Source organism: Thalia democratica, chromosome 1 (assembly GCF_965202585.1).
Source record: "Thalia democratica chromosome 1, ktThaDemo2.hap1.1, whole genome shotgun sequence".
NCBI lineage: Eukaryota > Metazoa > Chordata > Thaliacea > Salpida > Salpidae > Thalia > Thalia democratica.
Window position 1 is genome coordinate 70273352 of NC_139165.1, and position 72089 is coordinate 70345440.

General features: G+C 26.0%; 3 protein-coding genes across 5 annotated transcripts; 1 reads left to right on the plus strand and 2 right to left on the minus strand.

The window, feature by feature from the left end:
• Positions 1 to 3444: 3444 nt before the first annotated feature.
• LOC145838578 (zinc finger MYM-type protein 1-like) lies at positions 3445 to 4857 on the minus strand. Its single transcript, XM_082946198.1, has one exon. The coding sequence runs from the start codon at positions 4855 to 4857 to the stop codon at positions 3445 to 3447; it is 1413 nt and encodes a 470-aa protein (XP_082802324.1).
• A 10282-nt stretch (positions 4858 to 15139) lies between these two features.
• Positions 15140 to 36935, plus strand: LOC145828602 (dual specificity tyrosine-phosphorylation-regulated kinase 1B-like). 3 transcript variants are annotated; one of them, XM_082936374.1, is made up of 14 exons: positions 15140 to 15197; positions 16666 to 16716; positions 23886 to 24001; positions 27059 to 27175; positions 27326 to 27505; positions 27995 to 28142; positions 29969 to 30108; positions 30723 to 30869; positions 32091 to 32237; positions 32798 to 32944; positions 34254 to 34371; positions 35005 to 35163; positions 35478 to 35648; positions 35761 to 36935. In XM_082936374.1, the coding sequence occupies exons 3-14, from the start codon at positions 23930 to 23932 to the stop codon at positions 36291 to 36293; spliced, it is 2079 nt and encodes a 692-aa protein (XP_082792500.1). In that variant the 5' UTR covers positions 15140 to 15197; positions 16666 to 16716; positions 23886 to 23929; the 3' UTR covers positions 36294 to 36935. The 3 variants fall into 3 exon arrangements, with proteins under 3 accessions (XP_082792500.1, XP_082792487.1, XP_082792495.1); XM_082936361.1 differs by lacking the exons at positions 15140 to 15197; positions 16666 to 16716 and adding an exon at positions 21494 to 21937; XM_082936369.1 differs by lacking the exons at positions 15140 to 15197; positions 16666 to 16716 and adding an exon at positions 21494 to 21922.
• A 12029-nt stretch (positions 36936 to 48964) lies between these two features.
• Positions 48965 to 64923, minus strand: LOC145844121 (thioredoxin domain-containing protein 11-like). Its single transcript, XM_082951482.1, has 12 exons — positions 64837 to 64923; positions 63842 to 64037; positions 62396 to 62478; positions 59217 to 59349; positions 58748 to 58832; positions 55877 to 56055; positions 54559 to 54678; positions 53915 to 54380; positions 52694 to 52830; positions 52327 to 52517; positions 49616 to 49768; positions 48965 to 49465 (listed from the first exon to the last, which is right to left on the minus strand). The coding sequence occupies exons 1-12, from the start codon at positions 64905 to 64907 to the stop codon at positions 49456 to 49458; spliced, it is 1824 nt and encodes a 607-aa protein (XP_082807608.1). The 5' UTR covers positions 64908 to 64923; the 3' UTR covers positions 48965 to 49455.
• Between the last annotated feature and the right edge of the window lie 7166 nt (positions 64924 to 72089).

Here is a 72089-nt window from a genome sequence, read left to right on the forward strand (position 1 = left end):
GGGTAAACTAAACTTAAAGTAATAGGAAATTTTGTTTAATGCAGTTTTTAAAGTATTTTTTCTTGTAACTATTGCGTCTTGTGTAGTTTTTAAAAACTTTTAATCATTTAAGGCAAAGGTCAGCACTGCAGCTTTAAATGAACCGATTATGCAGACACAGTATTTCGTAACGTCGCAATATAAAAAAAAATCTATGAAGAAATATTTCTAATCTAACAAAAGCTTTTCGAATTTACTAGTCATACAGTTAGAACTATAATTTACTCAGAGTCATTCTAGCAGTGCTTTTAAGAACTTTGTTTACTTTTCGGAACAGTTTTCAATGTTTTACTTAATTTCCAAAAATCTGACATTTAAAAAAAAGTTAGATAAATGTACAATGTACATGATTTGTGTTTGTAATCAACTATAAAAATATTAAAAAAACTAACTAATTTTTTGTCATATTCTTTTAACTTATTTTATGTTTCGTTAACATTAAGCTTTTAGACTACCTGATTTTAAAAAAGATTATCATTTTCTTTAGCAATTATTTACCTAACATTAAAATAAATATTTTTTGCCTATATATATTTAAATTTACTTTTTATTTTATTTTAATGAAATCTTACTAGCTTCTATTAATTGTTAAAATATTAAAATAATTATTTTTTGTACATAAAGTCTAACTAATTTTTCTTTATAATACAACTTTTTTTAAAATTTCTGTCTACTTTTTTAATTATTACTTATATTTTTTGCTGATAAAACTATTGCACGATAAAAAAATGACTAAATAGTTTGTGCTTTTTTTTCTGTTGTGTACCAAAACTTTTTTTTCTTGTTTTGTACATTTTTTTTACAAGTCTTCGTATAAACTTTTATAAGCACATAAATTATTTTATTTTAAATATTTTTTTAGAAGTCATCATAGGTAACGAAGTAGAACATGAGACGCGCAAACACAAAGTTGTATTTGTAACATAAATAAAAGTTTTAGAAAATATAACAGAATAAAGTCTAAACTTAAAAAACACAAAACTGTTTAGTATTATACTAAGACCTGATAATAGGCAAATAGACTAATTTTAATGTTTTTGTACTTATTTTGTTGAAATATATTTTTGGTAAAGTAAGTAACAATTATTATTTTAAGACGCTAGTTTCAGTTGAACTTTGAACAAACTTTAAAATAAATTTTAAATATGTAATTACTGTGCAAAGAATTATTCTTGCTAATAACTAAATATTATACTTGTTATATTTAATTAACGCAAAAGCTTTTTATTTATTTATTTTTTTTACGAATGGGAATTTTTTTTAATCCTCAATAAATACAATTTATTTTTGTAAAATATATAATTATAAACCGTAACCTTATAAACTAGATTACTATATATAGTAAACAGGTATCACACATCATAAGACAAAATACATTATTGTGTAAAAGAAATAAATTTGAGATTTTTTGTTATTTATATTAGTTTTTATCGTCCTTTTAATTTGAATTTTCAGTACCTAGTGACAGTATCAAAATAATATTTGAATTTAACTTTTGTTTTAGATATTTTTTCAGTTTTTTGAGTATATATATTTTTAAGTTTATGCTAATTACTATTTATAGTTTTACTTTATACTATTTTATAGTAAAAAAAATATGCAGCCTGCAATAATTTTTTTAATACCGGCCTGAAAACAATTTTAATACTAAATCTGGTCCGTTGACTAAAAAGTTTCCAGCTTCTTTTGACCGTAGATGCTTTGTTAATATAAACAATTTTTTATTTTTTATGTAATCTACTATTAACTTTTTACTAATTAACTTTTCTAAACTTTAAAAATATATACAAACCACGGACATATAAACCACTTATAGTTAACTTTTGAAAAAACTAAAATACTTTAAATAATCTTGTGTGCGCAGAAGACTTTTTAAATAAACTAATTGCACATCTCTTATTAAAGATAAAAACTGTTAACATACTACGCTATTTTACTTTTACTTTAATAAAATTAAAAATTTAGGCAACGTTAAAAATCCTAAGTTTTGTTGAAAAATTAAAAATAAAACATTTAATTTCTTCATTCATTCTTATAAACCTAGTAAATATAATACAAAAAAAAGAGATACACAACTAAACTGTTTTCTTTAGAAATAAATAAAATTTAAAGTTAACCCTTACACATTGTAAAATATATATATATACCAGTGGCGTAGCGTGGTGTTTTGGTCAGGGGGTGCGCAATTTTTTTTCTCAAAAAATCCCCTAAGTTGCAACTTTTGTAACTAGCTATAAAAAGATCTTTTTATAAGTAATATAATTGAAAAAAATTCATTAAGTAAAATAAGTTCAAAGCAACTGTTTTAAAAAATAATTATTTATTACAAAATTAAATAATTAAAAAAAGTATAAACTTTATTAGAACTACTTATTCTTATACAAATGTAAACTTACTAAAAAAAAATGTTTTTACTACTTACAGTAAATTTTATATCTTTAAAAATGAATATATTCAGAAAAACGAAAGTATATGTTTTATTTAAATAAAAAATATCAATCTCATAAATTTACAATACAACAGTGATAACAACACCTCATTGCATTTTATGTGTTACACAAAATTATGTTTTAGTAAAAGAAACTGAAATGTTATAAATAGAACATATTACTTGCTAGTTGCTTATTTAATGTATGTTGGGTATTAATGCTAGAAAATTAAATCTGAATTATAAAAAAGTTAAAGCAAGTTGAACTTAGCTTTTTTTTTTAATTTTAATAAAATACAAATCAAAACTTGTCATAAAAGAAACATTTAATGAAAATTGTAGAACACATTAAATAACGAAAAAAAGTTTTATGGCAAGTTTTAAACGTAAGACTTAATGACAGTAAAACTGAATATCTATCTACAAAATATATGAATATCTTAATTCCTACAAAAGCAAATTTTTTTATATAAATAGCTAAACAATTTCGAAAATATTAACAAAATAAAATGTAATTTAAGTCAGATAAAACACAGAATTTGTAAAAAAAAACTACAGGTAATAATATATAATAATAAAAATCATATATCTGAAACATGTCATGTTTATCAAAAGCTAAAGTACTTACAAAGAAAAATCTATGTTTGTCCTAAACAAAAACTTAAATGCATATTTTTAACCTTTGTAATGAAAATGCATCCTTCTATCTTTTTTGTTTATAAATAAATTCATAACTTCCTCATTAAAACCACTAAATTTTTTAATTAAGTCTCTACCAACAGAAATAACACTTAGGGAGTTTAGTCTAAACTGACCCATGGTATTTCGTAAATATGTTTTTATTCTCTTTAGAGATGAAAATGTCCTTTCAGCTTCAGTTGAACACAAAGGTATGGTTATTAAAATTTCTAGAAGTTTTATAGTTTCACAAAAACTATCAGAAAGATTGTTATTCTTTATGTACAGCAGAGTTTTTACTAATCCCCTTTTTGCATTTCTTGTCGATTATAAATAACCATTAATTCGGTTTGTAGCTTTTTACAATTGACAACAGGATAAAAGTTGTTCACTGCTTCGATAAGGTCAGAAGGAAAACATTTTAAATAAAACGAATACATATTTTCTAAAAAAAACTGGGATATTCTCAAGTGTCCTGAAAAGTTAAATCTTTTAGCAACATTTACCCTTACACTGTCACAAACTTCTTTGGCGGAAGAAGAGAGACATATTTTTGCATGATCTGTAACACTAGAATTACGAACTCTATTAACAGCATATTGAAAATTTTTCACATGTTGTTCGACTTTTTGCACAGTTAGATTAGTGCTTTGCATTATGTTGTACAAAATATCTACTTCTGGCATAAGCTTAGAAAAAATCTTCAACCAAAAGTTGAATTTTTCATCATTTAAGATTCTTATGCAGTTTTCTGCCGCAGCTATAGTTGAATAGCCGTAACTGTCAGTGTGATTAACAAAGTATTCAAATCCTGTTAGTAACTCGGTTTTCCTTTCTGCAACTTTGCATACGGTTTTTGGGTTGTAGTTCCATCTAGTTTTGCATCCAGATGGAACATTTACTTCAATTACTCGTCTTCTTTCTGGTGACTTAGAAAAAAAAGTAGGAATTTGATCCAATTTAGCGAAAAAAAGTTTTGCCTCTCGGTTGCAGCTAGCAGCCATCGAAAGCACCAAATTTAGCTGATGAGCAGCACAATGTACGTAATAAGCGTTTTTATAAACTTCCTTTACTTTAACATGAACCCCTCCTATTCTTCCCTTCATGACTGAAGCACCGTCATAAGTCTGAGCAATTATTTTTTTTTTGTCACTCTGCAGGATTTTCTCCAGCTCATTTAAAATAACTTCTGAAATACCTTCTGCATTTACTCTTTTTGGCTGAAAAAAACCCCAAAACCTCTCAACGACACTGTCATTGTTGATATATCTTATCACTATAGACAATTGGTTTTGCACGCTCACATCTGTTGTTTCGTCCGCAATTACTGCTACAAAGTTTGTCTGCCGTACTTGAGATACAACTTCCTTCCTGTAAATTTCCAAGGCACACAACAAAATTTCATTTTGTATAGTTGGAAACAACCCTGAAAATGCTTTACTTGTTTCAAAGTGCATTTTAAGATCTTTGTCAAGTTTGCTAGCAAACTTAAGCAAAGATCTAAAGCCACCAGGGTTTAAAGAATCTTCCATTTCATTATGCCCTCTCAAAGCTATTTCTTGGAAGCCACAGAAAAGCACACTATCAATTATAGTTAACAATACTTTTCTGTTTTTCAGTACTTCTTGATAGTGTTTATCAATGCTATTCTGGTAACTTTTGCTCAAATGAGCTTGTTTACAATTTTTGCCGAGTAAATTAAATGATACCATGTTGTCGATGTGCTTTGGCGAATTTGCATTGGTTCTAGTTCTTTCAGCAATTTTTTCTAAATTTTTAAAACCTGATTTGGTCCAAGCATCCTCACCACCAAACAATATGCAAGGAAAACAGTACAGAGCTAAAGTATGTTCACATCCACACAGCCACTAATGCGTTGTGTAATACTCCTTGTTGAATTTTCTCTTGAACTTTCTACCTATTAAACAACACTAAATAAATATTATAGTAACACAAAGCTTTAGGGTTGCCTTCTTTAAAACAAAAAAAAAACTTAGCTGAGTGCCCTTTAAAAAATCTTTAACAATTTATAAGGGGTTATTTTTCTAAAAGCTCATTAAATTTTAAAACATCCAAAACACTCATGTTAGTCTAAATAATTGTTAATATAATACTTTTAGTACTATGAAAATTACCATTTCCTGATAACTTGCATAGATTGCTTTAAAATGAAAAACAACTGATTTTTTGTAAACTTTTAAAATTTCTGTGAAAACTAACAATAATATTTCTTCTAATAAAGTTATTTTAAAAGTACATCTTTTAAATAAGTGTGTCATTATCTGTTTTTGTTGATAATAGAAAATAAACAAAACTCTTTATGACTCAACCAACAATATAGTTATATTTATGAAATTTATAAAATACAACTAACTCACAGTTTTTCAAATAAAAAAGTACATAAATTAAACTACAAATAAGTAGTCAACTAAGTATAAAAATTAATAACTTTTAATTTCAATTTCTAACAACTAAAAATCTTTAACAATTCTTAAGGGGTTATTTTTCTAAAAACTCATTAAGTTTTAATACATACAAAACACTCATGTAGGTCTAAATAATTGTTTATATTATACTTTTTGTATTATGAAAATAACAATTTCCTGATAACTTGCATAGGTTGCTTTAAATGAAAAAAACTGTTTATTTGTAGACTTTAAAATTTCTGTGAAAACTTACAATCATATTTCTTTTAATAAAGTTATTTTAAAAGTACAGCTTTCAAGTAAGTGTGTCATTAACTGTTTTTGTTGATAATAGAAAATAAACAAAACTCTTTATGACTCAACCAACAATATAGTTATATTTATGAAATTTATAAAGTACAACTAACTCACAATTTTTCAATTAAAAAGGTAAATAAATTAAGGCCATAGAGGGGAGGGTGGTTAAACTGTTAAAGTTTGAAGAAGATTGCTTGAAAAATGTAGGAGATAGATTTTAAACAAAATAGTCTTTCCCTTCCCATAGGGAACCTATTATGCGGCCCTAAAAAATAATTCGAATTTTTTATTAAAATTAAAAGCACTTTATTGCTTAGAAAAAAATTTATAAAATAAGATCAACTTCTAAAAAACTTGGCTTACCCCCTATGGCCTTAAACTAAAAATAAATAGTCAACTAAGTATAACAATTAATGCCTCTAAACATTTTCTCTGTGCATTTTCTAGATAGTTTTCAATATTTATTTTATATCGACAGATATAATTGTATTACACTCAAAATAACTCATACTTTTAGTTTGTTGCAGGTTTTAATATACTATCTCTATCTTTTATATAAAAATTTTAAATATTCAGTATTAAAATTAAAAGTCTTAAATTTTTAATTTTTTTTTTAGAAAAAATCTAAAGAGCTAGTTTTTTTTTTTTTTTTAACTTCTACATTTTTGGATATATTACAATATAAAACTGTAAAAATATATCTTAACAAATGAAGAAAATCTGAAATATTTCATACCACTTGAACTGCAGTTTTGAGTAATAGCAATATCTGGTGTTGGTCTGTTTTTTTTCAATTCAAGTTTTTGAACTTCAGATAATTTTCCTATCTGACATATTTTTAGACTTGCAACATTCCATACAATACTACTTTGCATATTTTTTTTAGATAATAATCTAAAATTAATGAAAACAGATTTTTACTTTTTATTTAGTATTATAAAACAATTTTTTAAAAAACAACCAACTTTGAAGATATCAAGATTGCCTTGCCACTCTTTGAGTCAAAATAACTGTCCTGAGTTAGTTTAAAAATATCATGTGTCATCATAGGCATTTTAAATTATATTAAAGATATTTTTTATTGTTTTTAAACTAAAAAGAAACTAGGCACTTAAAAAAAGCTTTTAAAACCACTATATCTACCCTGAGCTAACAAAAAAACAAATATATCCTTAGTCAGCCTGAGCTTAAAAATACTTAATTTTATAAGGAACAAAAAAAGTTATCCTGTTTTTAACTGAGTCATACTAAAGTTTTCCAAAACTTCATAGAATCTTGAGTTATCCTTAGTGTGTGGAAAGATTTTACTAAATGTTTCTGATACAAAACAAAATGTTTAAAAGATAAATTTTTGAAGGTCAACCTTTTCCGTGCTTTTAAAAATTCACAAGAAATATAGCTTTTCATTTATCTTGAAATCAGTTTTTCTATGATCTTTAGGGAATAGCACTTTTTAAATACTACAAACAGTGGGTAGAAAGAATTTTTTTTTAAATACCATTTAAACTTGATTTAAAATAAAATAAATTTAAAATTAATCAATTAAGTCTTTAAGACTAAATATTGATTGTAAAAAATCTGTTTTACAATTTGCTATAATATTATTCATGATGTGACTGAAAAAATTTTAAAATACCTAGCTACAAAAATTGATTAATTTTTAAACTTTTTTGATTTGTTTGTTATCTTAATAAAAAAAAACTAATTTTAATAAAAATTTTAAGTTTAGGGTTATTTAAAGAATACTTTTTGTACAGTGAGATTAAAACTGCAATCACAGTATGAACTGTTTATTTATTATTTGTTAAATTTTTTTTTTGTTAACTATCTTTTAAATTATGTTGTTAATATTTTTTGTTCTTATTATCAATTTATTTTTATTTTATGAGCAGTTATTAATTGCTATTTTTACTGCTATTTGTTTATTCTTGAATCATTATCACTGTAAAACAGGTTTAGCTTTATGGTTTACTAACAAAATGTTAGCATTTGTCCTTGTAGAAAATTCTCTCATAAGGTTATACTACTCCGGTGCACTAACTGGTTGCGTACTGATTGAGTGTAAATTCTTATGAAGTTAATGAAGTTATAAAATTTTTCCTTATGGAGTTTTGCATCAACATTGGTGCACATTTGAAATCACGCACCGAATCAGTATACTGGGTAATTCCCCTAACTTGTCACTAATTGGTATTTGAAATTTCGTTTTATCTTTCAAATACTAGAAAAACTTAGTTGAAAAAAGGCAAATTAATCAGAAAAAATAAACAATAAAGAATAAAGATATTACATTTTTTTTACTACTTTTTTTTTTTTGGGTGGCACGCATGCGCCAGCGTCCCTCCCCACGCTACGCCCCTGATATATACTAACCAAAGAAAAAACTTTACATATTAGTGATTTTAAGCTATTTTATTAAAATAAAATAATGAAAAATTCTATAGATTGTAAAAAAGGCACAAAGGTGAAGAACTAAACCAAACTATTAAAGACTAACAATAGATTACTGTTTAATTTTTTCATTCACAAAAAAAACTGCCTTTTTACTCTACTTATTTACGTTTACATCTTACAATACGTTATTTGAAATAAAACACTTGTACATTAGAAATTAGTAATGCATTTTCATGTCATTTATTTTTTTTTTTTATCAGCATTTGTACACAATTAAAAAATATATGTGTTTATGTAGAGTCATATAGTTTTCTTAATTGTTATTTATAAATTTATAGAGTGTGTAATACCTAATTAATCTACTGAAGTTTCTGTTTTTCATGATAGCTGAGTTAACCGATAAGTTTTGTTCTACGAAATGTTTTTGTATCAAAATTAATTAGCTTTAAGTTTGATAGAAAATGTAAATTTATAAATAATAAATATAATTAAGCAGTCATTCACACTTTTGAGAACAATAAAAGTAATTATAATATTCTTATAAAAATTTATCCAATACTTAAATTTGACAGCCAAATAAATTTTATAGAAAAACAGTTTGTTATGTTAAAATTTAAATAGTTTAAAAAAGTAATTATTTTTTCTAAGATGAAAAGTATACAATTAAAAAATTATAATAGTTTCAATAAATTAGATTTTTATTATGGATTTTGATGTTTTGTACAAACTTAAAAATTATCAAAAAATTTTAATTAATAAATATTAAGTAACTCAGAAATTTATCAAAGTAGTTTTTTAAATAAAAAGTTTCACTAGAGCGTAAGTTTTCAGACAGGAAATTGTTGTTTTCTAAAACTATTTTAATAATCATTTTACTTTTATGATAAGATTAATTTTAAACTCAATAAAAAATATTTTAAACTAATATATTAATCTATTACTTTAAGATTTTTGTTATACTTGTAGATGTTTATTAGATGATAATAAGTTTTTATGGTTTTAATAGTTTTTGTTTTTTTTAATGAGCTTAAATTTATGTACTTTAGGTTTAGAAGAGGTTATATCGACTAGTTTTTATAGCATACAGTTTAGTTACGACTTAAACAACTGAAATCCACCACAGACACATTTAATGTTAAAACTGCTGGTATCAGTTAAAACAAAGTTTTTGTTGATGAAAGTTTATTTATATTTCACGTGTAATGTACATACAATTTTTTTACTGGATTTTTGCCGTCTTTTGGTTGGGGGTTAGAAGTTTAAAATAGTTTACATAGCTTTGAAAATATTCAACTAGATTTTAATTAATATAATTAGTTAAAACATCAAAGTGCCTCTTAACAACTGTAAAAATAAATTAAGGAGGTTTATACTAGGTACTGTTTTAAATTAGTTTTTTATTTCACAATTAAATTATTAATTTAAAAGTTAAATAAGTTATAAACATCAATACTCTTTAAAAGACCTCGTGTTACTTGAAGCAGTTTTAATTGGTCTAAAATTACAGCTTATAATATTAAAAGCTTTCTGATCGCTAATGGTTAAAATAAAATTTGAAAATGACGGTTTTCAAATACTTTTTTAAAATTTACTTTCTAATGTTAACTTAGTTTTTTTTTGTTTTTTATTTTAATTTTTTGAGCAACTTAGTATTTTTAAAAATATATAACAAATTAAACAAATAAAAAGTATAAAAAAATTAATATTTTATATTATTTTAATTTTGACTTCGATTGATTTGACATTAATGAAATTAGTTTGCATTAGCAACACAATGTTGCTTAACTTAAACCGTGAACAGCTGGATTAATAACACAAAAAGTGCAATCTTTTATTACTTGTTAAAAAGGTCGATTTATCCCGCCAAAATCATGTACTTAAATAACACAGTAAAGAAATTGCACTTTTCGTGATAGTTGAACATTTGAAAAAATAGAAATACTTTTTTAAATTTAAGTATCAACTAAATTAGTTATTATTTAAATTTGACTAAAAATTAAAAAAAGAGGTTAATAAATGGTTTAAACTTTACAGCTGTTATTAGTAAAGTTGCAAGTTTTAACACGACTCTAAAGTCTTCACGTCTGTTATATTAAAGAACTTTTTAATTTACATAACGTATTAAAAAAAAAAAAATAAAAACAAAAATTCATATCTAACTATTAAGATATAAAAAAAATCTTGCAGTTATTTTAAACTAATTGAAACATATACTGATGATTTACAATGTTTTTTATAGTTATTTACTTATTAATGCTTTATGGAAAAAAATTAAATATTAACAGATATTTTCAATAAAAGTTAAATCTGTTTTCACTTTTTAATTACTTTTTAAAACTAAATACTCGTCCTTTGCTTATTCGATTGGTGCACTGATCATGATTGCGCCAAATAACATTACCAATGACTACATGTTAAAATTATTGCAGAAGCCTCCATTTTAGGTGCACAAATGTTAGATTGTTTACAAGACACACCAGGCCTATACAAATTTGACAACAGTTGTTAAAGATATAAGGTAAATAAAATTTTGTTTTAAAATTTAATACTAATACCTTTTTTTTCTTTCAAAAAGTTATTGATAGTAATTTTTATTGTTTGAAAATAGTTTGTGATGCTTTCATAGTGTTTTTAAATTGGTTCAAAGTATTTGTTTTTAATTTATAATTTTTATTTGTTTTCTAGTTTTTTTTACTTATATACTTAAGTTTTGAATATTCTAGTTTTATTTTTTTAATATATACACTTAAAAAGTCTGTTTGAAACTTGTTACTTTTTATACAATCTAAATGTTTTCTTTCTGTAAATATTTTATCAAGCTTTTGTTTTTACTTTGTTAGATTTAAATTAAAGGATGTTTACCTGAACATTTAATGATAAACCAAATATTGTATTTAAATAAAATTTGATAAAGATTTTAGTTATTTTTGTAATAAAATATTTTCATAAAGAAATCCAAATCAAAGTTTTTTAGTTATGTTTATTATTTTTATTTACTGTGTAAAATGTAAGTCAAAGTTATTTTAACTTGGTGTTTTTTGATTTGAAAAACCTTTTAAATTTACTTTGTTTTAGGTTTTTACTATACTCTGTTTTGTTTTTCAATCAGAATTTTTTTATTTAACTTTGTTCATTTTTAAGTTTTCATATTTCAATAAAAGGTATTTAAATAAGTGTAATCTTGATTTTAATAACACTTAAAATTCTTAAATATAGAACAAAAATAAAAGTTTTATACAGCTAAACCAATGTTAAAAATTTGAAGTTTTTTATTCAGCTGTTTGGGTTTTATGAAATTCATTGAACTTATCTATTGAAAATTATGTTCTATATTTTTAGATTATTGGTTTGGTTAACGTAAGAGCACATAATTTAATTTAAAAAATTTAATCTGTTTTATCTTAGTAGATGAGTTTTTCTGTATTATTTTTTTATTTGCATGAAAAAACTTTAATAAAGATTCCTGTGGATAGTTTTTAAAATTCATTATACATATTAATTCTTTTGTTTAAAAATTTACATATGTATTATATGAATACTTAATTATTTTAATTTGTTAAACAAATTATTGATTACTTATTTAAACCTTTTAAACTTTGATAAATGACTTAAATTGTTTAATTTTGTCTTGAAGTTACCTTAAAGTATATAGAATATATATTTCAGTTTATTCTCCCATTAATACTTATGAATTTTATTTTTATAATTCAATATACTATATAGTATACAAAATAATTTTCTGGAATTTTTTTGTGCTTTATTGGGTCTTTAAAGTAGTTGCATTAATAACAATTTAAAAATGTTTAGTTAGTATTTCATAATCCTTATCAAAAATTTTCATAAACACTAACCATGTATATTATTTAACTGTTTCAAAAAATTGCTATATTTTTATTGCTGCAATCATGTTGAAAAAAGTTGCATAAAGTAAAGATTGTTTATATTTTCTAACTAAAAAACAACTTAAGTTTTGATCACTGTATGCCTGTTAGTAGTGAATATCTATCTGATCTAGTTTGATCTTAATTTGAAAAAAATATTTGAATCAAGATATTAACTTTTCAACAATTGATTTAATCAAAATATTGTACAATAATATATTCAACAGTTGCATGTAACTTGTCCTATGTTAGTCTTCTCAATATACATATACCTCAATTTGTTTTTATAATGTGATATTGAGTTTTAATAAGATTGTCAAACCACCCAGTTTTAATTTGAAAAATATTCTTGACCTGGCCACTAGTTAACGTTATTAAAAAAACGACAAAAAAACTTTATCTTATAATCTATTTTACAAATAATTGAATACAAGCATCTCAATGTAATTTAGTAAGTGTCAAAAATAAATTTAAAATATCAAAATAAAAAACATAACATAAATTTTATGTAGGCATAAATAAAAACATTTTAGATTCTCCTAATCAAAACTATACTAGTATACAATATAAAGCTGAAACATAGTCAAATAGTTTAAAATTAAATTATAAGTTTACCTTTGTGATTTTACATTTAATTGTTTAAAAAAAGTATTTTTTTTTTTCATTTGTAATCATTCATTTCAACTTTATGTTTTTTAATTTAACAGTACAAACTTAAGTAGTAAAATTTAAGAAAAATCACATATTTTACAAGTTGATCTTATTTTAAAGACCTTAACTTTAACTATCAGCATATTTTTGCCTTTTTAAAATATTTTAATTACATTTTGAGATATAAGGGTACAAATTTGGAGAGTTAAACTGTTTACAAAAGGGTCAAAAAAAGTCTAGATGTTAAAATCTTATCTCTTTTTGTTGTTCTTAAGCAATTATGCTTAAAAACATGGCGGTCCAACATTTTTTACAAAAGTTATTATTGGCTCTTATTTGAAAGCTTATAGTATATACTACAAACTATAATATAGTTTTTATGGAACAAAAATTTTGATTTACTTTTGAGATATTAATTTTGTAAAAATTCCAATATAGACGTAAGAAACTAAAAATTTTCAAGACCAATTTTCTTGGAATTTTTGAAATATCACTAAAAATCTATTTCTACCTTCATTGTTTAGCTATTGACTGCAAATTTTCAGGAAATGTTCTTTACATTATGAAAAAAGTCCTTTTGTGACTAATGAAAAAAGAATTAAAAGTGAAAATTTTATGACCGAAGAAAGAATAAAAACCAATATTTTTTTTTATTTAAGAAACAATTAGAAAAAAATTAATTTTTGAACAAATCATGTTTTAAATTTCTGTTTATTTAGAAAAGAATTTAACAATAGGATTGTTCATTATTAATTTAAGATTAAACTGAGAGAGTTTGAGAAAGATTGCTTAAAAACTGTAGGAGAAGATATATTATTAATTAAAAACTTTTTTTTTTGCCATTTTAGCTTAATAGTTTTTATTAACTGTTTTTAATATTGTTTCTGTATGAATGTACTTTTTACTTAATTGATTACTTACAATAAAAATTCTCTACTTAATGATAGGGAGAATAATCAACTCAAATTTTGAAATTTTATTAAGAAAACAGAGTTTGTTCGATTAAAATAAATCAAACAAGATCATCAGTTGAACATAAAATCTGTAAAAATATTTATGTAAACATGCAAGAATGTAAATTAGGCTAAACTTAAAATAAAACTGGCATTTATGTGAACAAAACAAACAAAATAAAACTTAGTTTAAAATTACCAATTTAGAAAAAGCATAATATTAACAGGTAAGTTCATGTTAAGGTTAAAAAAAATACAAGCTACTTTTTAGTATTATAAAGTTAAAAACTTGAAACAAATAAACATACTAACAATTAGCAGCCTTTTAAAATTTTTGAACAAATACACTCTTTTAACTTCACACTAGAATGAATTACTGCTTTTACTTTTTGAAAAAAATTTAAGTATTATACTGTGATTAATTATAAGTTTTGCTTAAAAAATCTAATAGTATTATAAATTTGAAGCTTTGAAATTGGTTACTTTTATCGGTTTTAGTATTTACTTGTACAATTTAAAATAGGAATGTATTTATCAAATTTTCTGAAGTTTTAAAATAAAACTTAATAAAATGAACACATGAACATGTTATTTTAATACTTTTTACTAATGAAGTTTTCCGTCATTGTTGCTATTACCGTTTTCTCATAGGTACAGGTCATGCAGATTCTCTGAGGATTCCTTATTTCTCCAATGCAATGTAAAATATTCGAGTTAATGTTGTAATAAGTATTATTGCTTTTAAATTTCCAAATATATTTTGACAGTTTGGTGTCGTTTTCCTTGTGTACTTTCAAATCTCTAATATGGCCATATCACCTTGTTTTAAAAGGTCCCCCAGTCCTTCCAACATATTGCTTTATTTCTTTCTTTTTGTTTACCATATCTTTATAAGTTACATTCTTAGTGAGGCATAGGTTGTTATTTCTGCAATTGCAGAGTGACTCTTTTGAATTGTTTCTGTGTTAGTACTTTCAATTTTTTTATATTATTTAAAATTATTTATTGTGCCATCAAATTGAAAATTTTATATTACTCCTGCAACTATACAACAGCTTGCAATTATTTTTATTTATTAAACTGTTTAGACTGCTATTTTCTTTAAAACACTTGTTTATTAAGAGCATAGGTTATATAGTTTGCGCCTCCCATAAGGATCCTATTGCTGCCTCCAACTTTGACCGGCCATATCTCAAAATATATTATGAATTTTTATTATCTGTAAAAAGCATCTTGTAGCTTGGTAAAAATTAAATAAAATAAGACCAAATTTTGAAAAAAGTGTTGATTAAATTTTTGTTTAAAAACATAGTAATGTACTCTCTTTAAAAAATAAATAATAAACTATAAATAATAAACTATAAATGGTTTTGCAGGTATTTGTTAATTGTCTGTCATCTTAATTAAATTTTACTATTGAGAAAAAAGTTGCTAGGAGAAGTTCATTACAGTAAGTTAATTGCTATTGGTATTTTATTCAGTATGTTGTTTTCAAGTTTAACTTAACTTATTTAAGTTAATTTATTTTTATCTATTTACAAAAGAAAACAGATAAAGTATATTTTAAGCAGGGTTGCTAGGAAAGTCAGGAAAAATGAAAAAGTATGACAAAAGTCAGGAAATTTGACACAAACATGCTTAAATAAGAAAGTTTATTATCACTATAAACTGCATTTTGCTAATATTATTTTCCAAAAAATTTTGCTTTCACAATTTTTTTTCCAAGGTTTAATTGAATTTTTTGAATTAATTAAAGCCTTCTATGATCTCATGTGTGTATTTACTATGTGGTAGAGATACAAGTATTTTGCTTATAGAGATGTTTATTGCACATACATCTATCAAACACAGATGGTTCAAATAATGCAATGAATGTTATATGGTTGTATCCAGCAAAAGAACTGTTGTTTTAACCTGTATAAAATTAAGATTAAAAACTTCACATAATTTTAAGTCTTTTTTAAGTGTTTTAGCATTGGTCTTAATTAAGAATTTGATAAAAAAGCCAAGACAAGTCAAAAAGAAAAGTCAGGATATTTTTTTCAACTTAATCTGTGGCAACCCTGTTTGAGTTAAATTGTTTCCAAAATAAATAACTGTTTTTATTGTATGCTAAGATTTTTATCTCAAGTACACAAATACTTCATAAGTATCATACAGTTCTTAAACTGTACAAATAGTTAATATATTAATTTAATTATTGATAAATTTAAATATTGATAAGCTAAACTTGAAAAGATAGTACATAAGTAACTTTTTCATTGTTATAAATACTTTTTTTACACTTTAAAAAGTTTTAATTGTTATTTTATAATGATTAAATTTTTATGTAGTTTAAAAAAAGTTTTATATTAATGTTTTTGTATTTTTGTGCATTTGTTTGTTTCTATAATAGTTTTTGGTGTTTAAAATTAGGTATAAAACAGTGAATATTCGGTTTTAATTTTTTTTGTTGAGTTTTGTAAACTCAGTTTTTTAAGTAAAAAAATACAACTTTCTTAAACAGTTATAAACAATTTTTTTTTTCAAAAATGGGATTAATTGCACACTGGCTACATTAGAATTAAAGTTATAGTTAAACAAAGTTCATGTTTTGTAAAAAATATCTGTTAACCTGAAAACATACAAAATCTTTTACACTATAAGAAACATATGTCAGGTGAGATTAAAATCTTAAGTCAAGTCTAACTTGTAGTTTTTATAATTTTTTGTCTCAAAATATGTCATTATAATTTAAAATTTATTTTAAAAGTTTGTAAAATATAACTTATTAATTGTGTTAAAATATGTAAAGCATATGTATATAACAATTTAAAACATAATTAATTGTTAACATTTGAAAAAGGTTTCAACCATATTTTAAACTTTTAACTTAAACTTCTATAGAAGCTTTTTCAAAAAATATAATATTAATACAGATTCTAAGAAGTTTGATTTGATATAGAATTGAAGTAAAATTTAAAACAAAGGTAAGCTATCATTTTGATATTAAAAAAAACCTACAGTTTTTACATAACTACAAACTGTAAGTTAGTTTTCAGTATTGTAACAGTTTTCAGATATTTTTACACGTAGTTTTCATATGCTAATAATGTACAAAAAATAATAAATCTTTGTTTACATTATCAAAATAAGTGGTTAGTTTTGTTTTTATTGATACAACAGGGTTGCCAAAAAATATGGAATCCTGGAAAAACCTGGAGTTTGACAACTTAAGCTAAAAAAACCTGGAAAAACCTAGAATGTTAAACGACTTTTACATGTTAAGTAGTTCAATTTCGATTTGACACAAAAAGTCTATCGCATTGATAAAATTTTTTGTCATCATCATCAAAAAAAAAAAAAAAAGCTTTACTATGTTTTTCAATGTTGTTGTACTATTTAACACAGTTTTGTACCTTAAATTTAATTTTAGACTAAAAATAGACCCTAAAACTTGTAAATTTAGTACCTGGAGAAAAGTTGCCCAAAACATTTGGCAATCCTGGATACAAGCTGTCTGAGATTTATGTATGTTCTATTATTAAAAAAATTTTTTTTTTGTCTATTGTTGCTCTTTTTACTAATTTATTTAAATATTTAAATAAATAAAAAACGTTTTTTAAATTTGTTAATACTTTTTTGCTGTTTTAACAATGTAGCTAAATGTTTTTGATTTATTTTTAAATGTCTTAAGTATCTTTTTTGAATACTGTTTACTGTTAATTTACCTAAAGTAAATATGTGTTGTAGTTTTAGTAGTTAACCAGATGTATTTGTATTAATAGATTTTTATAATTTTCTTTTTATTAATACCTGCACATATAAATTAAAATCTACTTAAAAAATATTTTTCAATTTGTAAGTAGTATTTTTTAATTCTTAGATTGTGTGTTATTATTTTCAAAATACGTGTTATAAACAATTAAACTAGTTCTCTTATACATATAAAGAAATACCAAAATATAAGTATTGGGAACCAATGTCAAATGTATTTTAAGCCAACTTTTAATAAATAGTAAAGTTGTATCAATGTATTGTATTTCTATCATTTTGAATTGAACAAAACTATACTATGTTTTTATTATAAATCGCTTTTTATACACTACTCAAAGCTTCTGAATTATTAAATATTGGTGATAATTTAACTTTTTATAATTAAAGTGTGTGTAAGAGCAGACAGTTGTTTTTGATTTTGTTTGTTTTTACTGTTTAAGTTTGAGTCATTTGTGCATAGCAGCTGCACAATACGCTTTTATGTTATGTAATAAATTTGCTGGTAAATTAAAATTAAGTTTCTGAAAATTATTTTATAAGTGATAAACTTATGTTATAATTTTAAATATCTAAAATTTTTAATAATAACTTTGAATATTGAATCAATTTTTTCTTTTACAACTTTGTTTTGTTATGCTGATGTTGACGTATTTTACAGTTTCTATTGTAAATATCGTGAAACGTTTTTTAGTTCATGGTATATGTGTATTTAATGCATTTAAATATCTATTAGGAATAATTAATTATGCATGCAGCATTTCTTACAATAATTGCAATAAAATGTATTTTTGTTAGATTACTTGAGTTTATGAAATTGAATAATTAATCAATTAGTATTTCTATCTTTATCAAGTAAAAACTTTTTTATATGTTAATTTTTTATATGTAAATTTTTTATTATTTGTTAAAATGCTGCAAACTCGATATGTTTATTACTTAAATAGTTTTCTTCATTGCCATAGCTTTTGTTTCAAAGCTCAAAATAGATTGAACTTACATATTTCAATATGTAACTTAAGTTGAAATAATGTCACATCGGATCTCATTGTGATGCAACAATGATTGCGTCACGTCACTGAGCACGCCATCGAAAGGCGGCGAACTGTACTAACTCGATTACCTCATCGTTGAGCCACTCAGAAGAAAAACAATCCACTGCATAGGAGTGTGCTCGCCATCCAGCAAAGCTACCAGTCTATTGGATGAATTATTAATTGATTCATTCCAAGCCAAGTCTCTACACTCTCATCTCCACACAAATTCCATTCCGCGAATGCGTGTGCGCTTACGTCACCTTTTTATAAATTGCTCATTTTGTTTTGTTTTCCCGTGTGTCAATAATGTGTTACACCTTTCAGGAAAGTTTGCCACACCTTTTTTTGTTTGTAATATTAGCATTATTTTTTAAGTGATTATTGACATTTGAATCCATCACTTAAACTAAGTTTTAAATCAAAGTATACACCACTTTATTAGCTTTTTTTGAAGTCTAAAAATACATGCCCGTTTGATGTAAGGTTAAAGATTTACATGTAAAATAAAATGATGTTTAAATGATTTTTATGATTTAGATTTTTTAGTTGATAAAGTAATTTATAAGTGTTGTATATCTTAACGTTAGTTTCCTTCATTTTTTTGTTATTTATTTAATTTCGATTTTAACTGAATTGCTATGTAAATTTTAAGTTACCTTTAATCTAAAGTTGAGTCATTATGATAATAGATAAGCAGTCTCTTGACAATTGCATATCTGCTATAAACAATCTCTGGTTTATTTATAGCCGTAATTCTATTGATCACTTTTCTAAATTAAGTAACACTTCGTGCTTGCTGCACATTAAACTCTGACTCATTCTGTTTACACTTAAATGACCTTTATAAATAATTTCGCGATTAGTAATATTTTAACTCTCAATTTTTTTTTTAAACCATTTGTTATTTTTTTTATATTCTAAACCTTAAATTGTTTAAAGCTAATTTATCTGTTTTTTTTCTTAAGTTAATATAGAAAATATTTTTTATATTTAATATAAACGGTGAATTTTTGTGAGCAACAAAAAGCGCAAATATTTAGAACAACGGGGAATAACGCTCACAAGCTGCTTGTGTACATCAAGCACTTCAAATCATAATCCCCACACACAAGCCTAATCCGCGCGTCCGTACTCAAAAACTTTCACCTACGCAGCAGCAGCATAATCATACAAGCGGCAACGAGCGACGGTTTTGCCATAAAGTTATTGTTTGTCATCGACACAACGGTGCTTCTAAATTGTCTCCTGTGCAAAAATGAGCCAGCGCCTGTTAAAAAAACGAGAACAAAAAGTGTCGAACCCGCGCGCGCTTTTATTAAAATTTGAAATTTACTGCACGAAGCAGAAACTTAGCTCTCTGCTGCCTTGTAGCGGTTTGAAATTTTTGTATCATTATCAGCAAACTGTCGCCGTAAACCTGCAAATGCATTGGTAATTACGTAATTGAGAAATATTTCGTTTTGTCTGCTCCTTCCTTTTTCTCTTCATTTTATTTTTGTTTTAAGTCTGCAGCTTTCTGCTTTTTTACTGTCTGCTCTCCTTTAATGCTTATATTATGTTATTATTTTGACTTCTTAGAGATAAATATTTGACATTTTTGTTTGATTAACTAGCAAGATTTCCGTTTTGATCGTATTTTATTTCGAAGTTATTTTTAGAACTGATAAAAAGCAAAAACCTTAAATTTTATTTTCTCAAAAGTTATTTTTAAATAAGGAGGTGACTAAATAATTACACAGGTATTACTTATTTTAGTTTCAGCGATAGTCATAATATTAAAGGTATTTTTTATGTATTAAAGTTTAGAAATAAATATAAGACGAAGTTAAAAATATTGTTAGTAGACTGTTAAAAAAATAAAACTTAAATACAGTCTAGGATATATGATAGTATCATTATTACTTTTGCTTTTATTTAACAGAGTCATTTATATGTTTTATGTTTGTTGTTTATTCCGACAAATAAAATTAGTTAACTTTTAATAACTTTAACTTGATTATAAATCCATAGTAAAAATCAGTAAGCTGTAAAAGCAGATTATGGCTATTCTCAGCTAGTTTCTTAACATTGGAAATAAGAAAGTTCAACTCTATAAATGTGTCATGATAAATAAAGCGCATAGTTTGCTTTTTAAACTTGAACCTACCGCAAACCGTGAACTCAAATGCTAGCTTAGATTGAAAGATTCAAATTGTCATAGGCTATGCAAAACTAAAGTGTTAGATAATTCAGTTCTGCAGAGCAATTTACTGCGATTAGTAATGATTAAATAAACATTAAAATCATTTAAACAAACAAAAGTGGCAGTGTGCTAAACATGCACTTTGGTTTTGACATTATGTAAACTTATGTCCTAGCCACTAAGCTTTAGTCTGCTTAGTGTTATATTCATTCGTTTTAAAAATATTTTGTTGTTTTAATGACTTTCCAGCTTATTTAGTAATCTTTTTATTACTGTACTTCAAAAAAAAAAAGTAAATAAACATGTTTACTGAACTGAAAATAAATATTTATGATTAGAATTTAGGATTGCATTGATCAAAACTTATATTTTGAGAGACACGTATAGAGTTAATAGCCAAAGAGGAAATGTAGAATATTTTAAATGCATTAGTTATAAGTGCGCAATCAATATAGGAAACGTTATGACAGAAGTTTTGATGTTTTAAGTGGTTCAATATGTTTAAGTGGCTTTGTCTTTGTTAGTACTTCATTTCCTATTACAAATGCATAATTTTTACTGATTTGGTCAAAGTTAATTGTTCTAAAAATTATAATTAAAGTGTAATATAGGCTTTTGAAAATGAAATCCACTGTTAATAAATTTTTAACAGCATAATAATTTGATTGCATAATACGACACTCTATGGTAAATTACCAATTTCTGTGACTTATATGATTTTTGTTCATGTGTAAACTTCAACTTGTTTATTTTCTATTGTTGTTTTCAGTATTTTTTGCCATAACTTAAATTGCACCACCATGATCTCATCCACTCAGCACAACTACCAGCTCCGCAGCCTCAATCTCAACCAATCGGTGATGAGCAGCAGCAACTTGAAATCCAATCAGCACACAGCAACGCCACCGCAGCAGTGCGTCAACCGACCGCTGCCCTCAACTTACGTCAGTGGTCAGCAGCATCACCATGGAGACGCGTGGAACCCGGCGGTTTCACTCCCAAGTCACCAAGGATCGAACGGCGTTTGCAACGACCAGTTGTCGTGGAATGCTCTTTCCTTGTGCAGGATCGAGTGGTTCAACAGGCAAAACAACTTGCCGCCCAGCAACCTCGTTCAACGCCAACATAATTTGGTTAAAACTAACCCTTTTATTGCTTCTCCCATACCGTGGAACGCCAGCAAGGCCAATTTAAATCATGCAGGTGTCATTGATAAAGGTTTTGATTGCTCCAATAGTATATATTTTAAGTTTTTACACGAGCACCTTTTTGTTGATATTGTCTTGAAAAAAGCTTTTGTTTTATAATTTAATTCTAGCAAAATGGTTTTTATTGTCTTTGATTTTACTTGCAACAAATTATGTATATTTATATGTTAAAATTTACAAGGTTTGATGCAGCGAATTACCAAAGTAAAAATGAATTTGATAATTTTACAAATTAAAGTTGTACTTTTAAGAAACGGATTGAAAATCTGTTTATTTATTAAAAAACTTTTAAATTAATTTATTTCTGACAATATCTATTGTTATAGTTTTGCATGAATTATTTTTGTTTTCAAGCTGTTCTATTTATTATTTGCTCACATATATTGCGTCAATTATTTCTGTTACTTTGTATTTAATATTTTGTTTATAATGTTTTTAATCACATTGAATATATATTTATTACTGCCCTGTTAAATTAACTTTTATTTTATAATTATCATTTCTTATCATCTTATGTACAAGTTATATGTAGTAAAAAAAATTTTTTTATCTTATAATAGTCTAAACTAAAGAATATATATATTTAACTCTAAGTTTTCAACTATGGTTAGCTTCCGCTGTTAGTAACTTAAAAGTAACTAAAAGAAAAAATAGTTTATGGAATTGCTTTATTGCAAACCTTGACCTAGTTTTTTTTGCAAGTTTTGCTTAGCTTTGCTTAAAACACCTACTTCCTTTGTAATGTGTTTTTTTGCTAATATAATGCACGTTTAAGTGTTGTTTTACAAAACTTTTTGTTCTTATTGTTAAAAATAAGTGTATTGTCATGTCAATACAAACAAAAACTTTTATGTGGATTGTGGTTGAAGAAATCTTCTTAAAAATACGCATTCATCAAAAAAGAAATAAAAGTTTATACTTCAAAATTTAAATGGAGTTCTTAATGTCAGTTGTAAAACAGTTAAAATCCTCAACAGAATCTCTTACAGGTTTACCACACACTCTTGCTGTTTGAACTAACTTAGGCTAGTTTGAACTTATTGAATAACTTATAAAAACAAGGCAGACTCAAGTTAGTTCTATTTTCTAAGTAGCTCAGGTTAGTTTCTTTAAGTAATGAAATAAGATTAAGTTCATTCGTTTTCAGTATACTTTAACATTAAGTTTAAATCTATATTCCACATCTTTGTTTTTATTGTTTTTTGGTGTTAATTTTAAATTTTAGGTAAACTTTTTTGCTTATATAGTATTTTAATTAATTGCTAAGATTAAATTTTATGATAAAACATAAAAAAATTGATAAATAAAAAATTTAACTTATTGTTACATAGGTGTTGTAGCTTATTATCTTCTGTCATTTAATTATATATGTACTAAAATTTCTTTAATCGATGGTTTTAGTTTTTAAAATTACCCAAATGAAACTAAGTCCTGCTTTATAATAATAAGAAATAAACATGCTTACTCCCAATTCTGCATGTAATCTTGTCAAAATCTTTAATGTCTTGATCTTGTAAGGTTTTTAATGTATGTTTTATATTGTTTTGTAAGCATAGAATGTGAAAGAATGTATTTTAGTCGCGATCTTAGTAGTTTAAAAAAAAAAATAAATATATATATATAAAAGTAAAAGATAAAAAAGTAGTGCAGGAGGAAAAAATTCTGAAAGGTAATTATAAACTCTGGCTGATTCCGGACAGTTTCTAGTTACTCAGGCTATTTTTTGCCTGTGATAGTGGCATTACTGGTTTTGGTTCTACTTTGTTATCACTTTAAAGCTCGTTTCTCACATCTTTATTAATTCTTTAAAAAAAAACAAAAAAAAAGTTTCAATTCAAGTAGTAAAAATATTTTTCAAGTGTTTAAAATGTCAATTTTAATTTCCATATTAAGTTAAAAAAAGACTTTTTATAAATAAAAATCACTTTTAAATCACTGAAACCTTAATTTCTTTACAGAAAGCAACACACAGTACTGCAGACTACGACATCAACAATTGACTATGTCTCAACAGCAAGATCACAACAACTATCCTAACAATCCTCCCTACGTTTCAAACAGTGGCTCTAACCAGGTAAGCATTGAACTTACCTACAAGTAGGAAAGAAAAAAAAAAGACAATTTTAAACTATTAAAGTTGTTTTTAAAACAGCACTTAGCTATTAAAAACTTAATAGGACTTTATTATAAGTGAATTGAAAAAAAAAAGTACAAATTAAACTTTATGATTAAACCATTAATTGTTTTTGTGTGTATGTATTTTTTTATCATTGTGTTTATACTACTTAACTCCATTGATCTGAAAAATATTCCATATTTAACTAATAATTGTTAAAGATAAGTTTAAATACATTTCAAATCATAATTAGATATAATATGCAACTATTGAAAATGCAGCTTTTAGTTATTTGAATAAGTATCTTTTAGGACTGTACAGCACAGTTTTTTTTCAGTTAAGAACGTAATAATTTAAGAACTTTTTCCAATAGCAATAAAATGTTAAAAAAATTAACTCTTTGGGAATTTAAACAAGGATTTGATTTTTAAATGACTTTCAACTTAATAAGATATAACCTGAAAAGTTTTTAAAAGTACTGGGCGTATATCAATAATATAAAAGTTGTTTTCTGTTATTTGATTGTTTTTATAAGGGTATTGATATGTTCTTATTTCTGTCTGATTTTTTTTGTAAAAAACAATTAGATGTAGGCTGTAGTTAATTTAGATGTCCTATTTCTATTTGATCTTTTTTTATATATTTATTTGAAATACAGGAAACTTTTACTGCTTTAATAAATTTTAGAATATATTTTTAGGTTTAACTAGTCAAAGACTGCAAGATAAGTTTTATATTAGATTGCTTAGTTTTGGCATACAAAAACAAGACTACATGCTTGAAAAATCTGTATTATTTTACTTTTATGCAATTTATTTAAAAATTTAAGCAGTGATGTTGAATTTTATATTGAGAAGTAGTTTCTATAAGAAGCCTTTCTTAAGCTTAATTTAAAAAGTTGTTATTTTCTTTTTAAATGTTTATTAATGCTTGATATTTTAGTTAATTGTGATATTATTGGATTTATAAATAGTTTTTATAACTATTAAAATAGTTACAATAGTATTCAAACCATGTTAAAACATAGTATAATACATTTGTTATATTTGAATAAGTTTTAATTAATTTAGTAAAATACAAAAATAGACTCCAATTAATCTACTCTTTAAAAAAAAAATCATCTTGACTATGTTCAAGGTTTTTTATTAAACCATTATAACATTTTCAACATTAGCTTAGATAAGAATCAAAACTTCACACAACTCTGTACTTTGATACGTTTTAGATAAGTTGGGGAGTACATTTGCTAAGTAAACTTTTTTTAAACAAATAAAATACAAATTTATTTGTATAAATTTGCATCTAATTTCTTCTTATGAAAGCTTGGTAGAAATTAAAATTAAAACATTTGTGGTATAGAACTCTTATTTAATAACTGCATTTAAGATAGCCTTGTGTATCTTGGGTTCAAATAGGTTAAGTAAAATACTTTTTGTAACCATTCATGAACAACCATATAGATCAAGAAAAAACGCTTTAGCATATTGTTTACACTATATTAAATGAAGCACGTACATCTATTGTTTTATATTTTTTTAGTTAAAGTATAATTACTTTATCGGTTTCCTATTTTAACCATTTTCGTTATGGTTTTATTAATAACTGTTAAGTATTATTGCTAAACCAATAATTTTATATTAAAGTATTTATCTAAAACTCAACTTTTGCAAATCATACATTATTCAAATGATTCTTGAAACGAGAAATTTTTAGGCAAAAAAGTCAAGTTGGTATTTTAAGCTTTAAAGTTTGTTTTACCTTCATTTATAGAAACTAGTTAGTAGTTTAGTGTTGTGTGTATACTATATAATACCAGCTCCCTTTTTCAAGTATACAAATATTGATGTGCCTGATATCTTAATTTTAGTAATCAGTTTTACAAAAAAAGACTTAAAAACCTACTATGTATAGAAAAAAGTTAATGTTAGAAATAACTTTTTTTTTTAAATTTTGTATCTTGCTTAATCTCTTAATGTATTATCTAAGTTAACAGTTATTTTAATAAGATTTAAATTGTACTTGATATGTCAATTTCCAATTGCAACAAAAGTATACCAGGAAAACTAAACCATGCTATAGTTTTTTTTAGATTTTTTTTCATCTATTATATATCCCCCCTTTTCTATTACACCCTTCACTGGCTTTGAACCAACGACGTATTGTTTTGAACGCCGCTTTGTTACTGCTGAGCCATGGAGAAGTACACTATGTTTGGCGTTTTTGTATTTATATAACTCTGTGCGCATTTAAAAAACATGTGACTTTATTGTGTAACAAAATGTTTATTAAAACAAACTTTCACACAAACTGTTTTTATCGTTTGATTACCTGTTATAAAACATAAAGATATACACACTTTTTACTAATGGTTAAAAAATTACTACTTCCAAAATTTTACAGTTAAAAAATGTTTCTATAATTAGTTTTTTGAAGAGCCTAACTATTCTAAATATATATTAAAGTAATTTGATAACCACATTATTTTTAGCCTCATAACTATATATTATGAATAATAGTGAAATACGTTATCATGTTTGATTATTTAGGCGAAAAGGATCGCATTAATTTTAGAATTAATTTAATCAGTTTAAACGTAACTATAAAATCACTCTGATTAAAAAGTATTGAAGATGAAAAAATAGTTTGTCATAATAATAATTAGTTGTTACTGTTGATTTATATTTTGGATTTTTTTGCTAAGATATAATTATAGACATATATTTTTTAACTTTGTTTACTATGGTTACAAAAACAATATCCGTTATCAAAAATATTACAATTTGTTAATTGTTGTTATTCATATCATATGTAAATTATAATTTCATGCAGCATATCTTTATAATTGGCTTGAATGGTTTTACATTAAAAAAATTAACAAATTAGTATATGAGTACATCTTATTAGGATCATAACAACTTTTTCTTTGTTAAACAACTTTACCTAAGTTTTAAAAGATCTTCAAAGACTTTTTACTCCAAAAATTTTTTGTAGCCCTTTAAATCAATATTTTTTCAGGTCGAAACACAGACTTCAGCGCAAACGCAGCAGCCGTATCCGTGCAGAAATCCCAAAGACGCTCCGTTTCGGAAGCTGTCTGTCGACCTGATAAAAACTTACAAGCATATCAATGAAGTAAGTTGACTCATTAAAAAGTTCAAAATATTAAACAAATTTACCCCAAAAATAGTTTTAATTATCAACTGTAATGGCATAATTTTTTTTATAGTTCAGTTGTTTAACAATAATTTTTATCTAGTTAAATTTTTTCTATTTAATTCAAAGGTATACTACGCAAAGAAGAAGCGGAGGGCGGCACAGCAGCAGGAGGAGCAGGTGCCTCCGAAGAAGGTGTACAACGACGGTTTCGACGACAAGAACAACGACTACATTATCAGGAACGGGGAAAAGTGGATGGGAAGGTACGAGATCGACTCGCTCATCGGAAAAGGATCGTTCGGACAGGTAAAAACGCGTTTACAGTGGTACAAGAATTTTTAGCTTTTTTTTTAATGTATATAAAAAAATTAAATAGGTTACTGCAAGCCTTATTTTATTATAAATAAATCACAAATGACATTAATAAATTTTTAAATAACATCAAGCCTACAACGGGAATTATAGTAAAACATTTAATATAATAAAATAATTTAGTTCCTACAATCAAATTTTATTTTACTGTTTTAACTCCCAATAACATTATGTAACTAAAATTTAGATAAACAGATATGTAACATTTTTTGCTTCTCTTTTTAATTTGTAATAATAGTGATTCATAGTTTAAATTTATCTAAAACTAGTTGGTATGTTTTTAAGTCTAAAATAAAGATGAAGATTTTAATATTTATGTTGTTTTGAAAAAAACTAATTTACTTACGTTTTTAAAAAAACTTCATGTTATGATGATGTTTTATAGACAATAAAGATTTTAATAAAGTAAAATGTTTAATAAAGGTGGTAAAAGCTTACGATCACGAAGAAAAAGATTACGTTGCCATAAAAATTGTGAAAAACAGAAAGGCATTCTACAAGCAAGCCCTTATAGAATTTAAATTACTAGAACACATGAATAAGTTTGACAGCGAAAACAAGTACTATATAGGTGAGTTATTTTTTTATAACTTTTCTGACTGTAGGTAATTTTTTTTAAAGATTATTTTGATTTTTTAAATTGTGTATAAAAATTTTAGATTTTGAAAAAATAGGTAGGCTTTTACTTTAATAAAGTAAAATTGCGTATTATACCAATAAAAAGTATCTGTTAAAAGTATATCTTTAAGTATCTGTCTTTAAGTATCTGTTCGTAAGTATCTGTTCGTAAACTCATTATTAAGTTTTTTCCAGATTTGTAGTTGTAGGTTTCTAAAATCTTGAAGGATTGAAAAATAATCTATGAAGTAATAAATATCATTTATTATGAAAAAGTAATTGGTTGTTCTGCAGTTCATGATTGTTTTCAGGGTTACCACAAAACCTGGAATCCTGAAAAAACCTAGAATTTGAAAAAAAAAAAGACCTGGAAAGGCCTAGAATTTTGAATAAAAATCACTATAAAACCCGGAAAAGTCTGAAATTTTTAACAATCTTTACATGTTAAGTAGTAAAATATTTATTTTAACGCGAAAAGTATAAATGTAATGTAAATATTTTATACAACATTAATTAAACAAAATTTTATTTGTAAAACTCAGTTTCACCCTTTAAGGGATCTTCAGTTACAATTTATTGTAAGTGAAGATCCCTTAAAGGTTGAATCTGAGTTTTACAAATTAAATTTTGATTAATTAATGTTGTATATTTGTCTCCTTATTTTAAAATAAGTTGAGAACTATTTTTGTTCAATTTAGAACCTCAAATATAAATCTGTAAATATTTTATAGATAAAATTTTTTTGTCTTCATCAAAGTTTTTTTTATTAAAAGTAGCTTTACAGTATTTTTTTTCTCTGTTGTTATACTACTTAACACAGTTTTTCACCTTAAACTTAACTTTAAACTAAAAATTAACCCAAAAACGTGTACTTACAAAAACCTAAATTAAATTCAGAAACCCTGGAAGAAATTTCTCAAAAACTAGTGGCAGCCCTGTATTTTGTAGCATTTGTTAATGAGCTTGTTTTCATATTTATTTTAGCTTCTAATAAGTTCATTACACACTTATGTACATGTTTTTCAGTCGTAGATTGCAGATGAATGTAACAGAAGAAATTTAATTCGTTGTCTAAAAGCTAGAATTTAAGAACATATTTATAAGAGTACAGTGCATTTTATAGAAACTGAAGTAAATACGAAAATAAGATCATTATTAAATGCTACTAAACAATTATCAATTGCTAAAAATAAAAAAAAACACCTGCTTGGTTAAGTGATCTATTAAATTTAAAATATAAAAACAGCTTAGAAAATTTACAAATACAGAAAATTATGCTTGATACATCTATTTTGACTAAAGACAGGGTTGCCACTTTACCTGGAAACCTGGAAAAACCTTGAAAAACCTAGAATTCGACAATTTAGGTAAAAATAACCTGGAAAAACCTGGAATTTGAGAAATTTTGAAAAAACCTGGAATTTTTAATAATTTTAACATCTTCAGTACTAAAATTTCAATTTGACACAAAAAATCTATCATATAAATAAGAGTTTTTTGTCATGATCAAAAAAATTTTTATTAAAAAACACATTTAAAGTAACATTACAGCATCTTTTAAATGTTTTTGTACTATTTAACACAGTTTCTTTTATAGAAATTAACTTAAGACTAAAAATAGACCCAAAAATGTTTACTTTTAAAAACCTGGAAGAAATTTGGAAAACCTGGAAAAAATTTTTAAAAAATGAGTGGCAACCCTGTAAAGAAAGCAGTTTATTTTTAAAACTTAAAAAACAATTTGTTTTAATCCTGTTAGAATTAATGACAAATAAACAGTTCGGTTGAAACGTCACTTTCACTTCCGCAATCATCTGTGTCTCGTGTTCGAGTTGCTGTCATTCAATTTGTACGATCTCTTGAAGAACACCTGCTTCAAGGGAGTCAGCCTCAATCTTACAAGGAAATTTGCTACACAAGTATGTTTTACATTACGCATCATCATAAAAGTTTTAATTAATATTTTGATTACTTTATAGAACTTTAAGTGAACTAAAACTTATTAGTAATAATAAAGTAGTTTGAAAGTTCCTAAAATAAATGATTACCTTCTGTTTAAAGTTCGATTTTCTTAAAAGATTACTAGTTTTCTGAATCAAATTTCATAAAATATTTGTTTTACTATAACATTTTTACAGGACAACAGTAATTAAAAATAATTTTTTGTAAGAAAATTAAATCGTTGTATATTAGTTAAAGACAAAAAGCACTAAAACGAAAAATGATTGATTAAAAATATCTACTGTAAAAACTTTTATATCATTCTTATTTTGCTACAAACTGAAGTATACACTTAGGTATATGCAAATCGTTAAATTGCTCAGGAAAAATGAGCGTTTGCATATTACCAAATTGTAAATTTTTGTAAATTAATTATTTTGTGCAAGGTACTTCAATGTGCAAAACAAATTTTTTTGAGTTCTTACACTGCAAATACACACATGATGTTTATTAATAATACTTTTAAGTTTAAATAAATGAAAAAATTAAAAAGAAATTCGTCTTTTAACATAAAACATATTTTTTTCACCAGTTGTGCACCGCCTTGTTGTTTCTGTCGTCGCCCGAAATCAACATAATACACTGCGATCTGAAACCGGAAAACATTCTGCTGTGCAACCCGCGACGAAGCGCCATCAAAATAATTGATTTTGGAAGTTCCTGCAGACTCGGTGAAAGGGTTGGTGAAAACAAGCTTTATATATATCAAAAGCTTATTGTTTACTCTTGTATTTTGGTTGTGTTTTCTCTAATTTGAAGTTTGATATCGACATTTTTTAAGTATAGATTTTCATCAAAATTATTTTTTTAAATATAAAGTTTATTGCTTCAATGTTATGTTGAAAGTTATATTGTTGTGTTTTTTTTCTCTTGTTATCTATTTTAATTGTAATGTACTTAAGCAAATTGTTTTGATTAATTGTAAAAAAAATAAACACTGAATGTCTTGCTAACTTTTATATTTTAAAGATCTCTTCGTCATAGGTTTTTTATGACGTATGTTATGTATAGGTAATAAACTAATGACGTTTTATTATTTAACAAGTAAGTCATTTTTCAATCATTTTATAACATGCATAATTAATTAAGAACTTAAAAAGTATTTAGTTGTGCAAAGTTTTAGTATTTTCGACTTATTGTTATTTAATTTTGATTTAGTTTTTATACAAGAGTCACATATAATAATATTTTTTATTTAAATAGACTAATATGATAATCTATTCCGGCATCTTAATTTACTTTTTTTTTTTGATCATGTTTAGAATTATCTCGTAAATTTTTAATCAATACCACCATGAACCCATCTAATTGAACGTTATGCAATTTCGAGTTCAATAAACAATGTATTTGTTTATTTAGGATAATTGTTTTTAAATGTTTTATTTATAGCTGAACAAATAACTAAATCCATTTTAGTCCTGTTTTAAATGTTTGCAATAAATCATTATATAGCGCAAATTTAAAGTATATATTTCTAAATTTGTGTGAAATTATTACAATGACTCTTTAGTTAATAATTTATACATTGTTTAATTTTTCTTTATTTAATTTCACTATGCTGTTTTTATTTTTTTTAAGCCAACACAATAAAAATTTATGTTATTGAATTAGAGATAACTTTAAAAAAAGTAAAAATATTTTCCTCAAAAGTAATCTCCTTACAAAATACATTTATTTTCAATTTACTCTAATCAACAACAATGCATAATGACAAAGCATTGAACTTACACCAAACAAATAAACTAAACTCAAAAGCTTATATCAAGTTCTGATAATTCTAACAATAGATACAGATTTGATTTATTTACAAAGAACACAGCATTTTGTTTACATTTAAACAAACAATTACTATTATTTTCAACTTTCTTAACTTAGAATTTAACACTTGTTTACAATGCAGATATACCAGTACATACAGTCGAGGTTCTACCGAAGCCCCGAAGTTCTTTTAGGAATCCCCTACGACCTGGGAATCGACATGTGGTCGTTGGGGTGCATACTGGTGGAAATGCACACCGGTGAACCCATATTCGCCGGTTCAAACGAGGTTAGCTGGTTTTCAGTTTGTTTATTATTGAAATGTTTAATAAAAAGTATGTCAGTTATTTGCTTTAAAAATTCAGATTCTCCTTCTCTGTAAAGAAATGAGATAAATTTGTATAAGTTTTGTAGCAATTTGTAGAAGGAATTTTATTAGTTATACACAGGGTTGCCACAAAACCTGGAAAAATGTGGAATTTGACAATTTAGGCTAAAAAAAACTGGAATTTGAGAAATTTTGGAAAAGACCCTGGAATTTCAAACAATTTTAACATGTTAAGTAGTAAAATTTTGATTTGACACGAAAAATCTATCATATAGATAAAACTTTTAGACATCATCTAATTTTTTTTTAAACATATTTAATGTAGCTTTACAGTATCTTCTAGTTGTTATTATACTACTTAACACAGTATTAACCTTAAACTAAAGATAGACCCTAAAACGTGTACCTTTAAAAATCTTGAAGTAATTCAGAAAACCTTGAAGAATTTTCTTAAAAACCAGTGGCAAACTTGTATACAGCTTTATTTAAGACATAGAATTAATGAAATTTTTTCGTAATAGGAGGATCAGATGAACCGAATAGTTGAGGTTTTGGGTATTCCCCCAAGACAAATGCTGGAAAATGCTCAGCCTCACAAAGTGAGAAAGTTGTTTGAAAAAGACACCAACACCGGTGAATGGAGAGTGAAGAAAAACCAAGATAAACAAGTTGGTTTTCTATCTCTGTAAATTTTTTCATTTCCTATGTAATTTTTTCTTTTTAGTTTATACTATTTATAAATTTTATGAAATTGTTGTTTATACATAAGTAAACTTTTCAAATTTTAAGGTTTTTACGAAGTTATACAGTTGATGAAAAAAGTGTTTTATTTGCTACAAATAGTTTAATTTACACCTTTTATAGGATTTTCTATTTAATAAATTATTTTATATTGAGTATTTGATACAGTCATACTTAATACGTTTTTTACATAATTTTTTATTTTTTGTTTATCAGCACAAATTATTCGGCTGAATTAACATTAATATTTTGTTTTGATAATTACTTTCGAATTAAAATGAAACAACAAGTGCTGGATTCTAATTGCTTTGTAATTACACATTGAAAAGTTGACACAGTTTAAAGAAAAACTGCAGTTTTACTTCCCCTTACGAGCTTAATTGAGTAATTGTCATTTACGCGTCAGCAATTACAGTTGCATGTGTAGCATGAACAAAATGCACATGCAAACATCGTAAGTTGAAAGTTTATGACATTTCATGGAAAGCCATTGCAACAAATGAAATGGTGGGCCGTGGGAAAATAGGCGCGATTAATTTTGTTTATTTGTTGCAATTTACGCCAAAAGTCGAACAAAAAGCCAGCATCCATTGAATTGTGAACGTGCGGTGTCATGTTGGAGCTGCTTATTATATTGCGCTTGGCGAGAATTGAATTTTTGAGGTTGAATAGAATTCTCGTGCAAAGCTTTCTCAATATATCCACTGTCGAAACGTTACATAAGCTGGTGTAAGTGTCGAATGCAGCACTTTGATTGCAACCTTGTTCAAAGAAAGCTTTGAAGTTTGGTTTGCACTGTGATTGATTTTCAAATTTTTATATAATTTTGTAATACGACTGCTGAATAAAAATGCAACAGCGTTTATTTTTATCCCTAAAAGCAGTTCAAGTTGTATAAAAAGCTACTTGTTTCCTGTTTTTTAAGTTGTATGTTAGTTTTTGATAAATTATGCATGTTACATGTACTTTTCTTGTAGTTGAAGTTTTATAAATAAAAAATAACATCGTTGTATTTTTGTTTTTACAATTGTTTGACCTTTTCTTATATTCTATTTTTATATGTGTTATAAAAATAATTTACCTCTATTTTCGTTAGAGTATACAATTATAGTTTTAATTTTTTTCATACTATACTGTAAATCAATTCATACTTTAAACTTTGTAACGAAAATTTTGATACATCATTTATTAAACACATTAACACCTTCATGCATTTGTAAGCAATATTTGTTTCAGTACCGTGACCCGGGAAGCAGGAGGATCCACGACATCCTCGGAGTTGAAAGCGGGGGTCCCGGAGGCAGGAGGTTGAATGAGAGCGGCCACTCCGAACAAGATTACCTCAAGTTCAAAAGTTTGTTAAATTTCTATATTTTCCTGTGTAAAATTTAAAAAGCATGTACTTTGTTTAACAAGTTTTTTTTTAAACGAATCTCAATATAAAAATATGTTTTTAGTTTTTAAATACCTTAATACATAAGTTATCAAGTATGAGCACAAATACGTTGCCACATTTTAGTGTGAGATAAGAAACTTTTTAACTGTTACTTTTTTCGCGACGAGCCTATCAAACACCTTCGCTTAAACTTTGCAAACTCAAGACTATCGAACTTCTTGAAGTTGAAGTTTTGTTTGCTCAGTGATATCGTTTATACACAAATATTTGTTTCTTCATCGCCAAACTTTTAACATGTGTTGTTTAGTTTGCTTTTATTTTAAGGATGTATTAAGATTTTCGGAAGTCCTGCCCAAAACTGTCACCTTTAATATAAGAAGCTTTTATTTTGAAAATCATAAGTTTATAAATTTCATTAAGTTTTATAAACAAAAAAAATTAAATTTATGTATCATACTATTTGAAAAACAACATAAGAGTTTAACTTTTAACCCGCATTCGAAGTAATTATTGCGTCACAATTAGCCCCGCCTCCTCGCTCTAAGGCATGCAAAGTTCATGACAAATGTAACAACAAGCAACTTTCTACAGACTTGATAGTTCGCATGCTCACTTACGACCCAAAAGAGCGGATAACCCCCTTCTTCGCACTCCAGCACTCGTTTTTCAAGAAGACAGCCGACGGGTCCACCAACACCAACAACCAGGCCGGAAGCCCCCAGCAACCTCAACAAATTAACAACGACTCTCGTTAGTTGCAATTATAAATAAAAGTATTGATTTTTAAGTTTTCGTTGTATATATTTTGATTATCTTAATGTTTTTAGCTAAGCCAAAATATATTAATGTTATTAGTGTTAATGTTTCTGATAAATATAACTTTAAAAAGTTAATTGTGTTTTTTGACCTAAAATTATTTTACCATTTTTTGTTAAATTCATTTTAATGCTTATAACAGACTCCTTAGCTTAACGAAAAGTTTTTCTTTTACATAATCACTGAACTTCAAAAGACTAACACCAGATAATTATACTGTGATTTAAACTTTTAAATATTTTCTTCAGCTTCCGGCTCGCACAGTTCATCGAACAGTGGAAATTCAAACCATCGAGCGAGGTCGGATCCTCAGCAGCACTCCAATTACAAACCCTCGTCGACCTCTCAATCAGCCAATAACAAGGACCCCAGGAACAAGAAAATTTCCTTAGAAAATTTCGCCCAATCAACGCTGCACAGTTAGTTTTTTCACTTAAAATTAAAAGTTGTTATTTATATTAACAGTTAATTAAAATTATTATTTTCAATTAGTTGTAAGTTTAAATGAAACAATTTCATGCATTTATTCAGGTCACCACGCGTCCGGCAGCAGTCACGTGACTTCGTCTCCCCGGCAACAGTCGTCAACGAAGCATCACCAGCAGCAACCCTCCTCCTCTTCCTCCTATATGACGTCATCCTCCTACAAGCAGCCCCCCGGCAACCGCCTCGTTTCCCAGCAACAACCTCCGCAGCAGCCCTCCAACAAAATTCCTCCTCACAACTCGTACGCCATGATGGACCTCAACCACCAGATAATGGGACTTCCCCCACACGGATACCAGCTTCCTCCGGCCGTCCACCACATGACCAGGTCCGCCACCCACCATCACCACCAGTACCTCCCCAACGACCACTCCATGCTGCGTAGCAACCTCCAACCCTCTGCTGCCTCTATACAGCTCCTCCCCTCCCCGCTACAGCCCCCCTCCATGGACGTGCCGCCTCCAAGCCAGCAGCAGCGGCATCACGATTTCCATGGCAACCAGCCGACGACGTCGTCAACGCAACACGACTCGCCGATGACGGGCGTCCAGGTCCAATCACCAGTGCTGCCGTCGTGACCTCTGTGACGACATAATCAAGATTTCCGGAGGTGCTGCGAGGCCGTCGCCTCTACGGCGAAGGTAGAAATGAAATTGTGACGGTGTCAATAAATACTTCGGGGTCAAAAAACAAACAATAAAATTGGGGAAGTTTCCGTCCGGTGATGCAAGGTTGCTATACGAACGTTTTTTATTTTGTAAATATTCGACGCTGGTCCGGTCGAGACTGGTTTTTTGTTTTTATTTCGTTTTATTTTCGAAAACACTTTGGTCGTGCTCCCGTATCTCAACATGTCTTGCCCCAAATGCAAAACAAAACGTACATGTTTACAATATACAAAAATTATACTAATCAATTTAAACCCACGTACAGAAAAGTTTCACTTTGATATTATTACAAACAGTGCTCGTGTTAATTTTTGACTTATTTTGAATATTTATTTAAAAGTTTGGGTGCCCGAAACTTTTATACATTTGTGTTTTTGACGTTTGAAAGTTTGAGTTTTTATTTTGTCAATCTTTTTCGTTCATACCAAGTTATGTCTACTACATTAAAAGCGTTTCTGTTAAACAATTTTGTTTTAATCAAATTCAGAGCATTAATTTTTGAAATTTTTAAATGCAAGACGAATTTGAGTTGCTAACTTATTTAAAAAAATACCGAGGGTAAATTTTTATTTTATTAGATATACTTGTTGTTGCATTTATGCTACTATTTTTCGTCAATAAATTTTCATTAAAAACTACCTTTCTTTTTAATCTGAAAAAAGATTCAAGGTAATAACTTTACAAATTTATGGCTTTAGTTGTTTAAAACAGGTTTATAATTTAAACTGTTTTATTCATTATTACATATTTAAGTTAAACGCAATATTGACTGATTTTAGAAAGTTTTTAATATAGTTAATTTAGATTTTAGTTTCATGAGTTTTTAAGTATTCCAATTTATTTTTATTTAGGATTTAAGAAATAGAAAAAAATCTTATTGAAAGCAGCACATTTGACATTTTTTGATTCTCCATAAACAAATTTTTATAATACTGTTAATAATAGTAAACCTTGTATACATGTAAAATTTACTACCAATTATTTTAAGAACTTAATGTTTCGATTTCGAATATAGTTAGTTGCTAGTTTTTAATTTTATAAGTAAAAATCAATATGTATACTGATATAAAATACTAAGCTGTTATATAAAGTCAATGATGAATACATATTAAAACAACAATTTAACGTTGATAAGGGTTTTGATCAAAGTGCAATTGTCCCTGTTCTTTCTGATACTTTCTGATAGACCAAATAATTGTTTTTGTTAAATGAATCTTGTAGAAAATAAATGTCTTGATAATTAGCTTTTTTATACTTCTTTAGAATACAAATTTCAACTAGTTCTTAATCCTTGATTATTTCAAAGGCAAGGAAGTGGAATAATAGTTATGTGCAGTTTGGTTTTACTTGCACTGAAACAATTCAAGGCCTGCAAAACCGCAATGCATGTTTTATAATATTGTATTTTTAAACGAAAACTTGAAGCTATCTAAGTTGCGAAGACACTTTAATAACCGATATGGTGGAGCAGATGTTTCAGGTCATGATGTTGAATCCTTGAAAGAAAAAAATCCGCTTTTAATCTCAAGGAACACTTCTAAAATTGTGTTTTGTATCTGCTGTCATCTGCTTTTAACGGCTTCATACCATGTGGCGTATAATGTATCCAAATCCAAGAAGGTCCATACAACTGCTGAAGAGGTGATAAAGTGTATTATAAATGACAAAAAATGTTTTTGGAAAAGAAGCTTCAAAATTTTTTGAATTAGTGCTGTATTCAAATAATATTTATTAGAGTCAAATTAGTGATTCAAGTTCGGATATTTTGGACCAGTTTATCGCTGATACCAAAGCTAGTCGCTTAAGATATCTCTCCAGTTGCTCAAAATAACCAATGTCGTAAATTGCATTTAACTGATTGCATTATTGAGATATGTGCATGATGGTACCATAGTGGAAGATTTCTGATTTTGCGAAGATCCGCCAAAGCAAAAGACATCGTCCAACGTGTGAAGATTTTTTTTTCCAAAACATGACCTAGACATCTAAGTTATTGGTTCTGTGTGTACTGACGGTGTTGGGAAATAAGTCGGGTTTTTTGCTTTGTTAAAACAGGTTATTCCGGACTTGAAGGGTACTCACTGTTTTTTTCATCGATATGCTTTAGCCGTAAAAACATTGCCCTCGAAATTGAAAAATATCCTTAAAATTTCTGTAAAGACCATCAACTTGTTTAGAGGTCGTGCTCTAAAATCTAAATCACCGCCTTTTTAAGTTGTTGTGTCAAGATAACAGTTAAGAACATCCAGTTTTACCTTTATATACGGAGGTCCACTGGCTATAACGTGAAAGGGCTTTCACGCACTTTTTTGAATTGCGAAACAAAATCAAAGCTTTTCTTGACCATGAAACGTGACTATGACCATGCCAAAGAAATTGAATCAAAAGAATTTAATCAAATACAAGCTTATTTGAGTGACATTTTCAGTCGTATGAACAACCTGAGTGTTTCTATGCAAGGGTAAAATACAATACATCAATGTGTTGTGAAGTGTTGAAAAGCTTTCAAAGAAAAATTACGTCTCTGGTGTCGACGAGTTAAAAGAGACAATTTATCAAATTTCCTATCACTTGAAGAAGTAACTGATAAAAATGATCTTTAATTCCAAGTGTGCGTGTAGAAATTATAAACTATTTTGAAATAATATCTAAGTCATTTGATAGATATTTCGGAGTAAGAGAACTGGAAACTTCTGAAAAAGGAATAATAAATTCATGTTCTTTTAATTTCTATAAAATGCCAGATGATAAATCTTTAAAAGATAAACTTATTGAATTGTGCATGAACTGTTTTCTTAGAATGCAGTTTGAAAGCAAAACCCTGGAACAATATTGGTGTTGTACAATGCATATGTCTCCAAGACTTTGTGAAAAAGCACTGACTATGCTTATCCCATTTGCAACGACTTACTTGTGAGAGTCTGGACCTGGTACTCTTTTGTCAATTAAAACAAAATCTAGAAATCACTTGAATGCACAGGTAGACTTGCAGATTGCTATCAGCAACAAAGTGCCACGTTTCGATAAAGTCTTGTGCAATAAACAGGAACAAAAGAGTCACTAAATTTTAAGTGGATTTTCAATTGAATTCTTAATCTTTTCAAAATAATATAGCACAAACAAAAATTTAATTTTTTATTAAATACCATGTGAGTGTTTGCCGAACGACGTGTCATTAGGGGTTTTTTCATTAAAGATATACGGTTATTACTTATAGTTTTTTTTACGCAAGTTAAAATAGATTGTTCAAAAATAGATTTGTTATTATTTCGTTTGATTAATATGTATTTTAAATTAAAGAAAATAAAGATAGGGCAGGTAGAATAACAAGTGATGAGCTTAAAACTCACTTGCTTGACCTTCAGAAAACATTGGTTGTTGCAGAGGGTAGAGTGGGCTCTGATGTGTTTTACCTTAAAAGAAATAAACAAAACTTGTTTTAATACAGATGGTTGTATTTTTTAGTTTCCATATACTTATTTTTTATTAATATAGTAAACTATCCAAAAATGATATACAAATCTTCATCGTTTAATTTCAAATTATTCTTAAGTAAATCATTGCATGTATTGCAAGGGGTGCGAGAACAAATTAAAATGTTTTAGGGGTGTGGGGCATCAAAAAGGTTGGGAACCACAGCATTAGATATATCAGTTACAATATACTTAATTTAAACTGCAATTTCTGGCTAAAATATAGATACTAGTTTCATGGAACAAAATACTTTTCTCAAATGATGAGTGTTACTGGTTCAGATTATAAACGTAACACAATACATTAATATTATGTAGCTTACTTACTAAGTACATGTTTTAGTTATACTCATTATAAGATTAGTTAAAAACGGTTGTTTTTTATGTATTTCAACAATAAGTTCCTAAAGTATTTTATGCTTGTAATATCTTTGCAATACTAATCTTTATACTCTTTTTAAAAGCTATGAAACCCCAATGTTAGTTACAAAAGTGTTCACTGTTGTAGCCTACAAAACAAAAATTTTTCGAAAATAAAGAGTAAAATTTTACCTTTTATCGGTTACAAATAAACTTTATACCAGACTGCTTACACGTCTGGAATAACAGATTATAGTAGTTATGGTATTTGACATGATGCCTTTTAAACTTAAGGTAAAATAAAGGAGCTTATATCTTTTGTCATCTTTCAGGAGAAAAACGAGGTATTTTTCAGTTGTTCATGATCCCTCTATAGTAGTTTTGAAGTTTGAAATAATGAAGATGGACGAAAGACTAAAGACGTAAATTATAATCATTTAAAAATAAGTTAGCTTTATTGAATAGCAAGTTTAATAGTAAATTAAGGTCAGTTGTAGTTTTACTTTCTAGTAAGAATTTTAAATTTTAAGAGTGAAACTTATCCTCTTTAAGAGATTATAGTTAATCATACATTAGTTTTACTTCAACACATGACGACCTGTTTTTACATCTAGCATAAGTTTCATGATGCATTTGTTTTATAATGTTAAGCATTTGTTTTATAAAAATTTTAAGCATTTGTTTTATAAAAATTTTTTAATTGATATAAAATGAAAACCATATTAGCTTTTTTTTAAGTTCAACAACCAAAAATAAGAATAAATAACGAAAAATTAGGTACAAGACTATTGAAGTTGCAAGTTTTTCAAACTTTTGTGACTTCTAAAAAATAATTTCTTTAATGCTTTTTTTATAATTTTTTAAAGTTTTTAGTTGAAATTTGAAAAGTATTGAGTAAACAAATGAAAAAAAAAACTTAAGGAACTAATTTATATGTAAATTTAACTTACCTTTTGAAACTGCTTAGGATCTATAATATGTTTTTGATTCATTGTCAAGTTATTATACTTGCTTATGCTAATTCTTGTTTAGTAAATTCTACAGGTAGTTAACTAATAAAACAACTATATAAATATAAATTAGAGTTTTGTTTTTCAATTAATTTACTGAAAATACAATCATCTTGATAATAAATTTTTTAAAATTATTTGCCCAAATCCTACGAATTTTGTATAACAGCTCTTAGTTTTGTTTGTAAAAAAAACTTTTTAACTTACCTTCTGAATAAATTAATCCTAAAACTACTTTAGTTATTTTGACAAAGAAGAAATTTTTAAGACGTAAACTGCAGTGAAGTTGGTATAACTTTAGCTGTTTTTATAGAACATCCACAAACCTTTTCTATTATTAAACTTAGGCTTATAAAATAAAAGATAATGAGTTTATTTTTAAAACTCTGATACTATATTAAAAGTCTTCAATAAAGTGCTTAAAACGTATAAGGTATTTTAAATTTTAGTTATGTTTTTTAATCTTACATAAATGATTACAATAAACAATGTTTACTAATTGAGTTTAATCTATTTAATGTAAAGTAGTCATTTCATAAAAAATATTAGTTAAAAGATCATTACATTACTCAAAAGTTGTTGTTTAAACATATAGATAATTTAGACTTTTATAATAAAGTTTGTCAATAAGTACCGTTAGTCCTTCTTTTTTGTAATTATTTTATAACTTTTTACCGAAATCTAAATATTTTGATTATACTCAACACCAGGGTTTCCATTACTTTTTTTCAAAAGGCCCCCAATAAAGAAATAGAAAAAGTTATGGCCCCCTTCATCAAAATTTCTCAAAATACTACCATAAAAACCGCCTATGACTTTTCTTTTCATCATCAACTTTAGAATATGAAGTATAAGTTTCAAATTATGGCCTTGTAGCTTCACCTTTTACGGCTTGTGGCCCCCTAAATTTCTCCATAATATCTAGTATAAGTTTCAAAACTATCATTAAAACACCTAAGACTTTTTTTTTGCTCTTCATCATCAACCTCAGAGTATCTAGTGTAAGTTTCAAATTATCACTTCATGGCGCCCTGTAGCCCCTTTACTACTGCTCATGGCACCCTAAACTTAAGCAATGGCCCCAAGTGGACCACTTAGCCCAGTTTGGGAAACCCTGCTCTACACCATATTTTGTTGTGTATATAAAAACTAATTCTTATCAAATACAAACATATGTAGAAAATTAAGTTTATAGATATTTTGTTTCACTAAAATAATTAAACCAAATAGAAAAATAAAGTTGTAGTCTTAACAATTTTAAAGAAAACATCTGTTCCTGATTTATACTTATCTTAATTTGTATAAGTACTCACAAAACTGCTATTTTCTTGATTTTTCATTTGGAACTGTAAAAAAGTTTTTAGTTTGCATTATTTGTTTAAAAATTGTGCTTAAGGATTTTTTTTGGGATTTATAAGTTTATGTTTTTAGTGATCGTGGTTAACTAAAAATGAAAATTATAATCAAAGAATTTGGATATAAAGTTCATTATACATTCCTTAAATATTTCAACTTATGACAGTCCTCGATAAGCTTAGACAAATCTAAGCATACTTAAGAAAAAAAAAGTATAAATTAAAATTTAAAATTTTTTAGGTTTATTTTATAAGTATTATTTATTTATAAATAAAAAGTAAACCTTAAATTTTGCATGAGTTTTTGTTTAAAACTTTCCGATACAAAAACTTTTTTGTTAATGATAATTTTCACGTTAAGAAGAACTGAATTATTGCGAAGCATAATTTCCAAAATTTTAGGTGTTATTATAGCAATTGTAAACGTTTTTTTTCACTTATGTTTTTATATATATACTCTTGATTTAAGAGTCTCAAACTACTAAGTACGGTAAGTCGATCTTACAGAACCGCTAGATTAAAAGGCTTTATAAAAAAAAATTAACAAATTTACAGTTGGTTTCGATCTTATTGCCAAATAGCAACTATGCTGCGATGCAGTATACAAAATTTAACCACTATATGTTATATGCGTTTAAGTTGCATAATTGTATTTTATATTGGTAGGTATTATACAAAATGTTTTTGATAAGTTTTTACGTGCAATGAATAAAAAAATTAGCTCATTATACTTTCCTTGTTTCTAAGAGTCGTGCTTGTGAAGAAGACTTTTTGTGATTTAAGCGTAATACAAACTTCAAAAAAAATTTTTTTTTTAGATTCTGTTTAATTTTATTAATCTAAGTGCTTGTTTTGTTTTTAATTTTTCTCGTATTTTAAAATTAATCAAATTGTAAATAAGTCTTGACTTTATTGCTTTTCACTAAAATTTCAATGATATTTAGTTTTTTAACAAGAGTTTCATTACTCTTGTTAATTTAATTAAATTAATTTAATTATTTAATTAGAGAACTTACGTTAAAAACAAAAAAAAAGAGTTTAAATCTCATACTAAAAATGCACATTATTAAATAAGAAAATAATTTTTTGCTTTATAATATTTTGTGACACTAAAAAATGTTTTAATTAAAAAAAAAAGTATTAAAATATTTAGTAAAAATTTAGTAATATTTAGCAAAAAAAAAAAAAACTCATAAGTGTTTTCTTTTGTTTGTTAAAAACTTAACTTGTTTATATAGTGAATAAAAACTTCTTAGAAAAAGCAAAATTACTAGCTAGTGATTAATAAAGCTTGAAAGTAAAATAATGATATGTATCTTAGACAATGTTACCCAAAGTAGTCCCGCAGCTAAAAAACCCATCATTTTTAAGCTTTCTATCGAGAATAAGTGATTAGAAAGCTCTGTATCATATAAAAATATAATTCAATTTAAACTTTAAAAATCAATCTACAACTGAAGTATGTTCTAAATCTTCTATATTTTTCTTTACATAAGTTAGAAAACTTTATGAATTGGAGTGCTCAATACATAGCTTATTTATTAAAGTTTTATTCAACGATTGTTACTTTAGCTAACACTGTTTCTCCTAAAAGATTCTTCAGAGCGTTTTAAGTAACAATAAAATAACACGAAGCACACAAGTATATATAGTAAAGTCAAGCAATGAGAAAGTACTTAATTAGTAATTATTCTAATTATGTACTCAAGTAAACATAAGAGAAATTAATTAATTGTAGCTTAAAAAATAAAATCTAAGCAAAAACACACGTTAAAATTAAATAATACTTATAAATAAACTGACAACAATGATGATAAAAAACTTAAGATGGTATAATCAACAAAAATTTCTTTTTACAACAATAAATAATAACTAGAAATAACTAGATCTAAAATGGGGGCACATGGAAGTTAGTTATTTTCTAATACTAAAAGCTTAAACCTGTCCGCTTCGGCAATGGCCATTCTTTCTAGATTTCAAATACAAAGAGCAATTATCTGCCTTTTTAAGTACTGAGCTGTTGAATTTAAATAGAACTTGCTATTTAATTTCGGAAAATTTGATATTATTTGATATAATGAATTTATCCAGGGCTGTTGCTGGTAATTTCTTGAGGATGCTGTACTTGTGTTGCTGCCATCTAGTTTTGGAAAAAACTCCCGTTGAACCAATGTGTTCCTTATCTCTGACTTTAGCTTTGTATGCACTCTTTAAAAGGTCATTCACCATTAAATGGGCAACTCATCTTACATCTGCAATTGCAGGTTCTGTTCATTTTGTTTGTAGCCTCCAAAAGCTTTTCATTGTGTGAGTTGATGATGTTTTCATCTTAGGCAAACAGCTGCACGAGATTTTGGTTCTATATCTGTAAAAATCTTATGAAACTTATTGTTTTTGGAAAAATGTAGACGAACAAGATCAAAAACATCTCTTTTCTATTTTGGTTTTTACATAGTTGCAAAACGGAGAATTGAAAATATAATTTTTCTTAATCTTTTGTTTTTTTTTTTACAATTTAGATCGTTCTGTCATAACCTTTTAGCCTATCATGTCCGCTTGAACTTAATGCTTTGTTATAATCTTTTTTTAATGCTCAAAAATGTATTCTTGTTACTAGAGAGCTTGGTTAGTTAATCACTGAGCTTATACCTTTTCTTATTACTTTAGAGTGATTAGACCCATTGCATGTGTACTTTACGTTTGAATTATCCTTTTTATATGGTGCGAAGGTGTTACTACTTAAGTTCATGCTAATGTATAAAAAATCAGTCTGGATTAAATAACTTTCGACAGAAATCTTAAATCCGTGGGTCTTGAATATGCTTCTAGTTTTTTTTGTTGCTAGATCATTTTCGCATTTAAATCTATTTAAAACGGCTAGATCATCGTCACGATATAGAAAAAAAGATAGTAAACTGTTCACGGAAGATAAATCAAATAATATGTAAAGGCCTATTAGATCGCAGCACCCATATCAACGTTAAAACTACTGGTGTCATTTGTCTTTACCCATTCCGTACCGTTAAAGTCAGATAGTATACTCATGCAAGAACGAATTATTATTCTTTTGTCTTGAGGGCTTATTTTAATGTAGTATTCTGCGAACTTTAATGCATTAGATAGGTTTTTCTTTTTGATAGAACGATAATTCTCAATATAAAACTTTAAGATATTTAGTTTTCTTTTGTCGTGTATCTTATTGAATCAATGAATAACTTCAAAGGAAATATTCCAACAGCTAAATTGGTTTCAGATCTAATGTTATTATTAATTTAATCAAATATTTGGAAATAATTCCAATATCTGATTTCATTGTGTTAATTAATCAACATTCTAGTGAGTTACGAAAAATACGAAAAGCATATGGTCTGTGATTGTTATAAAGGATTTTTTTAATCTTTATTTGTATTTCCCTTTAAGAACTTTCTTCACAATTTTTGTGAGAATAATTTGTTTTCGAAAGGTCATGAAAAACTGTAAGAAAAGAAATATCATAATAGTAATACGTCTTCTTTAGTGATCTAACAGAATTATAAAAACAAGATTCGGATCCTATTTAATTAAAAAAAATCTGTAAAATGTAGAATAAGATTCAAACCCTCCTCAAACACGCTTAAGACTTTTTATTTTGCTCTTGATTATAAATTCTGAAAATATAGGGTATCTTTTAAACTACTTTTTTAGCTTTTTATCATAAACTCCCCTGAATATCTCTAAGAAATTATTTTAAGTACCCCGTAAAGACTCCTACTCAAGAATTTTCTAAGCAGTTTAAAAATAACTAGAAGGGGCTGAGACAAAAAAAGTTAATTAAGTGGTTTACCGGATTCAAAACATTGTTTATTTTCAGTTTAGTATCCGGCCGGATTTAAATCCGGGTGTTATTTTCAAATTAGGATCCGGATCTGAAAAGGTACTATCCAGATTCTGTATCCGGTGGATCACAACTCTTGTTTAAAAAATTTTATTTTTACACAAAACAAAGCATTTGTAGCTGTGTTAAGATTGAGGAAATATAAAACTTTTTTAAACTTAAAGCAAGGTTCAGATAAGAAGAGTTTAAAACAGTATAGATTAAAAAAAAACACGTTCTAAGTTCTGATTTTATATATAATTGTTTTCTATACATAGGAAACACTAGTTTTAGATAATTTTAGGCATGAATACCAAGAGTTGGTGGAAGTCTCAGTAATAAACAAAAATGAGTCTTTTTGTATATAAAATAACCACTAAAACATATTGTATCAAGTAATAAAGTATACTAACAACTAATAAGAACAAAACTTTAATATTAATTTAAGATATTGTGATAATAAAGTTTTTCCTAAGTGTTTTAAACTTCAACATAAAAGTATCTTTAATATCAAAAAATTTTTGTTTTATAAAACCTTTTATAAATTATATGCTTACAATTTTAACTAACTTATAACTACAATGTTTTAGTGAGTTTTACTTTTTGTACTAAACCTAAAGAAATAAAAATCAATAAGTAAGTAAACTTATGTATTGACATCATGAATCATAACAAAATTACTTTTTCAAAAAACCTAGGCTAAGACGTTTTTTTTATAACCTAAGTCCTGGACAAAACGTTAAACTGTATCCAAAGGTGGTGTACGACTCGATAACCAAAAGGTATTTCCATGCACTAGGTCTTATGACCAACTATTTTCTGCATTTTTTGTCCTTCAATAAACTCTAACATTTACAGAACCAATGAACTTTATGTAATTTTTCTTTAATTTCTAAGATAGTTATTTTCAAACTTTCAGTATGTATACACCTGTGTATATTAACTAGTTTCAAAGCAGGATGATTTCTGAATATATGTAAAAAAAAAGAAATATTAAATCAGAGTTATTGAACTTAGATAAATGTGTTGTATGTTTAAAAATAAAGCAACGCTACTTTTTGAATAATGTTAGTTTTATTTTGGTAAAAAGTATAAAACATAGCACAGTTTTGTATACCTGCTCTGTATGGTAATAGAATATTTATAGCTTCAATACGCAAATAAAGTCAATAATCTCCATATTTATAGTGGACATACTAATCATCCGAGACAAGCTAAACAATTTTTTCTACGAAAATAAGTTTAAACTTGGTCTCAAAGGACTAAATTGGTAATTATAAATAAGTTCTGATAATAAACTAATTCCTAAAAATAACTGGAAACTAAATAGTTATAAATTATTAAACAGATTGGTAACAAAAATAGTAATTTACTGCATCTATTATAAGATTTGTACTATACAAAACATGCCATAAGTAAAAACGAAATAAGAAGCTTTTAGCGTTAAAGTAGTAAATAACTAAGTTTAAAAACACTGTATGAGATAATCAAAGTATAAAACAACTAAATGACATACAGAGTGTTTTTAAAAGTCAACTAAAGTTTAATGTTTATGACATTTATACAACCAAAACTGATGAAAATTTATAGTTAGAACAGTCAAAGAGCGCACTAAGTTCTAATACTGCCTTCAAACATGTTTAACATTGTGTTTTGTAGAATTATAAAATTTTTGATAAGTTATAATAGATTACACTTTAATTCAATTATCTGTAAAGAAAAACAAAATTAGTTTGTTAGATAAGGAGTAGTACTTTATATAATCAAATTGTTTTCAAACTTTAGTCAGTTTTTTGTTTAGTTTATTTCGTTTTACTTTTTTTTTAATATACACTAGTGTTTTTTAAAAGCATAGTTTTTAATGTGCTTCATTATTTGTTATTTATATTTTTATTGCAATAATTTTAAACACAGTTTTATTTCTTCTGCAAACGTTATTCAGCTACCCATTTTTGGGGAACAATTTGTTTTATAGGGAAAGATTTTCATACTCGCGACACGGATTTCACTTAAGTTTTGTAAACATTGGTGGGCCGTATGATGCCCACCTGTACTTAGAATGTAATGAAAAAATATGATTTATTTATTGTACTAAAAACATCTCAAACATAACTTTTAGAAAATATTAGTTTTTAATTTATGAACATTATGTTGTTATTTTATTTTTAACAACTGTTAACCTTAACATAGTAAGAAAAACAAAAACTACTAACAAATAAATATTTTAACAACAAGGTTTTTAAGGTATTTTAAGTTCAAGTATTTCTAAGTCCACAGCCTGTTATGATTAATGTTTTAAAAGTTTCTAAGATACATACTAAACTTTTGCTAATAAAAATTAAACTAGCAAAAAAACTGTAAAATATTTTTTGTGATAAAAAATACTAAACTAAAATGTGTCCAACTTTATACTCAGAAATAAGTTAAAATAAAATAAATATTAAATATCATGTAAAGTAGAGTACAACAAAATTAAACAATGAATAATAGTACAGCTCTTTTCTTTTTTTTTCTGAACACAACTTTAACATTTTTCGGAACTAAAAGATAAAACATTTTAATTTTACATTTATAAAGTAAAATATTGTATCAAAAAAAAAAAACAGTTTCCAAAAGTATATCTGCAAAATGATAAAAATAATTAATTTGATTATCATACTTAAAATATTCGAACTATACTTTATACTGTATAAAATACAGAAAAGTACAAAAGTATAAATTATAACTTAATACTGAGCAAATTATAACGTAAGAAAGTAGTTATGAATCAAAAGATGATTTTTGTAAGCTCAGTTAAAAATATTTCTATACTAATTTCTGATGTTTTAAACATACTACAAACAAAATTCACAAACTTAAATAAAATTGGAAAAAAATCCTTAACACAATCAAATCTCTTAAAAAGTGAAAACATAAAAACTTTATTAAAAAAAAAACGAATACATTTTCTTGATAGTTTTGGGAACCCAGCAGCATGTTCAAGTACAAAAATAAAACTCAATGTGACCGCTTAACTCCATATCATAAATATCTGGAATTTTTTTATTATTTAGTTCAAGCTCGAAATAAACTAATAAGAACAAAAAGTGATGACTAAGTCCAAAGACTTGCTCGCACAGTAACAGTTTCAATAAACTGTTTATACGATCAAACAACTTTACAGGAAGCTATTTTCACTTACTTGTTACATTTATTTCTAATTTCATCATCGCCAACTAAACTACAGAGGACTTTAATCAAACTTTGTTTAGTCTCTTCAGATGAGTTCTCGATTATAAAATGAATCAACGACTTTTCTGATATATCTTCATTGAATTTAACTGAGTCAGAAGGTCTATAAAAGTAGATTTTTTTAATTGAAAATAAAAACTTAGTGCATATCAAACAGTACGATTCATATTATTTTAATTTATGACTATTTTGATTGTATTCAATTTCTTATTAAAATCATTTAACTCTCTTAATATTATATGATTGAAACTTTTAAACATTTTCAAACTGGTAAGTATAGTGAGCAAATAACAACCAGAAGTAATATGGAAAAATTATAGAATTTTAGCATCTTAATAAAAAAATCATAGCTACTAAAAAATAAAAAAACATCGGCGAAAGTCTGCAGAGCAGAAGTCCGGACTTTCGTTTGCCGTGAGACAAGCTCAAGTTTAACAAAAGGGTTGATCATGCCAATTCGATCATCAGACCACAAGTTTCGGTAGACTGAGACCGGTTTCGTCCTTATTAGGACTCATCAGTCAGTCACAACCGAAAAACTTGCAGTCGTCAATCTACAAACGGTTTATCATGCTTTCACATGAATAGTGGCTTCATGTGAAAGCATGATAAACCGTTTGTAGATTGACGACTGCAAGTTTTTCGGTTGTGACTGACTGATGAGTCCTAATAAGGACGAAACCGGTCTCAGTCTACCAAAATTTGTGGTCTGATGATCGAATTGGCATGATCGACCCTTTTCTACTAAAAATTAGTAACAAATTTACTTATTATTTTTAGATATTCGTTGCATTGATAAAAACACAATTTTTTCAAATAAAATAAATACAAGTTTTGGAAACAATATAAATTGCTTAAAATAGTTTTTAAGCAATATTGTTAATAGCAAACTTATTGAAATTAAAAAAAAATAAGTAAAAATAAGTTTAAGATTCATCCGAATTAGTTTGAATCTGTGCGCATAATAAATTCATAGAACAAAATAACTTTAAAAAAAATTAAATATCAGCATGCGTAAACAAATCAGGGTTGCCACTCGTTTTTTCAAATTTTTTTCCAGGTTTTCCAAATTTCTTCCAGGTTTTTAAAAGTACACATTTTTGGGTCTATTTTTAGTTTTAAATAAATTTTTATATAAGAAACTGCGTTAAATAGTATAAAAACATTGAAAAGATACTGTAAAGTTACTTTAATGTGTTTTTTAATAAAAACATTTTTGATGATGACAAAAAAAAATTATTTATATGATAGATTTTTTGTGTCAAATCGGAATTTTACTACTGAAAATGTTAAAATTATTAAAAATTCCAAGTTTTTCCAGGTTTTTTAATCAAAATTCCAGGTTTTTTCAGGATATTTTTGCCTAAATTGTCAAATTCCAGGTTTTTCCAGGTAAAGTGGCAACCCTGACAAATGCAGGGTTCCCACTAAAATTTCTAATTAAATTCTTGTGTTGTCAAACAAACTGTGTATTTTATAAAACCAACTAATAATTACTTTTAGCTTCTGTGTTATTTTGTAAGTTGGTAACTAAAAATTTTCAGTTCGTTCATGTCTTGTAGCTTTAGAATCAAACATGATATGTTTACAGAAGTTTAAACGAGCTGTGAAACCGTTTTATAAAAGATAATTCTTTTTTATTATATCTTCAAAATCAATTTCTATCTAGTTTTCAGAGTTTTTCATTAAACTTGTTATAGTCACAAATACAAATAAGTTGTATTTTAAGTACATTTAGTAAAAGAATGTATTTACTTGAAACTTTGGTGTTCAAAGGACTTTAACTTTTATTATTATATTAAGTACAAGTTTTTTGGAGTTACTGGCTTAAGATACTGTTCCGTATTCTTTCACTTACTTTTGATAGCAGTTGTAAGATTAATAAAACTAAAACAAGTAGTCAAATTTAATTAAAAAATTTAGAAATCTGTGTTATTTAGGGCACAAATAATAATAAGTGTAAGTTTTTAATAGATACTTTGATACAACAATAAATGACAATAACCACACTTAAACTGTCCAGTTTGTAGTTGCAAAACTTTTGATTAAAGTGATTTGAAAATTTAAAAATAAAGATCGCAAGTAGTTTAACATTTTTGAGTTTTTAATTAATTCTAATGATTTTCTTGATGATTAACTTTAAACTTGTTTTATATTACCTTTATAGTGTGAATTATAAATTATTTACATCTTTTTAAGATTTTAATTTTGTTTTATTCATACTTAATTTTACACATCGTATTTTTTTTCTATAAAGAATTACAAATCAGACTTACTTTAAGTAATTTCAAGTTTTAACTTTTTTAGGCATATTATTTAAGATATTATAAACAAAAAATAGTATGTAGTAACAGATTGTTATAAATGTAAACGTTAGAACGAACAAAAACTAAACTACTTAAATATTAAGTAAAACTAAAATGTTTTTTGAAAGTTATCAAAACTCTTTAGCTGAAAATACTTTTTACTAAACATATTTTTAACAATACAAAGAAACCACATTTACTATAATTACTTGGTAAATTGACTACTTTTGAAGTCTAGAATACAGAAATGTTATAATTTAAAAGAACTAATACAAAATTTTAATATAAAAAAGTAAAAACTAAGACATTATACTTTTGATAAAACAAAAATTCGTTCTTTAAAACTAAAACAAACTTTTCAGCAGGAAAGAGAATGATTGTAGGAAATTTTTCAACCGCTAGATGTGCCTCAACATTCACACTTTCATCAATCTTGTAAAACTCGATGGTTTCAATTGATGACGTCAAACTTTGAACTTGCTCGAAGTAATAACGAAATATCATGCAAAACGCACATGACTCGGATGTGTAAAACAAAATAATATCCTAAAAAATATGCATTATAATGTGAAACCAGTATTAAAGTTGTACTCACAGCGTATGTAATTCAGCAACTTATGCTTAAAGTAATTTTTCGAGCTAAGAAACATGATTTAAATATAATAAAACAGAAAACAAGCTTTAGAGCAAGCTTCTTTTAGTGTAGCTAAATTCAATATTACTTTTGTAGAGTTGTGGATTTTGTTTTGAAGTTGTTTGTTAGACAGAATAAAATTTTGATTTTTCAGCGTAGATGTTTGGACATTTTCATTTCTTGTTGACACCAGATTGTTCATCGTGAACTCGAACACATGGCTAGCTAAATTCATACATTAAATATTTTATTAAATGTAGTATTTTTGGGGACGGGTCAAATATGCATGAAGAAACTTTTGTACGAAGAAACTTTTGCACGAAGACACTTTTGCACGAAGACACTTTTGTACAAAGGATCACTTTGCACGACAAAAAAAAAATTAAAAAATTGTTTTTAATTAAAAAATATATAACTCATAAAAAAATAATAAATCAAACACTGACCAATGGTAAGGGTTGGGGGTAACAGTGATAGCTAAAAAAATAAAAAAAAAAAACTAAAATATAAACTAAAAAAGAATAATAATAATAAGAAGAAAAATTGTTACCAACTAAGGGTAAGGGGTAACAGCGATAGTAAAAAAAAGAAAATTTAATTAAATCTAAAATTAACAAAAAAATAACCAGTGCAAAACTGTTTTCGTGCAAAAGTGTCTTCGTTCAAAACTGACCCTACGTGAAAGAGAGTCCCTTCGTGCATTTTTGACACCTACCCAATATTTTTACTAAACAATAACTTTTTGTAATAGCTCATCATTCTAATTGAGATCCAAAATTATATCTCATAAGAAATTCTTCTTTTTTGCTTGTCTTCATTAAAAGAGACATTTCTATGTATTCATGACTAAAAAGACAAAAACAATAATTTTATTAAAAAATCTTAAAAATTAACGATTAGACTTTTTATTTATTTAAGCATTTTTCTTCAAGTTTAATTTTTCATTTAAAAAAGTATACATAAAACTTTTTTAAATTAAGTGTTGTTTAAGATAAACCCTCTTGAAACTTAACAACTTAATTAGTAATTATAACAAAAGGGTCTTCTACAACAGTTTCTTAATGTTGTTTTTTAAATTATTTCATAAAAATTTTTATAAGTACAAAAACTTATCTACAAATTAAAAAAAAACAGGTAGTATGCTAATAACAAATAATCTGGTTATCATTATTTTTTTATTTAAAGTCAACTATTAACGTTGAAGACAAGAATCGGTTACTTTCTAATTCTAAACTTTGAGTAGCGTTGTTACCATAAAAATTAAAAACAGTGCCAGCTTTAAGGTAGCAAACCAAAGCAAGCATCAAACCTATATTTTCGCTGTTCACACTTTCTTTCATTAGGTACTCGTCTTCGTTCTTGACATCCACAATCACCAGTCCGCTCTTCAGCTCGTCGCTCATGCCCAGACTGTCAGCAATCGACTCATGCAGGTAATAATCGAACAAAACAAAATTAACAGAGCTGTTGCTTCTATGCTTCAGCCCGTGCACCTGAGTCATCGAACTGCATACCAACGTCATTCTGTACTCAGAAGTGCCGAGGAAGCTTTTGACCGAATAACTTGTTTTGTCGTTGATATCAGTGATGGAACGGACGACTTCGACACAGCTGAGGTCGTTTGTGAAAATTATTTTGGGAAAATAAGAGTAATGGTGCACTTCTGCTCTGCAGTGCTGCTGGGTTTTGGGTAAAGTAATGTAGCAACTGCAATCTTCTTTGCAAGCATGGTTTTTGCTTTGTTTGTAATTGTAGTTGATTGCGACTTGCTCTAACTGAAAAATTATTTTTGAAAACATTTTTATTTTACTAAAAAATTGTTAAAGTTTAGATATATACTAATTTATATTAATAATTATTGTTTTTATTGAGGCTTCATAATATTTTACAAAACAAAATTACAACTTTTAAAAAAGTTTGGATTTAGATATTTTCTTACTTTTGTAAACTAACATTTTTCAATTGATCTTGGTTTTTTACAAACCCAATTACAGACGCGTTTGCTCCTTTTTCAAACAACTGGCTAGTAAGAAAACTTGACTTTGTTCTCGTGTCAAAGAACCTTCTAAGCGCCTGTATGTAAAAGAAAGCTTAAAAAATCGTTAGATGACTCAGTCTAAGCAGGACAGTTTATATCAAGACTATGTTTATTTAATACAGGTTTTTACTTGTGAAAATTTTCTCAAATATAGGATTAAGTAGTTCATGTTTACTTTTGGCCAAAACTATTAATCTAATGATAGGACCAAATCTTATACTCTATTCAGTAACTTCACAGTTAAATTTTGGTATCTATATACATCAGAAAAGTATACAACTTTAAAATATCTTTTTAAGGGCATTGGCTAAGAAATCTAACAAAATACGTAAAAATTCAGTCTTAAATAGAAAATATAAAAACTTTTTGCTTTTATATATGGTCTCAAAGTTTAGATTAGTATTTATAAGTAAAGTTTAAAATTAAGTTAAGAAAAACTGTAAACTGAAAAATTTATTTATTTTTATGAAAAACTTTTGGGTATTGAGTATAAACAAAGGTATATTTTGGTAAAGACTAAGATAGAATACTAGCTTTATTAAACTTTTAATATAAATTTATAATTTCGTCAATTATTTGAGTATTTATAATTATTGATAACTTAAAAAAAGTGTTTGTACTTGTTCATTATGCTACGCTTATTTTGAGTCTAATGAAAAAAATTGTAAAAATATCAGAATTGACCCTTACTTTCAAGTAAAAAATATTAACTTTAAGTATAGTATGGAAAGTTAATGAAAAATAAACATTCTATGACTGAAATATGAAATAATTGTATACAAAAATATTAGTTTTATTTAAAAAAAAAACTATGTAAAGACTAGGTACTACAAAAAAATTGTTTGTTAACTAAAAATTATACCAAAGAAGTTTTGAAACGATGGCTTAAAATCTGTAGTAGAGATATAATTGTTTATTAAGTAGACTTTTTTACCTTGGCACCACCTATTAAACTCCCTAATTTTGATTCAATATTTTTCAAAAGTCATTTGGTAAAAAGGAACTAGTACCTTGTTTTAAAATTTTCAAATTGAAGTTGAAATTTTAAAAAATCAATCTCTTAAAGTTTTAAAGTACTGTGATTAAAACCTTAAATCTAGAAATAAAAAAAGCTTTGGTTAGAACTTTTCCGCAATATCTAAAAATAAAATATATTTAAATTTAAAGTTTTTTCAATTTTTAAAACCTCTATAGTACAAAAAACTGAGAATTTATCATTATAAACAAACTAACCCAATTATTAATATTTTGGTATTTAAAATAAACATTATGATCAGATATCAAGCTAATGTCAACAACATGTTTCAAATCACTAGTTTGATCGAAAATACTGACTTCAGATTGCTTCAAATTCAAACTTTTGCCTAGGTTTTCGTTTGTAATCACACCAAAATTAACGTTTGTGGTTGGATCTGTTTTTAGTTTTATGTTTGATATGGACTAAATGTATATAAATAATAGAGAATTTTTTAGAAGGGGATTAAAAATATTTTTATAGTAATATTTATTTTAAAGCTTATTTTACCTATAGCTAAGCCTATAACAGTTAGCAAATGTTTTTTAACACACAAATGGTGTTTTTTGAACTGATGTTGTATTTTACCATTTGTTCTAACTTAATGATTAGATACCAATAAAAGAACTAAAATAAAAAAGGCTTTCAAAAACGTTGATATCTTTAAAGCTAGCCATCTTATATAGCACTTTTATAAAACTGGTTTATAAAGTTTTTTATACAACAGTAATTTTTAAACCAGGATTTAGTTGAAAATTGGTGTGCATTTTCATAATTTTGTTTAAAAAAATATATCTTTACAATCAACTAACAAGAAAAGAATCAGCAAAATATTTAACTACTTAAAAAAAATCAAAGCAAAAGTTAGTAGCTTTAAAAAAGTATACGCTAAAATCTATAAAAGATTATTTAACTTTTAGCCATAATTATTAAGCACTATAATAATATTTTTTACAATATTATTTGTTTTCAAATTTGTTATTGCTTGAATTGAAAAGAGAAGTTTATACTTAATGTATTTCAAAACTTTTAATATGTGCTGAAATAAGTTAATATAAAACAGTATAGAACAATCTGCAATATAATATTTCTAGACTGATTTTTGTTATTAAATATTTTTAATGTTTTATATGATAAAGGCATATAATATTTGTCTACGTCTTTATTATTGAACAAAAAATTTATCATTATAACTCATACATTTCTTTATTAAAAAATTTATAGCTTGTAGTTAAATAAATATATCTTTCTTGGTTGAGTTTATTCACAAACTAATTACAAGAATGATAAAGTCTGTAATACAATACATAATGACCAATGTTTTCCATTAAAAATTGCTTAGTGGCCTTTACTGCTTGTTATGCTCTACCGTTTGACATAAGATGATATGCAGATGACATACGATGGTGTATACCCCATTGTTTTAGAAAATCCTTGGTAACTTTTGCTGAAAACTCTGGAACAACATTTGAAGATATTTCAATTGGAACACCAAAAGTAACAAAATTACGACGCAAAGCTTTACATAATCCTTTTGAACCAGACTCATTTGTACCTAATTTGATTCTTTGTTGTTCTGTCAAACCTGTAAGTCTGTCTGCAGTTACAAAATAATACCACCCTCTGAAGTATAAATAATCACAAACAATCGATTCAAACGGAACTTTTGAAATCAATAGTTCATTTGGAGGTAGGCAAATATTGCTTTGGGATTTGTACAGTTTTTGTCGCGATCAAGTGTGTAAAAGTACGTTTTTCTGTCCCTGTACCTCCTTTTTCTTCTTTGCGTTTTTCGGCTCGAACATATTTTTCCTCAGCCTCGGCTACAAAAGCCATCAAAGTTTTGTGTATACAATCCACCAACTAGAAGTGCATGTGACTCATCAGCATAACTTTGGTGACTTTGATAAACTTTTTTACGGGACTTTATCCAGCATTGTTTACAGGCAGAACACTCAATATACATCATATTTTTACTGCTCCAAACAAATTTATCAGTTGATTTATTACATATGCTACAAGTTATTTTACCACTTGGTTTTTGTGTGGTTTTCTTTAAGGATTTGTAGACATTTGGTGTATACAATCCACCAACCTAATAGAAAACCAATTGTCTCATTGACATTTTTCTCATCTAGATTTTCCCATCCTAGCACCTCTTTACGGATATCCTCATCGGCTAAACCTGTTACCATGACATCTTTTAGGATTATGTCTGTAAAATCTATCATTTGAATACAGCCATCCTTTGGGCACTTACATGTGTACGAGCATGTACTGGCTTTTCCCTTTAAACGGGCAGCAAATGATCTAGTGTTTTCAGTCAAATCCTGTCTTGCACTAAGAAAGTCTGATCGTTGTACAACAACTGAAACAGGAATAACTGCAAGCTGCTTGATCATCTTTAAAAGCTCTTGCTCACTTAAATTTACTACATCTTCATGTACCTTCAGAATAGCATCGACTATATCTTCCTCACATCACTGGTACAATTGACATCGTTTTTCTACATCTGTCATCTCCATGCTATCCTTAAAAATAGTTCACTTTTGTACAAGTATGTTCCAACCCTCTTCATTGCAGTCTGTCCCTATTCGAGGACGGTCTTTGGAGGCTTTGGTTTTGAAGAATTTGCATTAATGTGAACATTGTTGTGAATGATAAGCAAAGAGGCAACTACAGAAGCATCGACGTCTGGTGTTTCATATGTGCAACTCTCAAAAGGGCATTTAATCACAGGCATTGTTGATTCATTTCAGCTAGACTTTATCATAAATAAATATATCTTTCTTGGTTGAGTTTATTCACAAACTAATTACAAGAATGATAAAGTCTTTAATACAATACATAATGAAAGCTAGGTAAATACTTATACAGTAGTATGCAAATAAAAATTTGAAATTGAAGTTTAATAATGTTAAAATTTGTAACTTTAGATTGCTTAATAAGTTTGATTAAAAATAATTAAATTTTAAAATCTTGGTTACTTTGGAATATTTTATTAATCAATGCTAAACAAGTATTTAGCATTGTATGTATACCTGATAAACATTAGTAATTGAAGACTTAAAAAACATTATTAAACTAACATCTTTGTAGGTCTTCTAATGCAAATTGTAGATAACGACGCCAATCACTTCTTTGTGAAGGATGTACGCTTGCTATTACAGTGAACTGCAATATAAAATATCATTTTTAATTGATGTTTTTTAACTGCTGTATTTAAAAATTGTATGAACTAAACGTATTTTGAAAATGTTTAAATCTTGGAAAAAGTTAATAGGAAAAAATAAAGTTATTTATTTTTTATAACTTTTTACTAAATTTAATACTCTTAATAAATGTTTTTTAAATCTTTAGAAGAACTTAAATAAAAAATAGAAAAAAAATAAAACAAAATGTTCGCAATTCAGCATTGTAAATGTAAAATGAAGAAATAATTAATATAAATGAAAGTTTCAACAATGTTTAATAATTTTTGTCTAGAATATCTCTACACTTGTTTCTGATTGATAAGAAAACTAAAAAAAACAGGGTAGTTTTAATAATTATTCTCACTTGACAGTCATCAAGGTAATCAAAAAACTGACGTCTTGAAACAATATATTTCACTGGTTGCAGTATTTTTTTGTAAAACTGAATCAAGTAGAAAAGCTTCAAAGGACCATTGTAAAAAATTGGTTTTTTGCTTCTGTTTTGAATTAGTGTTTTCTTATAAATTAAGCATAGAGGTATATAAAAATAAGCAGACTAATAGTTGATTTATCAACTAATATTGATAAATAGTTTGAATAAAAAGTTTATCAAACTATTTTTATTGGAACAAACTATTATCAAATTTAGAGTAAACTAGCTATAAAATGACAGTTGATTTTATTAACATTATATTATAAATTGTGCTTGTAACAATTAATTACTTAAAAATAATTACTTTTAGTGTTTTTCATATATAAACAATGTTTACTAATGATGTAACTATTAAGAAATAAAACAATTTCTAAAAAGTTTGTTTGTATTTTCGAATTGTGGAAATTTTTAGTATGATTTGTATAGAAACTAACTTTTTTTAATTTATTTTTTGATTTTTTTTAATATACGCTCAAACTAGTAACTTTTTTAGTTTGAAGAACAAAACATTTTAACATAGAAAAGATTTAAAACACCTAAATTGATGTTTTAAGAAAGATAACATAGCAATATAAAAGTACACTACTAAAAAAGTAGTTTCTACCAAAGCTGACACCAAGAGTAACAGTTAACGACATCATTGTGTAGAGCAACTTATACAAGCTAAAATAACAAAAAAAAAAATTTCAATACAAAAGAAGTTAAACTAGAAAAGTGTTTAAATATCATATATATTTTAAGAAATAACCAAATTTCAGAGTGTTTATTTTGCAGTACACCTCCTATTAACACCAAAATGTTTAAAAAAATATTTACATATAAATTATATTAAATTTATTTATTGCTTGTGCTAAGATTAACCAGCTAATACTAAAGTCTACCTTTCTATATTTTAGATCCAAAATACATCATCCCATTCATGACAAAAAAAAAATATCTTAAAACATAGATTTACTTTTTGTTTCATTGAAAATAAAATTGGATTTCAAAATTTAGTTAAAAACCAGCTTTGAACAAAAGAAAAGAACTTAATTTAATTGTCATCATTTTTCAAACTTTATTTTGAATTATTTTGAAATTATTTTGTGCAACTTTAATGTGTCTGTTATGAAAATTTTACTTTGTAAATGCTTACAAAACTTGAGTTTTAAACAAGTAGCTTTTGAAAATCCGTTTTGTTCAATCAAGTGTTTGAAAAACTGCTTTTTATAGACTAGTGAAACAATAGTACATACTACAAAAACATACTGTTTTATTTAAAATTGTATATTAAATATAAAAATAAAAAAACTTATTGAGTTTTATACAATACTTGAAAATCTTTCTACAAAAGAAAATAAATTAAATTCTCTTGTTTATTCAGCTTCATTTTATTTAACTTAAACAAAACTGTGGTAGCTTTTTTAGCACAGGCTACTTACGGGGTTTGTACAATTTGCTATTGGCTGTGCTTAACTGTATTTAGATATTTTAAAGTTAATGTTTTAGAAGTTATAGAGACACAAACAACGCAGCTTATAGCGCATAGCCCAGTTTAATTTTTGTATAAAATAAGTTATGACCGTTGTATAGTTATATACAAAAAAGACTACCAAAAAACAGGTATGAGTTTACTTCCTCTTGAAAACTAATTTAAAATTTTTTTTTACAATTAAACATGTTTTACTTTTAGTTTATTTACTTTGAAATTTTATAATTATTTATTAAATCAAAACACTAATATAATTTAAACACCTCTAAGTTATTTTGTAGACAGTACTTATGCTCTTTATTTAAGCAGGGTTGTTTTCTGTGTTTTTTATTGTTAAGCAATGACTAATTTAAAAAGTTTCCTTTTCATATTTCTATAAGCTGCATAAATTACTTTTTTTTAGGTTTTGTTTTATTTCTACAAAATAATTCCCATTTAAATTGTATTCGTTGTTTGTATCTTTTAAGTTTTATACCATGATAAAATTGCAAAAAATTGCAAAAAAAAAGTCCTTAACAAAAAAAAAGAAATGCAAAAACACTGCTAAAATAATAAAAATTTTAATTAAAACAAAATCAAAAATTTATGACTCAAATTACTCGTATGTTTGAATTTTTAAAGGTTGACAAAGTAAATTAATATTTTTTTAGCCCGTCATAATGTGTATGTATACAAATTTAAAACATTTTCCTCAATAATCATAACTTTATTTTGCTTTCACAATGCAATAAACCATTGTAACATTTGTAAGCAATATAAAAAAAAATAACGAATTTTACCACACAACCATTAACAACAGCATCCGAGACAACCTACAATTAATTATTTATTACTGATGGCGCAAAACATCTCAACTTTGTTGATGATGCCCAAAATAAATACTGGTTAAAATTGATCAAACAAGCGTAGACTAAAATCTCACAACAAGCTGACAATATCTTACACGTTGAGCTGTGAACAATTTGACTGTGTCAACTTTTTGGACTTAAACCTTAAACTGAAGCTTCATTGCACATGCACTTACGCCGGCTTGGTTAGATGTCAACAGTTGTTTCTTTCAACTAACCTACTTGATGAGTCGTAATAAGAACTAAAATTGTCGTAGGTTATCTCAGATGCTTTTGTTGATGATCATGTGGTAAAGTTCATTATTCATTATTACAGATATTAATTAAAAATAAATAAATAAATTCAAGAAACTAGCTAGATATTTAGAAAAAGTATCCAAAAACCTGAATTAAAAAAAAATCAAACTAGCTTGAGTTACTCTGAGTAGCCTGAGTGTGAGAAAAACTTACAATAGACTTATTTTTGAGTAAATAAGAAATATAGTGAAAAAGTATACAGAAACTAAATCAATATCTTACAAGATTATTAAGTTTAATACCATTTAGTTTATAAAGCTAGTTTTAAGCCTAAAAACTTCCCAAAGCTTTTTTTAAGCTGATCGATAAAGTTTTTTTTTCATTAATTAGAATGTCCAGGATATAACTAAATAACTTAGAGTTTTACTCATGAGTGAAAAAATTGAAATAAAATAACTAATTGTCTTAAAAAAAATATTTGATTAAAAACTTTAAGTTTTGGCAAAGCTATATTTTATAAAAAGTTTACCATTGTTAAAACAACAAAAACTTACAAACGATTTAGAACAGCAATTTTGGGAAGCTTTTCTTCAGGACAATTTGACTTATTTTCACAGTTTATTTTCAAAAAATGTATCTGAAGTAATTTTGCAAGAACTTTTATTTGAATTACAAAACTTAGATTAATTTTTGAATTTATAAGTACTGTAAAACATCATTATAAAATATTAATTGTATTAAGACAAGAATTGTATAAAACTACTTAAAAAATCATTGATTAAGGTTATACATTTGAAGTAAATCATATTTTTGATAAACTTAGTGTTTTTTTAGCAGTTGCTTTTTGCCATTAAAAAAAAGATTTAAGAAAACAGAGTTTGAGAGTTTATTAGGTTCCTTATGGAATGAAAAAAAAGGCTGAAAAAAACTAGTTCACTTAAAATATTTCTCCTCCTACAGTTTTTCATTAATATAGGTTCTTGTAATTACTAAGTATTGTTTGGGAAAAGTTTTTTAATTTTTATTTCACCAATAGCAGTAATGATTTATCAACAATAACTTACATCAAACAGTTCCTTACTAAGATAGTTTTTAATTTAAAGTTTATATCAGTTAAGTATTGTTTTTATATTCATTTAATTCGGATTACTTTTATTTACAAAAATATCATTATAATGTAAAAAACCTTCTAGCTTTTAAAAATTTGGTTTTATACACAATTTTAAATTACTACGTCATAATATATATATTCTTTTTTACTTAGTTGCATGAATGTGTTTTAGTTCTCTTAGTTTGAAGTTCACTGAAGAAGGACCGTTGTCCGAAATCGATTTGAATAAAGTATGCAAAAAACTTGTATTTTTCAAACATCTTCTGATTTTTTGTAACTACTGATGCAGGAAAAAAATCACAAGTAAAAACAATTGACTGTGTCCTGGACCAATTTGAGAGTTATATATAAATCTTGTATTTTTTAAAGAAATTTATTGCTGCAGGGAACATTTCTCGTAAACTTGAGGTAAGTTATTTAACAAAAGTAGGAGGAGATAAAGTTTAGGAAAGGTTTTTTCTAATTTTGAAGAAAATAGAGCATATTTTTTTTTTCTTTCAAACTGGAACCTGGCTTTATCTCAAAAACTGAGTTTGAACTTTAGCATTTTGTAAAAATTATATCATTATATACTTCAATAGGCTTTTATTTGAAAAAATATATAGTTTTTATAAACAAGATGTTGAACCCCCATATTGCCTTAAACTTATAACTTTACAGTCAATTAATGTAGCTTGGTTTTTAACATTACTACTGATAATAAGTAGTTTAAGTATGTTTATATTTTAAAAAAATATAAATTAAAAATATTTGAAACTGTTTTAATTTTATCAAAAATTTATTCATTACACTAATTTTTGCTCTAAGAGATTGTCAGTTTTTCAAATAAGTAATAGTTATTCAAATAGAATTTTAAACATAAGTTATAATGAGTACAAAAACAACTTACTTGCTTACCAAGTCTGGTAAAAACAAAATTATATGTGTCTAAAACATAGTTGTAATCATGAAGCCAGTCTTTGTAGTACAAAATTGAAACAACTTCTTCTTTTAACAAAAGTTTTTCTCTTAAAATATCTAATGAAACATCTTCTACAAATTCTTCTACAGCATGACTTTCAAATGTTTCATCACTTGATGATGACCTGCAATGTTTTTTTGACAGAAGCACTTATAAACTTATTATAAGTAAATTAAACTTTGTAACCATTTTACACTAGCTTGTATAAATTGATGTGATTAGTATTTATTAAATAAGAATTTAGTCTTTTAACTTTTTTTACACAAAGGTTCACATTCTATTAAACTATTTTATATATAATATTTTTGTTTCAAATCAAACTACAAAACTTTAAGTAACTGGTTATTAGTAGATAAAACTTAAGTCTTTAAAATTTAGTTTTATTAAAATGATAGAAATTTTAAAATAATGAACTGGTAATATTTATACTTTTAAAAATAAAATTAAAGTGTTTTTAAGGTTAAGTTCAGAAAATTATGAAAATTTTAGTGCCTGAGTAACAATAACAAAAAACAGTCTGGATCATAAATGTAAATTAAAAACATGTCTGCAAAATTTGAACTGTTTTTATAAGGAATTGTTTGTGTTAGAGTACTTTGGGTAATGGCCTATACCTTGAAAAAACAAATATAGATGTTTTATTTTAAAATAAAGTTCAGAGGCTTAAAATTTCTAATTCATCAGTTAGAACTGTAAAAAAAAACTGTTCATGACTGCACTTTTAAGAACATGTCTGCAATACTTAAACTGTTTTTATAAATAAATGCTTGTGTTAGTTTGCTTTGTCCTGTTTGATTTTTTCTAGTGGAAAAACAACTACTAAATTGTAAGTAATAGAAACTAACTTTTTAATTCTTTTTAATTCATTATTAGGTACTTTAAATATTAAAATGAAGAATGTAAATAATAAGTATAAAACTTACACAATGTTGTTGAGAAAAACGTGCAAAACTGCACAAATAAATATATTGTAATTGAATGTTTTAGCTAACATTGTTTATAAATTTAAGTGAAAGTATGAAGTGTGTAAAGTTTGTAGTTTATAAATGAGTAGCTTCTTCGTCATAGTTGCATATATTGTACTTTCCCTAAAAAACAGCTTTATACCTCATGGCTGGATAGCTTGAGAATTGTGCAAATCATTAACATAATGTAGCAAACCATATTTGCTGAGTCAGAAAAAAAGATTTTTTCATGTTATTTTTAATTTTAATCCTAAAAACTTAAGTTTTTGGTTTATGCTTAAAATGTTTGGGTAAGGTGGGTTAAAGACAAAGGTATAAATGAAAATAAATTATGAAAAACTTCTAAAATATTGCAGACTCAGCAAATATGCAAATTATTTTCATAATTCTTAATTTACCCTCACGGCTCAGCTCACATCCTAAATTTTTTAAAGAATTTAGATAAAAACAATTTAACAAAGACATTTTAGTCATATATGCTTATAGATAGTGAAAAAAGTTGCTTTAATTAAATCTAAGAATAACTTATTGTCTAAATCAGGGTTTCCCAAAGTGGGCGATATCGCCCCCCTGGGGGCGATTTTAGTAATTTGGGGGGCGATAATTAGTAAGGGGGCGAAAGGGTGGGCGATATCTAGTAAGGGGGCGAAAAGGGGGCGATTTTAAAATTTTGGGTTGTCATAAAATTTTTACTTTTTATCTTGCTCTTTTCTTAATTTTCGCTTGCTATCAAATATTTGACTCTGAGGTAAAACTTAAACAAAAAAGTTTATTGTGTTTACGTAAAATATAGACAAAAAAATCAAGTACTTATGACTCATACTTTTAAGTTAATTACATATTTTCAATTATATATTTTCTTATTTAACAATTACGTAGATTATAGACGATCGCAATTCCTCTCACTATTTTTTAACCTTACATATATGTTATTTAGGATCATAAATGGTTTGTAAAAATCTATGTAATCTATATTAACTATCACCTCATGATATTTCCAATAGTTTTTTGAAAAGTCATTAAGTTAGACTAAAAAATAAAACTATACAGGGTTGCCAATTTACCTAGAAAAACCTGGAACTTGACAATTTAGGCAAAAAAAAAATCTAAAAATCTGAAATTTTAAACAATTTCAACATATTAAGTAGTAAAATTTCAATTTGACACAAAAAGCTATCATATAGATAAAAATATGGATCCCTTTGTGGCAGATCTTTTTAAAGTAAATGACTCACAGGAAACCTTTTCAGACTTACAAACTGACCTTGAACTTAAAGTAATTTTTTCCAAAGAACAATATGAAAGCTTTTGGATTCAACAAAAACTAAGGCAAAAGTATCCAATCATTTGAGAGGAATTTAGATTGTTTTGTATAGTTTTTCCTTCTAGCTATGTTGTTGAGAAAGCTTTCAGTTTAGTTATCAACATATTGAGCAAAATATCTAATCTAGATATTTGTAAAGGAGGTGACTTGAGGCTTTATTTGACTGATTTAGAATCAGATTAGAAAAACTTGCAAGCATTCATGAACCTCATCCTTCGCATTATATTAGAATTCAGTAGCAGACATTATTTTATGAAAGTTTTTTTTATTTATTTGATCTTTTAAAATACTTTTTATTTAACCTGGTTTGTATTGTATTTAAGTAGTCTTTTTATATTAAAAATCCTTTTAAGTTATTTATTTTATAACAGGTTTGCATAACGCCTAATAAATATTAATTACGGTAGACTTCTTCTTGAGTTCGCACTTTTTACCCCAAAAAAAAGTGCAAAAATATATTTTCTTAAATTTAACTTAAATAAAGTCTAACACTAACTAAGTATTAATAAAACGAGAAATACACAATATTTAATAGCTTATTTAGATCTTTTTTTTATTATGAATGTGTGTTTTATGTTTTAGTTGATTTCATGTTTATTGATAACGTTATTTTAATAACATATTTAAATTTATAATTTTGTAAAAAAAATTGTTATAATTTTTGAGTTTAAACTTTTTGATTTTGTTCAAAGTGCGATCTGAAGAGGAAGTATACTGTATTTATAAAATGGTTTATGTTTTAAATATGTTAATATCTTTATTTTGACCTGGTTAATTTTTAGTTTATAGTTGTCGATTTACATTACACTAAAAGTTTTTATAGCATAGTGGTTAAAGTAATTGTTTGAAAGAAATTTATTTGACATATTTTTTTTATTACTTGTTTAATCTGTATAAATAAAAAAAACTTGACAAACATTAAAGTTTTCATTTCAAAATTTATTTTTTGGTTTTAAAAGAGTATAGATTTGATGTCTCTATTTGAAATGACTTCAAATTTTTTCATTTAAAAGAAAATTAAACTTAAATTTATTTTCTAACTTGATTTTTAATTGTTAGAAGAATCTATATATTAAATAATTTTAAACTATTTATCAACTCTTTTTTGTTCTATCTTATTTTTTAATTTATTAGCAAACAGAATATGTTGTTTATTTTGTTAGTTCAACACTAGCTTTTAGTTTTTCACTATTTTCTTCTGGTAAATTATTATAGGCTAATAACTAGAGAAAAAATAAAATTAAACAGTATTAAATAAGCCATCAAAAAGACTGCTACAGTTACTAAACAAAGTTTTAACATTAATAAAATAATTTTTTATTGATTTCTTTCTGTTCACAGAATTAACTGTAAAACATTTGATTTTTTTGAGTTTAAATTAAGAAAAAAAAAATTAAATTTAAAGTTTAGTTTCCTAAAGGTTATTCCAAGTCAAATACTATTTAATGGTATTCTACTACAAAACATATAGTTTAAAAAGCTTAAAATTAAATTTATAATTCTATAACTAACTTGCTTATAATATATCTAAGCATTGAAATTAATAATTTTACTGCATTAACAGATGCTATTGATAAAACCACTTTTTATGAGATAACAAACCAGTCGGTCAAACTTCCTAAAACTGGCTCAGCAATGGTGTTTTAATATTTTTTTTATAATGTGTAAAATAATCTGTTCATTCTTTTATAGTTTTTTAACCTCTTTTATTTAATTTTAGAATACGCCTATTTGTAAAATAATTTAAGTATTTTGTGCGACTTAAATAAGTTACTTAGTATTCACTTCTAAATGTCCGAAATTCGTTAAATGAGAGATAGTTACATATGTCAGGTTTTAGTTAAGATTACAGATGGGTAACGTACGGTCCAGATCCAATCAAATTTCGACCTGCTAAGTAACTTAAAAACTACTTGTGCAAAATATACAAAATTTAGTTTTTTGATGCTTATGATTTTGAAATACACTTTCAATTTGGTTTTCAGTTACTTTAGTATTTCTTAGATCACAATAATAGTAAATCATTTTATTACAATTATGCTCAAGTTTTTTACTTTTATATATGTTATTTTATTAAATTGTGCAGCCCGCAACTACATTTTTTTAACGAATTGAAAGAAGACAAGATTTTTAGTAAATATAAATTGCTGACTACAAAAGTTTTCCACAACTACCCTAAAAGTTTCATTAGTTTTAAAACAATTCATATTTAATCATGATTGATTACTGATTACACAAGGCTTTTTAATATTTAAGTATTTTAATACACTTTACTGGGCTTATAAGAAAACAACAGTAACTTTTTCTCAAGCCCTGTAAACTACTTTGGACACAGCCCAAAAGTTCGTGCACAAGAAATACCAGACTAAATTACATTTCGAACACAAATTTTTTGGCTCACAAGTTTTTACACAAAAGAAAAACTACTTTTTAAAATCGTGGGGGGCGATTATTTTTCAAATTTCTGAAAAGGGGGCGATTTAGTAAATGAGTTTGGGAAACCCTGGTCTAAATTGAGTTCATTTAGAATTTTGTTGATATACATTTTTTGAAATGTTTTATAATCTCATGACTTTTTTTTGAATAGGTAAATATATTAGTTTTACTAATAAGATTGTGTAAAAATTAAACTTGTAGTAGAGATGCTTTTAATCAAACTATTGTTTTATATAAAATGTTTATAAAAGTAATGCTTAGCAGAAATGTCAGAACTAATTTATTTTATGGGAACGGGTCTAAATTGCGCGAAGACAAAATTGCACGAGGTTACTAAATTGCACGTGGGGACTAAATTGCACGAGAACAAAATTGCACGAGTGTACAAAATTGCACGAAGATACTTTTGCACGAAGACTAGTTTGCACGCAGGCACAAAATTGCACGAGGGTACAAAATTGCACGAAGACTAATTTGCACGGAAGCTCAATTTTGCACGAGTTACAATTTTGCACGACAGACAGTTTTGCACCGAGGGTCAATTTTGCACAAATAGTAATAACTTAAAATAACTAAATAAAAAATATATAAGAACCTTTATATTTTATAAAAAAAATAAAATAAGCATGTATTAGTGTAGTTAATTTTAAGTTATTTAGGTTTATGTTTGTTTTATTCATTTTTTTAATTTATTTAGCTTTTTTTTAAATTGAAACTAAGTTATTGTGTTTAAAAACTTATAAAAAATTTAAAAAGTTTTTAATAAAAATAAAAATAGGGTTTTATTTTAATAAAAATATCCCTTATTCAAGAAAAAACATGTATTGATGTAAACTTAAATTAAATTAAAATTATATAAACTTTAATATAAAATAAAACAAGATTAAAAAAAAAAAAAAATAATATTTACATGGGTAGGTGTTAAAATTGCACGAGCGTACAAAATTGCACGAGGGGACAAAATTGCACGAAGATACTTTTGTACAGAAAAAAACGAGCATGCAAAACAGTGAATCAATTAAATAAATTTAGAAAGGAGAAAATCCGTCTGATGAAATTTTTATTGTGCATTGTGTAGAAAATTCTGTTACGGCTGTGTACTTCCATAAATTATACTTAAAATTGTTTTTTTTTTTTTTTAAACCTTTTAAACATAATTTATCTATCATTATTTTCTACTTGTCTAAACTTTATCTTAGTTGCATTACTATTTGCACGCGTTTTGCTCTAATTATATCTTAAGTTTCTCCTGCTCTGTTTTTTCTCTTTATCTAACCTAGACTTGCGCAAAAGCACTGGCAGAAGCAATTTTCTTCTTACTTTTCTAGAAGAAAAAGGAGATACAAGCTTTTGACTAAAATAAGACAAACAAAATAATAAAAAAGCTAGAATTACTTAAGTTCTATTTTTAACAAAAAAAAATTATTAGTATAAACAAAACTCTTTTTGGTAGTAATATTTTAATAACGGTTAGAATCTAACTTTATAATCTAGTTTTATTTTTATTTTTATAATTTTTTTTTTGATTAATTTTTGTTTATTATTTAATTTGTTAATTTTGAATATTTTAATTATTAGTGTTTCTTTTAAACTTTTTTAATTATTTATTTCATTTATTTTAACTTTTTTTATTAATTTTATTAATTTTTGTTTTAAACTTTTATTTTATGTATTTATTATTAAATTTATTAATTTTTATAAATCTTATATATTTTTTTGATTTTTTCAAAATTTATTTAGTATTTAGTTATTTGATTTTTTAAATTCTAACTTCTTTATTATTTACTTTAATCTATTTAACATTCAATATTTATTTTTTTCTGAGAAATAACTTTTTTTAACTTAAAAATATCATTTTTTTATTTTTCTAGTTACTAAATTTTTTTTTATTAATTTATTTTTATTTATTTAATATTTATTTACTTATTTTATTTTTAATTGTTTTTTTTTAATTTCTTATTAATATTTTTTACTTATTTTTTTATTTTTTTATTATGTTATAGTTTTTTTTCGTATTTTTCTATTATTTAGTTATATATTTTTTCTATTTCTGTTTTTTTTTTAAATATATTATATACATTTTTTCGTGCAAAAGAGTTTTCTCGTGCAATTTTGTCCCCTCGTGCAAAAATGTCTACGCGCAATTTTGACCCGTCTCTGGGTAAGAAACAAAACTCGTGCAAAATTGACCCTCCGTGCTAAATTGTCACTCGTGCTAAAATGACCCTTCGTGCGTAAGTGTCTGCGTGCATCATTGTCTGCTCGTGCAAAAATGTACCCTCGTGCAAAAGTGTCTTCGTGCAAAAGTGAACCTTCGTGCAATTTTGTCTACGTGCAATTTTATCTTCGTGCAATTTTGTGCTCTCGTGCAAATCAGTCTTCGTGCAAAAGTATCTTCGTGCAATTTTGTGTTTTCGTGCAATTTTGTACGCTCGCGCAATTTAGACAGCTACCCTAATTTTATAGATTTTTAAATTCTATCCTAACTTAGCTTAAGAGAATAGTTCCAAGACTTCTGTGAGAAAAACAACACACAACACAACTACTTAAGTATGCCATTTCAAGTTAAAACCAATAAACCTTTTTTCAGTACTCAGAAATCAAACTCTTTTTTTCTCGAATTCAAAAAATCTGCTTAGGAATTTAATAAGATTTAAATTTTAAAACTAACTAAACAAAAATAAATAAATAAAGTTAATTGAAGAGCTACAAAGAGTGCGACTTTACTTCTGGCAAGTTTTGTGCACAGGAGATTAGCATTGAAACCATTTAGGGCACATAATTATAATTTTTGTATATTGAATTTCTTTTTGTGTTTATTAATACGACATTTAAAAACTTTAAAAAAATATTATTAAAACTTTTATAAAACAATTACATATTTTACGTTTTTTTTACTCTATAAAGCTATTTAATTAAACTCTATGTACCGCTTTAACAAACAGTTGCTGACTTGAAGAAGCTGATACTTTTTTTTTGCTACATTTTGTCTACCAGATTGTGCTACTAGACTTAATGTTTAAGTGCGGCTAACTATTGAAAAAAAAAACGCTTACTATTAAGATCTATTATTTAATCATAGAAAGGCCTATACTAGACCAGAACAATATTACCATACTTTTAAAAGTTTAATATGATTAAACAGAGTTTACTAATAAAATTTGAAGTTTTCAACAAATAAAATCCATAAAACTTTGAGTACAAATATTTTCTCTGTACACTTTAAACATACTGAATAAATATCATTCATGAAATATTTTTTACTATAACAATAAATATTTTATAATACAAAGTTTAATGTGAGAATTAAATAAATCTTTACAAAAGTTAAACACCAAAAACTAGACTTTTTTTGTTCAAAAAATGTTTTTATGTCTTTTTTCATTCTTTTACACAAGGTTTTGAGAAAATTTATAAAATATTAAATGTTTGAAATAAACATAAATGATGT

Bases quoted from the DNA above. Each gene is read 5' to 3' on its own strand.
- LOC145838578 (XM_082946198.1), bottom strand. From the start codon at position 4,857: ATGGTATCATTTAATTTACTCGGCAAAAATTGTAAACAAGCTCATTTG.
- LOC145828602 (XM_082936361.1), top strand. From the start codon at position 21,520: ATGATCTCATCCACTCAGCACAACTACCAGCTCCGCAGCCTCAATCTC. The intron at 21,938-23,885 runs GTTTTGATTGCT...ATTTCTTTACAG, and splicing joins TGCAGGTGTCATTGATAAAG to AAAGCAACACACAGTACTGC. The intron at 32,945-34,253 runs GTTGGTTTTCTA...TATTTGTTTCAG, and splicing joins AGAAAAACCAAGATAAACAA to TACCGTGACCCGGGAAGCAG.
- LOC145844121 (XM_082951482.1), bottom strand. From the start codon at position 64,907: ATGTTAGCTAAAACATTCAATTACAATATATTTATTTGTGCAGTTTTG. The intron at 54,381-54,558 runs GTTAGTTTACAA...ATAATTTTTCAG, and splicing joins ACCAAGATCAATTGAAAAAT to TTAGAGCAAGTCGCAATCAA. The intron at 52,518-52,693 runs GTAATATTGAAT...CATATTTTTTAG, and splicing joins AAATCCACAACTCTACAAAA to GATATTATTTTGTTTTACAC.